This window comes from Manihot esculenta, chromosome 16 (genome assembly GCF_001659605.2).
Source record: "Manihot esculenta cultivar AM560-2 chromosome 16, M.esculenta_v8, whole genome shotgun sequence".
In the NCBI taxonomy this organism is placed as follows: Eukaryota; Viridiplantae; Streptophyta; class Magnoliopsida; order Malpighiales; family Euphorbiaceae; genus Manihot; species Manihot esculenta.
Genome location: NC_035176.2, coordinates 20,840,633 through 20,912,721, shown reverse-complemented (window position 1 = coordinate 20,912,721; position 72,089 = coordinate 20,840,633). Strand labels below are relative to the sequence as shown.

At 40.1% G+C, this 72,089-nt stretch overlaps 4 protein-coding genes across 6 annotated transcripts; 1 reads left to right on the top strand and 3 right to left on the bottom strand.

Moving 5' to 3' along the window:
• Positions 1-41,373: 41,373 nt before the first annotated feature.
• LOC110603231 (zinc finger MYM-type protein 1) lies at positions 41,374-43,851 on the top strand. Its single transcript, XM_043951741.1, has 3 exons — positions 41,374-42,442; positions 42,557-43,200; positions 43,285-43,851. Exons 1-3 carry the CDS (start codon positions 41,374-41,376, stop codon positions 43,849-43,851), a joined length of 2,280 nt encoding a protein of 759 aa, XP_043807676.1.
• Positions 43,852-44,289: 438 nt separating this feature from the next.
• LOC110603233 lies at positions 44,290-45,360 on the bottom strand. Its single transcript, XM_021740934.1, has 2 exons — positions 44,941-45,360; positions 44,290-44,856 (listed from the first exon to the last, which is right to left on the bottom strand). Exons 1-2 carry the CDS (start codon positions 45,358-45,360, stop codon positions 44,290-44,292), a joined length of 987 nt encoding a protein of 328 aa, XP_021596626.1.
• Positions 45,361-48,385: 3,025 nt separating this feature from the next.
• On the bottom strand, positions 48,386-49,039 carry LOC122722086. Its single transcript, XM_043951740.1, has one exon. The coding sequence runs from the start codon at positions 49,037-49,039 to the stop codon at positions 48,386-48,388; it is 654 nt and encodes a 217-aa protein (XP_043807675.1).
• An 11,444-nt stretch (positions 49,040-60,483) lies between these two features.
• Positions 60,484-62,561, bottom strand: LOC122722138. Of its 3 annotated transcripts, none has more exons than XM_043952071.1 (2): positions 61,211-62,561; positions 60,484-60,770 (listed from the first exon to the last, which is right to left on the bottom strand). In XM_043952071.1, exon 1 carries the CDS (start codon positions 62,445-62,447, stop codon positions 62,151-62,153), a length of 297 nt encoding a protein of 98 aa, XP_043808006.1. In that variant the 5' UTR covers positions 62,448-62,561; the 3' UTR covers positions 60,484-60,770; positions 61,211-62,150. The 3 variants fall into 3 exon arrangements, with proteins under 3 accessions (XP_043808006.1, XP_043808009.1, XP_043808008.1); XM_043952074.1 differs by having other exon boundaries at positions 61,309-62,561; XM_043952073.1 differs by lacking the exon at positions 60,484-60,770 and having other exon boundaries at positions 61,039-61,987; positions 62,094-62,561.
• Between the last annotated feature and the right edge of the window lie 9,528 nt (positions 62,562-72,089).

Sequence of the window (72,089 nt, the reverse complement as noted above, 5' to 3'; positions counted from 1 at the left end):
GCAGCCGTCTTGATTCTTTCTCTGATTAAGGGTACCACCCTGCTGGTGATCTCTACTAGCTCAGGCCCTGCCAAGGCCTTTTCTCCAACTTCTTCCCAGCAAACGGGTGACCTACACTTCCTCCCATATAAAGCTTCATATGGAGCCATCCCGATGCTAGCATGATGGTTGTTATTGTAGGCAAACTCCACCAAAGGTAGATGCTGCCTCCAAGAACCGCCAAAGTCCAGCACACACATTCTTAGCATATCTTCTATGGTCTGGATGGTCCTCTCTGACTGTCCGTCCGTCTGTGGATGGAAGGCAGTACTAAAATCCAACCTGGTACCCATGGCATCCTGCAGACTCCGCCAAAACCTGGAGGTGAACTGGGGCCCTCTATCTGACACTATTGAAACAGGAACCCCATGCAGTCTGACTATCTCGTCTACATACACCTGCGCCAACTTGTCCACAGAATAACCACTCCTGACAGGGATGAAGTGAGCAGATTTGGTGAGTCTGTCCACAATCACCCATATGGAGTCCAATCTGTTGGACGTCGCCGGTAACCCCACTACGAAGTCCATAGCTATATTCTCCCATTTCCACTCTGGAATAGGTAGCGGGTTAAGCATTCCAGCCGGCTTCTGGTGTTCCAGCTTCACCCTCTGACATACTTCGCAGGCTGACACAAACTGTGCCACTTCTCTCTTCATAGCTGGCCACCAATAAACCTTTTTCAGAGCCTGATACATCTTGGTGGCTCTGGGGTGAATGCTGTATCTCGCATTATGAGCCTCTCTCATAATGTCTCCTTTTAGCCCTATGTCATCTGGTACACACAATCGACTCCCATAGCGGAGGATCCCCTTACTGTCAAATCTGAACTCACTATCTTTGCCTGACTGAACAGTCCTGGCAATCTTCACTAACTCTGGGTCCTCATGCTGTTTCTGAGCCACCTGCTCCAGAAACACGGGCGTCACTTTCATCTGAGCAACCAAGGCACCTGTACCAGACAACTCCAACTGTAGACCTTCCTCAATGAGCTTGTAAAACTCCTTCACCACTGGTCTCCTCTCTGCCGTGATGTGGGATAGACTGCCTAGTGACTTCCGGCTTAGGGCGTCTGCCACAACATTCGCCTTACCCGGATGATACTGAATCTTGCAATCATAGTCACTCAGCAACTCTACCCATCTCCTCTGTCTCAAATTCAAATCTCTTTGACTCAGGATGTACTGTAGGCTTTTATGATCTGTAAAGATCTCACACTTAACCCCATAGAGGTAATGCCTCCACATCTTGAGTGCAAAGATTACTGCTGCCATCTCAAGGTCATGTGTGGGGTAATTCAACTCATGCTTCTTTAGCTGCCTAGAAGCATAAGCAATCACCCTCTCATTCTGCATAAGCACACAACCCAGTCCCACACGGGACGCATCACAAAAGACTGTAAAGTCCTCTCCACTAGATGGCAGGGCTAAAACTGGTGCTGAAGTCAACCTCTTCTTAAGCTCTTCAAAACTCTCTTCGCACTGGTCGGTCCACAGAAACTTCTGATTCTTCCTGGTTAGTCTGGTCAGAGGAGCTGCTATCTTTGAGAAGTCCTGAACGAACCTCCTGTAGTAACCTGCCAAACCCAAGAAACTCCTGATCTCTGTCACTGAAGTGGGTCTAGGCCAGTTAGCCACAGTCTCCGTCTTCTTGGGGTCTACCTCTATTCCATTCTCTGACACTACATGCCCCAAGAATGAAATGCTCCTCAGCCAGAACTCACACTTTGAGAACTTGGCATACAAGCCATGCTCCCTCAAGGTCTGCAAAACCAACCGCAGATGATGGGCATGCTCCTCTGCATTCCTGGAATACACTAAGATATCATCTATGAAGACAATAACAAAGTGATCCAGGTACTGGCTAAACACTCTGTTCATGAGATCCATGAATGCTGCAGGGGCGTTAGTTAACCCGAACGGCATCACAAGGAACTCAAAATGCCCATATCTGGTCCTGAAAGCCGTCTTTGGCACATCCTCTTCCCTGATCCTCAACTGATGATACCCGGACCTCAGATCTATTTTGGAGAAACAACCCGCTCCTGCTAGCTGGTCGAATAGATCGTCGATCCTTGGCAATGGGTACTTGTTCTTGGTAGTGACTTTGTTCAACTGCCTGTAGTCGATACAAAGTCTAAGAGATCCATCCTTCTTTCTCACAAACAAAACTGGAGCACCCCAGGGTGAGGTACTCGGTCGGATGAAGCCCTTGTCTACCAGCTCCTGCAACTGCTCCTTCAACTCTTTCAATTCTGCTGGCGCCATCCTGTAGGGAGGGATAGAGATCGGTCGGGTTCCAGGCATTAGTTCTATCTCGAACTCTATCTCCCTAGCAGGTGGTAAACCTGGCAGCTCGTCTGGGAACACATCTAAGAACTCTCTAACCACAGGCACCGAGGCGGGCTCTCTAACCTGACTATTAAGCTCTCTCACATGAGCCAAATACCCCTGACATCCCCTCCTAAGCAACCTACGAGCCTGAAGAGCTGAGATCATACCTCTAGGTGTACCCCTCCTGTCTCCTCTGAAGACAACCTCTGATCCATCCTGACCTCTGAACCTGACTACCTTGTCCCTGCAGTCCAAGGTAGCACCATGGGTAGATAACCAGTCCATCCCTAGAATGACGTCAAAGTCTGTCAAATCTAGAACCACTAGGTCGGCGGACATGCATCTCCCCTCAACAAAAACTGGACTACACTGACAGACTGACTCTGCCCCTGATGGATCACACTTGGGTCCACTGACCCAGAGAGGACACTCTAACCCAGAAGTCATCAGACCCAACCTCCCCACGGCTCTCGGAGCGATAAAAGAATGAGATGCACTAGGGTCCATCAAGGCATACACATCTGAACAACCAATAATTAAGTTACCTGCCACCACGGTGTTAGATGCATCTGCCTCCTGCTGTGTCATTGTGAAGATCCGTGCTGGAGCTGATGGACCTTCACCTCTGAAACCCGCTGAAGAAGAGGCTGCTCCTCTCCCTCTGCCTCTGCCACTGGCCTGAGTCATGGCTGGAGCTGCTGGCTGCGCTACGTTGCCTGAAGCTGTCTGCTGGGACTGAGCCATCGGGGCTGCTCTTGGACAATCTCGAGCCATATGCCCCTCCTGACCACATCTGAAGCAGGCATTCGTCCCAAACCGACATACTCCCCTGTGTGGCCTACCACACTTCGCACAAACTGCATTATCTGCACCAGAGCTTAAGCCACTCCCAAATCCCAGACTGGACTTAACCTTGTTCCAGAACTTATTCTTCTTACCCTTGGGCTTACCCCATCTCTTACTGCCTGAAGCTGCTGCACTCAGGGTAGAGGGATCTAACCTTCCCCCTCCCGGAGTTTTAGAACCAGAAGCTTGTGCCACTGTCTGCTTAACTGTCCCCTGAATGATGGCACTAGCCTCCATTCTCCTAGCCATGTCTACTATGGCATGAAAACTCTCTCTATCTGCTGACTGTACCAAGGAGGAATACCTGGGATGGAGCTTCATGATATACCTCCTCGACTTCTTCTGGTCTGTGCTAAGGTTCTGCCCAGCAAATGGCAGCAACTCCATAAACCTGTCAGTATATTCGTCTACACTCATGTCATCAGTCTGCCTCAACTGCTCGAATTCTATCATCTTCAATTCCCTTGAACTATCAGGGAAAGCCCATCCTGCAAACTCGTTTGCAAACTCTTCCCAAGTCATGCTGTCCACTCTAGGGTTCACATAATTCTTGAACCACTCCCGTGCCTTCTTGCACTTAAGCGTGAACCCGGCCATCTGAATGGCTCTACTGTCATCCGCCCCTATCTCATCTGTAATTGCCTTGACCCGCTCCAAGTACACGAACGGATCATCACCGGTTTCAAACTGGGGAGCACCCAGCTTCATATAGTCTGTCATCTTGACCTTGCTCCCACTGGCTGAGCTAGGTCTAGGTGGTTGAGCAATTGGGGCTGCTGGTTCTGCAGGTGGTGCAACATTTTCTGAGGTAGGGTTTGCTGGATTTGGATAATAGGGTGGAGGTGGATACATTGGGTATTGTGAATATGGTGGGTAGTATGGTGGGTATGGCATCTGTGTGGGATAAGGGGTGAAACTAGGGTAATCCGATGTACCTCCCATCGAATACCCGGGATGTTGTGAGAAATGTGGGTAGTGAGGTGGCTGTACAAATCCCAAGGCCTGAGTGCCTCCTTGGGACTCTCCCATTCCTTCTTCTGACATACTGACTCCCAAACTGCCATCCCTCCTCTGTTCTACGTCCATATCATCCCCCATATCCTCTGACGCTCCTCCCTGAACTGTTCCTCTGACAGATCTGCTCCTACCCAGATCCAGAGACCTTCTAGGGTCTCTTGCTGCTCTGTCCCTGTTGGACCTGCTAGACATTGCCCTAGGCAATGTTGGAGGATGGGCGCTCATGCCCTCATCCTCAGGTGGTACTCCAGTCAATCTTGCTGATCGACGAGTTCCTCTCATCCTGTTTTCTGGAAAACAGTGCACATCACAAGCAACATTAGCATCATATGGTTCATGTGGGCACACATGAACCCGCATCACATGCATCACATCTCATAGCATATCATTAATGCACATGCATATCATCATGGCATTTCACATCATCATGCAAGACAGGACTCCACATCCTATCCTAGTGGACATGATCTTTCCTATTGTGCTTGACCTTCTATAACATCTATGAGCCCGACACTCTAGGTCCGACCATATGAACCTAGGGCTCTGATACCAATGCTATTTTCATGCAAAAACTCATTTTCTTTCATACTTCAAACATAAAACACATTAAAACCTTTCATAGAAACATGATTTTACCCTACTAGAGGCTTCCGACACCCGAGATTCCACCGGACGGTAGGAATTCCGGTACCGGAGTCTAGCCGGGTATTACAGAAGGGCTTTAGGCCGCCAAACCTACCCCTGAAGGTTTCAACCTTCGGATCTTTGAGGGACGTTCGGTCACCGAACTTGCCGCTGAAAGTCCCCTCCTAGCCTTTTTCTGCTCGATTTCTATGTATGTTCTAGTATGTTTTTAGGGGGTTGTTTTGAGTATTGTAAAAGTTATGTTTGATCCCTCATTTAAGTTCATCTGTGTAGGAATAGACTTGGAAGACCGTAAAGGCTTGCAGTGAGATAACTGCTTCAGTTTTAGGCGAGCGTCAGCCAGAGGTGAGTAAAACTGAACTAATCTATTCTTTCAAAGAAATCAAAACTTTTTAAGCATGCTCATGCATCACAAAAGCCATGTATATGAAATTAGTTTGTATTGCATTAAATCTCACGAATATGATGCATTGCATAGTTATTGTTGTTGTTGTGGATGGATGTTGGATGACCCACTAGCCCTCGAGTATGTTATGATGGATACGAAAGTTCAGGTTGAGGCCCATTCTACGCCCTGACACTATGGATATGTTATGATATGTTATGTTTAAGAGGAAGTCCTGAGGAGCACCTGTCGTGGGCCGGGCACTTTTGGAATCTATAGAGGGTTATTGGTTACAAGTCTATCTTGATGTGAATTATTTGTGTTGTGAAGCATTCATACGATCATAAGTTTATTAAATTATTTTTATGTTCTGCTCACTAGACTCTTGTAGCTTATCCCTTTCCCCTAACTCCAGGTTTGCAGGATCAGAGTTAAATCAAGAAGTCGGTTGAGTTGCTGGTATAGTCTATTGTAATAATATAGTTGTGGACATATATTGTTTTATGGATTAGAATTGTGCTTTGCCCTAGTTTTTATCCTTGAAATCCCTGTTTTCATGATCTTTCATTTAAAAGTTTTAAATATGAGTTTATGTTTGAACTGAGCTTGAGGCATGTTATGTTGACCATATTGGAGCATTTGATGAGGGCTCTAGTATGGATTTTATGTTTTCAGTTATGATGCATGCACAGGTCGAGCCTTGGTTCATGAAATGTTCATGTTTTTTGTTATATCGTGTGATCATGTATGGAATTTTATCAGGTGTAATAGTATGTATAGTAGGCTTGCTATGGGCTTCGGTGACCTTAAGTAGATTTGAACCCTAGCACCGATAGCGGTCTAGTTCCCGGGTCGTTACAATATATCCTAAGAACTTCCTAGCTTTTATTCCGAAGGTATATTTTTCAGGGATCAACTTCATACCCGCCTTGTCCAGGATGTCAAAAACTTTTTGAATATGCTTTGGATTGTCTTCTAAGAATTGACTCTTCACTATTATGTCATCCACTTACATCTCAAATGTTGATCCCACCATTTCCTTGAAGACTCCTGACACTAGCCTCTGGTACGTTGCCCTTGCATTTTTTAATCTGAAAGGCATTACTTTGTAATAGTAAACTCCTTCATCTGTTATGAATGTAGTCTTCTCTGCATCCTCGATATTCAACATGATTTGGTGGTATCCTAAAATGGCATCAAGGAAGGAGACCATTGTATGTCCTAAGGTTGAGTCCATTAATCTATCAATGGATAGTAACGGATAATGTTCTTTTGGACATGCTTTATTTAGGTTAGTGAAATCCACACACACCCTTCAATTTCTGTTAGCTTTCTTTACTAGGACTACATTGGCCAACCATATGGGATACTGGACTTCCTTTATCAATCTTGCCCTTAGAAGCTTATCAACCTCCTCTTTGATCACCTATTGTCTCTCTGATGTGAACTTCATTTTCTTTTGTTGGACCAGTTTGACGGTCTTAATGGATAACTAATGGGTGATGCGAGTCGGGTCCACACCCATTATATTTTTTAGAGACCAAGCGAAAGTGGTTACTCGAATCTTCAACAACTCTATTAAGAGAACCTTCATTTCCCCGGTTAACACAGTGCCAAACTGCACCTTTTGCTCCTTCCCTACTTGGACCTCCTCTACCGGATCCATGGGTTATGGCCTTACATTATATTTTGGCTTCTCCAACAAGTCAATGGGCATGGTTGCTTTTCTGAGGCTTTTTGCAGGGTATTCGTAATCTTCTTTTTCCTGACCACGGACTGCCTCGAACCACTGATATTCCTCCGGGAGTTGGAAGCTTAAGACACATAGCACCCATGTTAATAACGATGCAGTAGCAGTTCAGGACCGGATGACCGAGTATCACATTGTATGCAAATAGAATATCTACCACCGCAAACTCTTGCATATTCTTTTCATCCTCGAGTACCAGGGGAAGGTTGATGGTGCCCAGCACTGCTACGGTCTTATCCCCTAACCCTACTAAGGGGTAGGAAACTCTGATAAGGTTATTTTTATCCAATCCTAACTTGTTAAAAATATTTAGGATAAGAAGGTTAATAGAACTACCTGTATCCACTAGTACCCTTCTCATCTCATACCTATTTAGGAGGATCTTAACAACCATCGGGTCATTTTGGAAGATCCCGATCACCTTTTATATGGGGTCGAACCTTACTTCTTGCTTAGTCTATGTTAGTGTATATGCTCTAGGCCATTATCTTGGACCTTTTTGTATGTCGTTTTGGTTATTAATAAAAGAGGTTTTTATCATTATTATTTGTTTGCATGTTACATAATAATGATTATCATCCCTGGTTACTTATTATTATGTTGATAATAATAAAATATAACTGGTATGATTATTGATTGATAATCATGAGATGATTATGTATATGTTGATATAATTCAATAATCATAGACACTTGTTAGAGAACAAAGTATTGGATGGATCCGCATTGAGATCACTACATGGGTCATTGTCATAAGTGAACCTCAAAGTAGTTATGTCTTAATCCTTTGACTTGAGATTGTCATAGTTTCCAACATAAGGACTATTATGTTTTGACATAACCAAACGTTGTCTTTAATCGGACAATCATAAAGGTTATGATTGAGCATAATAGAAATTATGTAGAGGATAATGAACAATCAAGATAGGATTTGTCCCTCTGATACGGATCCAATAGGGCAAATTTCTAACAATGGTATGGAGCACACTTATGTCATTCAAATGGATCCAAAAAGAGTTCAAAATCATATTCATATGATCCATATAGATTTAGGGCGTGCTTCAACTCATATGGGACAGATTTGGTGCAACACTTGCAATCATAGGCTTAGGGAGCCTAATCAAACCTATGGGCTAAAACTACACAAAGGGAAGCCTAAAGTGAAGATCAAGTAAGACTTTTATGAAGATTCAGCTTTGTTATGATGGGCTTGCTATATTTTTATTATTTAACACTTGTTTTATTTTAGCTTTGTTTGGGCTTATATTTTAGCCATACTTTATCTTTTAAGTTTTAGAGTGTTGGGCCATATTTTGGGCTTATGTTTTAATACTTATATGTTATTTTAGTGTGTGATTGGGCTTGGGCCTTATGTGTTTAAGTCAGGTCCAAGAAGAGTGTCTTAGGGTTTTATTTGTTTTTCTCCTTACTATATAAGGATAAGAAACAATTGTAAGAGGCAGCTTTTAATTAAAATTTCAGAATTCTTCTCATGCCTTTGGCGTGTATTGCTTTGAGTGAAAATGAGGATTTGCTTTCATCAATTGCACCAGCAATCTTAGCTTACTTATCAACTATTCGTTGTGGCATTTGTCAGATTCTCATCTAAATCCTTCGATCATTGGTGTTTCAGCTTCTCTAGGTGTGGGGTGCCATAGGAGGTGGGTTTATCAAAACTTTGGATTCCATATCTACTTGTGCGTGTGGGTTTGAGGCTTGTGCCATAGGGTTCCGCGTCAGTTGGTATTAGAGCCAAAGTGAGATAAATTCTGATTTATCTTAGGATCTAGGATTTTTGAGTTTTCATTTTCTTCCTTGTTGTTTTCGGTGAAAGCTTGTGTGTCCATGGCTGCACCTTCTTGATTATTAATCATCAAAAAAAAAATTTGAAATCCAAAAAAAAAAATCGCCTTTGCCTTATTTACCTTGATCTGGCCGAAATTGTGATATGCTTCCTTTTTCATCTATATTGCCTTACCTATCTCAATTAGTTGCAGTAATTTATGGGAATCAATTTCAATTTTGAATTTTGAATTGGGACGAATCCAGATTATGAGATAAAAGAATTTCTGCCTATTTCCTAAAGTGCACATTTAAGGCAACTGCATCTAAATCGATTTGATGTCAAATCCTTCTTTTAAAACCAGAATTTTCTTCCATGTTCCTGATCTGAGTGAAATTTACATTTTTCTTTTCTGATTCTATTTGTGGGGTTTTGATACTTTCCTTTTTAGGTAGATTTATATGGATCCATATTTAATTTGCTTTGAAGTGAATTAAATTCAAACTTTTATTCAGGTTCGTTTTTTTATTTGAATTCTAAGTTTTTTTTTTGGTTTAAGCTTGCTTTTGCTTCCTTGACATTGCTGGAGTATTGTTTGCTTGGGTCTATACTCTAGGTGATATTTTTCAAGTAGCACAAAGCCTAGTTCGTGTGTTACTTTCCAAATTGTCAGTGTCTTCTTTCTATTTTTTTGCGCGCTTCCTTCTTTCTTTAGGTTTTCTTCTTTGTTTCATTAAACGCACCTTATGGTTGGTTGGTTGACCTTAGTTTCTGAAGTGCAATTGAAAAATCAGCAAAAGAATGGTAAGAGTGCAAACACTTGAGTACTTGTACTTTTTTTTAACACAATATTTGCTAGTTCTTTTTGTTCTTTGTTGATTTAAGGTAGGATGAGTAAAGACAAGAATGTGGTGGATCGTACTGATGGAAGTGAATCAAATATGGGTAACAATTATAAGCTCTTTAAGAAGTCAGTCAGTGGTGAGTTACAAAGGCTTAATAAGACTCTTAAGAGGTTAACTGAAACTATGGAGAGTTTGAATGTCTCACAAACTTCCACTTCTACAAGAATACCTCAAAGAACTCTTAATTGCAATAATGACTGTGATGATTCGGATGTGTTGGTTAATAATGTGTTGCTTGCTGTACACTGTGAGATGCTTGTTGCTAGGCGTGCTCTGAATATGCAGGTTAAGGAAGAAAGCCTAGAACAACGGAAAAACATATTTCACACTAGGTGTTTGGTTAATGGAAAAGTGTGTACTCTTATTATTGATGGAGGTAGTTGTACAAATGTGGCTAGTGTGTATATGGTAAAAAAATTGTGCTTGGCTTCTATTAAACACCCTAAGCCATATAGATTGCAATGGTTGAATGATTGTGGAGAGGTTAGGGTTACACGCCAGGTGGTTATACCATTTTCTATTGGTAGGTACAAGGATGAGATCTTGTAACGACCCCAAAATGGACCGTCACCGGCGCTAGGATTCAGGTCGGCTTAAGGCCGCCAGAACCCGTAGCAAGCCTGCTATACTCTCTGTGTACCTGTAAACTCATACATGATCATACATTTTCTGTGAAAATAAAACGCTTTTCTGAACCAAGGCTTAACTTGTGCATGCACTATCTCTGTACTCTATACTCTGTACTCTGTACTATGTACTCTGTACTCTGTATCCCTAACTAGAGCTTGCTCTAGATGGGTTAACTCATACCTATTAAGCCTGGTTTTTCACATACAGTAAAACATATATACATATACAGATCATGTACAAAACATACATTACTAAGTCAAGCACATTTCTACCTTTATACACAACTATTACATCTCTTTCATATTACATGTCCACTCTAGGCTATTACACATCTCTTTACTCTTCCTGTACTCTGTGGCTCTTCTCTGTATACTGTACACTGAACCTGCAAAACTGGGGTTAAGGGAGTGGGATGAGCTCTATAGCCCAGTGAGTAGAACAGTAAAATAGTCATTAACACATGCTCTATCGAATGTATCATATCACAGACAATCCACATCAAAGGTAAACCTGTCACCACATAGTCCCGACAACTCTGTGCCAGGGCGTAGAATCGAGCACCTGGTCTTCCTGTCATATATATATATATATGTGTATATAACACCTTTGTACTTACCATCACCAGGGCGTAGTCAAAGGCTCCTGGACTTCTCTATACCTGCCAGAGCGTAGTCAAAGGCTCCTGGACTTCTCTCAGAGACTATTGGATCATTCAGCATTCACCCACATTAACAAATAACTATGCAATGCAACATATTCGTGAATGCTAATGCAAACAACCTACTGTATACTCATGATGCATGAATGATGCTAAAAGCAGTTTATTTCTTAATTAAAACATTACGTTTACTTTAGTTCCACTCACCTCTGGCTAACTGGACTGACTCTGCAGGCTCTGAACACTCTGGAGCAGTACTCACTGCTGCTCTCTCTGGTTCCTCTGGTCTGTACCTATACAGATAGACTCAAATGAGGGACCAAACTAGCGTATGAACAACTCTATTAAACTCCCCAAGAATCCCCTTAAACTCACTCAAACATCCATGCAAAGCATGCAAAAGAAGGCTGGACAGGACACTTTCGGCGGCAGGTTCGGCGGCCAAAAGTCCTCTCCAGAGACAAAACTCAAGCACCTTCGGCGGCCGAAACTCTACTTTCGGCAGCCGAACCCTTTCGGGGGCAAGTTTCGGAGGCTGAAAGGCACTCCAGAGACAAAAGTCTCTAACCTTCAGCGGCACCTTCGGCGGCCGAACTCCCCTCCAGAGCCGAAAGTCCAAAAGCTCTGGGGCAAGCTTGGGCAGCCGAAGTCACCTCCTCACACCTCCTCAAGGGTTCGGCGGCCGAATGTACCTTCGGCTGCCGAACCTGAGTTCATCAGCAGGGCAGAAACGTGCCCTGCCTCTCGCTCAATGCACAAAACTCACTCCACCTCAAACACCTCAATACGTCCACTTGCATACACTCATGTATATGCTCAAAGGGGTCAAAAACTACCTTAAAACCCCAAACACACAACAAAAACAACACAGAAACAAGCTTTACTCACAAAATCATCAAAACCTCACAAACAACCCTATTCATGCAACTTTCCCCCAAAACCACATAAAACCTTTAGAAAACATAAAAACAAGCTCAGGATCTTCACTTACCTCTTGAAACCAAGAAGATGAACAATCCTAACGTGGAGTTTTGGAGTAACTTCCCTTCAAACTCTCCAAACTTCACAACTTTGAGTTTTTAGCTTAAAACCTTCAAAATACCATAAAAACTAATCAAATCTTTGCAAGATTTAATGAAAACATGAAGAAAACGCTCCTAAGGACAGGGTCTCACCTCAGAAGACAAAAGAAACGGTGCTCTGACCGCTTGAACCGACTGAGGGCCATTTATAGGTGGCTGGCCAGACCACCTTCGGCGGCCACACGTGAAACCGAAAGCCATGCATGTTCGGCGGCCGAACCTCAACTTCGGCGGCAGAACCTGGCTTTTCTGCCTTGGTTCATTTTACTCAAAAACTCATTGCCTTATGCTTTAACACTATGAAACATACTAAAACATTGTAGAAAAACATCCCTCTAACCCTTTTAGAGACTTTCGACATCCGAAACTCCATCGGACAGTAGAAGTCTGATGCCGGACTCTAGCCGGGTATTACATTCTCCCCCCCTTAAGAACATTCGTCCTCGAATGTTCCTAAAATAAACAATGAACACATAAAAAGGAGGAGGAAACTAACCTCAAAACAAATATGGATACTGCTGGAGCATAGACTCCCGCGTCTCCCAGGTGCACTCTTCTAGATTATGGTGGTTCCACAGAACTTTCACCATCGGAATCTCTTTGTTCCTTAGCTGTCTGATCTGTGTGTCCAGAATCCACACTGGCTGCTCTATGTAGGTGAGATCTGTAAGAATCTCCACCTCAGGCTCACTCAGAACCTGATTTGGATCTGACACAAACTGTCGTAGCATAGAAACATGAAATACCGGGTGAATTCTCTCCATAGAAGCAAGTAATTCCAGCTTATACGATACATTTCCGATCCTCTGCAACACCTCAAAGGGTCCAATGTACCGTGGAGCTAATTTACCCTTCTTCCCAAAACGAACCACTCCCTTCATTGGAGACACTTTCAGCAATACCCAATTACCCTCCTGGAACTCTAACTGCTTCCTGCGAACGTCTGCATAACTTTTCTGTCTGCTCTGAGCTGTTCTGAGTCTCTCTCTGATCATGGGCACCACTCTACTGGTAATCTCTACTAACTCTGGCCCTGCAAGAGCCTTCTCACCTACCTCGTCCCAGCAAACAGGTGATCTGCACTTCCTCCCATACAACGCTTCATAAGGAGCCATCTCTATGCTAGCATGATGGCTGTTATTGTAGGCAAACTCCACCAAAGGTAGATGCTGCCTCCAAGAACCGCCAAAGTCTAACACACACAGTCGAAGCATATCCTCTATGGTCTGGATGGTCCTCTCTGACTGTCCATCAGTCTGTGGATGGAAAGCAGTGCTAAAATCCAATCTCGTGCCCATCGCACTCTGCAGACTTCGGCAAAATCTGGAGGTAAACTGAGGTCCTCTGTCTGAGACTATAGACACTGGAACTCCATGTAATCTCACTATCTCATCCAGATATACCTGTGCCAACTTATCCACAGAATAGTTACTCCGTACTGGAAGAAAATGAGCAGATTTCGTGAGTCTGTCCACAATCACCCATATAGAGTCTATCCTGTTGGACGCTGCTGGTAAACCCACGACAAAATCCATAGCGATGTTCTCCCATTTTCACTCTGGAATCGGCAGTGGGTTAAGCATTCTGGCTGGTTTCTGATGCTCTAGTTTCACCCTCTGACAAACCTCACAGGCTGTCACAAACTGCGCCACTTCTTTCTTCATGGCTGGCCACCAATAGACCCTTTTTAGATCCTGGTACATCTTGGTGGCTCCTGGGTGAACACTATACCTCGCATTATGAGCTTCCCTCATAATGTCTTCCTTCACACTGCTCCTATCTGGTACACAAAGTCGACTCCCATAACGGAGAATCCCTTTGCTGTCAAATCTGAATTCTGCACTGTTGCCTGACTGAACAGTCCTGGCAATTTTCATCAACTCTGGGTCCTCGTGCTGTCTCTGAGCTATCTGCTCCAGAAACACAGGTGTCACTCTCATTTGTGCGATCAACGCACCTGTACCAGACAACTCTAGCTGTAATCCCTCGTCTAAGAGCTTGTAAAGCTCCATCACGACTAGTCTCCGCTCTGCTGCTATATGGGATAAACTGCCTAGTGACTTCCGGCTTAGGGCATCTGCCACAACATTCGCCTTACCCGGATGATACTGGATCTTACAATCATAATCACTTAGCAATTCCACCCATCTTCTCTGCCTCAAATTCAGCTCTCTCTGACTCAAGATGTACTGTAAACTCTTGTGATCGGTGAAGATCTCGCATTTAACCCCGTAGAGGTAATGCCGCCACATCTTGAGTGCAAAAATAACTGCTGCCATCTCTAGGTCATGGGTGGGGTAATTCAACTCGTGCTTCTTCAACTGTCTAGAAGCATAAGCTATTACCCTATCACTCTGCATCAAAACACGACCCAATCCCACTCGAGATGCATCACAAAACACTGTGAAATCCTCATTACTGACAGGCAGAGCTAACACTGGTGCTGTGGTCAATCTCCTCTTGAGCTCATCAAAGATCTCCTCGCACTGGTCTGACCAGACAAATTTTTGGTTCTTCTGAGTCAGTTTGGTCATAGGAGCCGCTATCTTTGAGAAGTCCTGTACAAACCTCCTGTAGTAACCTGCCAGTCCCAGAAAGCTTTTAATCTTAGTTACTGTAGTGGGTCTGGACCAGTTAGCTACAGCCTCTATCTTCTTAGGATCTACCTCAATACCTTCTGCTGATACCACATGTCCCAAGAAGGAAATGCTCCACAACCAAAACTCACACTTCGAGAACTTGGCATACAAACCATGCTCTCTCAGTGTCTGCAGAACGATCCTCAGATGCTGGGCATGCTCCTCTGCATCTCTGGAATACACTAAAATATCATCGATGAAAACAATGACAAAGTGATCCAGAAACTCACTGAAAACTCTATTCATGAGATCCATAAATGCTGCAGGGGCGTTAGTCAACCCGAACGGCATCACTAAGAACTCATAATGCCCATATCTCGTTCTGAACGCTGTCTTTGGTACATTTGCCTCTCTGACTCTCAACTGATGATATCCGGATCTCAGATCTATTTTCGAGAAACAACCTGCTCCAGCTAGCTGGTCAAATAGATCATCAATCCGAGGTAGAGGATACCTATTCTTGGTAGTGACCTTGTTCAACTGTCTGTAGTCAATACAAAGTCTGAGGGATCCATCCTTCTTTCTGACAAAGAGTACTGGAGCACCCCAAGGTGAGGTACTAGGGCGGATGAAACCCTTATCTACCAAGTCCTGTAACTGCTCTTTTAACTCTTTTAACTCTGCTGGCGCCATCCTGTAGGGAGGAATAGAGATAGGTCTGGTATCAGGCAGCAGTTCTATTTCAAACTCTATCTCCCTACCAGGTGGTAGTCCTGGAAGTTCGTCTGGAAAAACATCGAGAAACTCTCGGACTACTGGTACTGTGGCTGGTTCCCTCACCTGACTATCTAACTCTCTCACATGAGCTAGAAACCCCTGACAACCCCTCCTAAGCAAACGACGAGCCTGAAGGGCTGAAATCATACCTCTGGGTGTACTTCTCCTGTCTCCTCTAAAGACACACTTTGACCCATCCTGGTCTCTGAGACTAACTATCTTCTCTCTACAGTCCAAAGTAGCACTATATGCAGATAGCCAATCCATCCCTAGAATGACATCAAAATCTGTCAAGTCTAGAACCACAAGGTCAGCTGGAAGGCATCTACCCTCTATGAACACTGGACTGAAACGACAGACTGACACTGCCACTGATGGGTCACACTTAGGTCCACTGACCCAGAGAGGATACTCTAACTCAGAACTGATCAAACCCAATCTCTCTATGGCTCTCGCAGCAATAAAGGAATGAGAAGCACCGGGGTCCATCAAAGCATACACATCTGAACACCCAATGATGAGATTACCTGACACCACTATGTTCGACGTGTTAGCCTCCTCCTGTGTCACAGTGAAAATCCGTGCTGAGGCTACCGGATTTCCACCTCGGGAACCTGCTGCTGAAGTAGAGGCTGCCCCTCTCCCTCTACCTCTGCCACTACTCTGAGGCATGACTGGAGCTGCTGGCTGTACAACTGGCTGTACCACACTGCCTGAACTCATCTGCTGGGATGGTGCAAAAGTCACCTGAGGACAATCCCGAGCAATATGCCCTTCCTGTCCACATCTAAAACAAGCTGTAGATCCCAACCAACAAGCTCCTCCATGTGGTCTTCCACATCTTCTACATACTGGAACTATGCCAGAGCTTGAGCCACTACCTATTCCCAGACCTGACTTGACTTTATTCCAGAACTTACTCTTTGTTCCTTTTGCTCTATCCCATCTCTTGCCGCCTGATGTGCCTGAACTGAGGGCCTTAGAACCTAAAGCCTGTGCCTTTGACTGTTTCTGAATATTGGCATTAGCTTCCATTTTCCTGGCTGCATCCACTATAGTGTGGAAACTCTCCTTTTCTGCTAGAAGAATCAAGGAAGAATACCTGGGATGCAATCTCATAGTATATCTCATTGCCTTCTTCTGATCAGTATCATAGGCTTGACCCACATACTGAAGCAAATCCAGGAACTTATCTGTGAATTCATCAATACTTATTTCATCTGTTTGTCGCAACTGTTCGAACTCTATTACTTTCATCTCCCTCGAACTGTCAGGAAAAGCCCATCCTGCAAACTCATTGGCGAACTCTTCCCAAAACATACTGTTCATCCTGGGTTCCACATAATTCTTGAACCATTCTCTGGCCTTCTTGCATTTCAGTGTAAACCCTGCCATCTCAACGGCTCTACTATCATCAGCTCCCAATTCACTAGTTATCATCCTAACTGATCTGAGGTATTCAAATGGATCATCTCCCGTGTTGTATTTAGGAGCATCCAATTTCAAGTACTCCGTCATTTGCACTTTACCTCCAGATGAGCTAGGTTGATGTCTGTCCACAACAGGGGCTACTGGTTCTGGTGGTGGTACTGGGTCATTTAGCTCTGGGTGTGCTGCACTTGGATGGGTAGGGGAAGATGGATACATCGGATATGGTGGGTAATAAGAAGGATAAGGCATATATGGCATGTAAGTAGGATATGGGACAAAACTAGAGTACTCCGACATACCTCCCATCGGATACTCTGGGTCCTACGGAAAGGCTGGATAGCCAAAACCTGAGGCCTGAGCGCCTCCCTGCGACTCTCCCATACCTTCCTCAAATCTGCCTATACCCATGCTGTCATCTCTAGACTGGTCTATCTCCATAGCCTCCCTCCTTTCCTCTGATCTTCCTCCCCTAGCCGTTCCCCTTCTGCTCTCGTCAACAGACCTTCTCGGGTCTATTGACGTACCTTCCCTGCTAGATCTCTGAGACCTTGCCCTCGGCAATACAGGAGGACGAGCAGTTGGTCTCTCACTCTCTGGTGGGACTCCAGTCAATCGAGCTGATCGACGAGTTCCTCTCATCTTTACGCTGAAAACACAACATATAATATAGCACTTTAGCATATATACATCACATATCAATAAGGCACATGCATATGGCATATCATAGCAATAAACAGATAGGACTCAAGACCCTATCCTAGTGGACATGATTTCCTATTGTGCTTGACCACTTCTACCCTCTGTGAGCCCAACACTGTCTCTATAGGTCCGATCATATGAACCTAGGGCTTTGATACCAATCTGTAACGACCCCAAAATGGAACGTCACCGGCGCTAGGATTCAGGTCGGCTTAAGGCCGCCAGAACCCGTAGCAAGCCTGCTATACTCTCTGTGTACTTGTAAACTCATACATGATCATACATTTTCTGTGAAAATAAAACGCTTTTCTAAACCAAGGCTTAACCTGTGCATGCACTATCTCTGTACTCTATACTCTGTACTCTGTACTCTGTACTCTGTATCCCTGACTAGAGCTTGCTCTAGATGGGTTAACTCATACCTGTTAAGCCTGGTTTTTCACATACAGTAAAACATATATACATATACAGATCATGTACAAAACATACATTACTAAGTCAAGCACATTTCTACCTTTATACACAACTATTACATCTCTTTCATATTACATGTCCACTCTAGGCTATTACACATCTCTTTACTCTTCCTGTACTCTGTGGCTCTTCTCTGTATACTGTACACTGAACCTGCAAAACTGGGGTTAAGGGAGTGGGATGAGCTCTATAGCCCAGTGAGTAGAACAGTAAAATAGTCATTAACACATGCTCTATCGAATGTATCATATCACAGACAATCCACATCAAAGGTAAACCTGTCACCACATAGTCCCAACAACTCTGTGCCAGGGCGTAGAATCGAGCACCTGGTCTTCCTGTCATATATATATATATGTGTATATAACACCTCTGTACTTACCATTGCCAGGGCGTAGTCAAAGGTTCCTGGACTATACTATATACCTGCTAGGGCGTAGTCAAAGGCTCCTGGACTTCTCTATACCTACCAGGGCATAGTCAAAGGCTCCTGGACTTCTCTCAGAGACTATTGGATCATTCAGCATTCACCCACTGACTCGCGGTTGTCGAAGCCGGTCAAAAATAACCTTTCGGGTTATCAACAATTTTACAACTGCAGATAGTGGTGAAAGGATCGAATCCACAGAGAATTGAGAACTCACCTATTTCTCTTTTTATGACCAAGAAAATAAACTGGAACGATGAGATAAAAGACTGAAAGTGGGATCAAATGAGATAAACTGGAAGCAGAATAAAAATAAATTGCAATAAAAGTAAAATGGGGGGTTTGAGATTGATTGTAGTAAACTAATAATGAGAATAATAATAGAAAGCAAATAATTAAAATAAAAGAGGAAATCAATATGAGAAAAGTCTAGTTGAAGATATGGATCCACTTTGGTTGTTTGGATTGATCATTGAAACTTAGATTATCTTGATTGGTTCAATAGATTAGTTATGGGGGTGGAAGACGCTTCTCACCACCATGTCTCTCCTTATGATTAAATTAATTAGGGAACATCCTCTAATTAATTACTAATTAACAAATTGCCAAGGAACGTCCTTGGACCCTAGGCATCAAACAATTGTCAATTGCATAAAGAAATAGAGAGACCCAATCCTAGCTACCCAAACGTATGGAGATAACGCTAGATCATGCAATTCCTTGATTTTTACACCAAGTGTTCTAAGGTCAGAATATTTCCAGCAATTACGGACTAAAAAAATAATCCCAACTAACAATCAATTAACTTTGCAATTAAAAATCAAGTGGCCAATTTGATCAAAACAACAAAGTAATCATGGAATCAAAGCATCGATTGCATAAATATTGAACAAAACCAAAGACAATAATTTATGTTCAGATCTCACAACCTTAGTTTCAACCAATCCTCAACTAGAATTAAAGAAATCAGCCACTCATTGGCTGATTAAAAATCAAATAATAAAAGGAAAATAAAAGAGGAAGAAGGAACCGAAGGATGGAGGCAGAATCTGCCTTGCGCCGACACTGCCGAATTGAAGAAAATTGAATTGTGAAAAAATTGTCTTTCGTTCGGCCACTGGAAGTTCTTTAAATAGAGAAGAGGAGATGTGCGCCCTAGATTCCTTCATTGCTGTCCACGTGAGGCGCTCTGGGCCATTTGAAGGTGGATGTGTAAGAGCGGGCCCGTTGCGTGAATTGATGAGATGAATTGAGGGGCTCGGTCCACGTGCCTGGTCCATGCGAAGGTGCAGGAGTTGGCGTGAGTGTTGGTCCATTGTGAGTGAAGTTGGAATGTGCGGATCCACGTGCATGAATTGATGAACGTGCGGGTCCTACGGTCCATGTGCAGAGTGCGGGCCCAAGTTGCGCATGAAGAGATCGTGGGCGTGAATTGAGTTTGGCGTTGAATTTGCTTTGGCGTGGGAATTGAAGCGCCTTGGTCCACGTGTGCATGTGCGGTTGATTGTGCGTGGACTGGTCCACGTGAAGGCAAGGTGAAGTTGCGGCCATGAGCTGGTGAATGGGTTGTCCACGATGCGAATGGGAGCGTTGAAGCGGCAGGGCCCATCCGTGGGCTGGAGCTGAGGAAATGCGCTGCCCATGTATTAGTGAATGGGCTTTGATTTGAGCTTGCGGAAATGGGCCGTCCAATTGCTTCAACATTCACACTTCAAAATATTTTCTTCTCATTTAGCTTGATTTGAATCCAACTTGGCAGGATTGCTCTCTTTTGCTCCAAACAAGGCAGTTTTAAGGGGATTTTCTCCAAATTGTCCTTTTACACCATTTTCTGCAAAATAATATTAAAAGCAATAAATTAAGCAGAAATCATGTAAATATTTATCAATAATATTAATATAAAATGGACTAAATTACGCTCTATCACCCACATTAACAAATAACTATGCAATGCAACATATTCGTGAATGCTAATGCAAACAACCTACTGTATACTCATGATGCATGAATGATGCTAAAAGCAGTTTATTTCTTAATTAAAAACATTACGTTTACTTTAGTTCCACTCACCTCTGGCTAACTGGACTGACTCTGCAGGCTCTGAACACTCTGGAGCAGTACTCACTGCTGCTCTCTCTGGTTCCTCTGGTCTGTACCTATACAGATAGACTCAAATGAGGGACCAAACTAGCGTATGAACAACTCTATTAAACTCCCCAAGAATCCCCTTAAACTCACTCAAACATCCATGCAAAGCATGCAAAAGAAAGCTGGACAGGACACTTTCGGCGGCAGGTTCGGCGGCCGAAAGTCCTCTCCAGAGACGAAACTCAAGCACCTTCGGCGACCGAAACTCTACTTTCGGCAGCCGAACCCTTTCGGGGGCAAGTTTCGGAGGCTGAAAGGCACTCCAGAGACGAAAGTCTCTAACCTTCGGCGGCACCTTCGGTAGCCGAACTCCCCTCTAGAGCCAAAAGTCCAAAAGCTCGGGGGCAAGCTTGGGCAGCCGAAGTCACCTCCTCACACCTCCTCAGGGGTTCGGCAGCCGAATGTACCTTCGGCTGCCGAACCTGAGTTCATCAGTAGGGCAGAAACGTGCCCTGCCTCTCGCTCAATGCACAAAACTCACTCCACCTCAAACACCTCAATACGTCCACTTGCATACACTCATGTATATGCTCAAAGGGGTCAAAAACTACCTTAAAACCCCAAACACACAACAAAAACAACACAGAAACAAGCTTTACTCACAAAATCATCAAAACCTCACAAATAACCCTATTCATGCAACTCTCCCCCAAAACCACATAAAACCTTCAGAAAACATAAAAACAAGCTCAGGATCTTCACTTACCTCTTGAAACCAAGAAGATGAACAATCCTAACGTGGAGTTTTGGAGTAACTTCCCTTCAAACTCTCCAAACTTTACAACTTTGAGTTTTTAGCTTAAAACCTTCAAAATACCATAAAAACTAATCAAATCTTTGCAAGATTTAATGAAAACATGAAGAAAATGCTCCTAAGGACAGGGTCTCACCTCAGAAGACAAAAGAAACGGTGCTCTGACCGCTTCAACCGACTGAGGGCCATTTATAGGTGGCTGGCCAGACCACCTTCGGCGGCCACACGTGAAACCGAAAGCCATGCATGTTCGGCGGCCGAACCTCAACTTCGGCGGCCGAACCTGGCTTTTCTACCTTGGTTCATTTTACTCAAAAACTCATTGCCTTATGCTTTAACACTATGAAACATACTAAAACATTGTAGAAAAATATCCCTCTAACCCTTTTAGAGACTTCCGACATCCGAAACTCCATCGGACAGTAGAAGTCCGATGCCGGACTCTAGCCGGGTATTACAGATCTTATGTGATGTGGTACCTATGCAGGCAAGCCATATATTGTTGGGTAGACCGTGGCAACATGATAGAAAGGTGCAATATGATGGGTTCAATAACAAGTACTCCTTTACTCATGAAGGACAGAAGGTTATACTCGCTCCTTTATCACCTCAAGAGGTATATGTTGATCAAATAAAAATGCTGGAGAGGGAGAAGGAGGCTTCGGCCTTGGCCACAAAGGGGAGTGAGAGCTTGAATTCTGCTTAAAAGATGAGAGAAAAGAGTGAGTTTGAGGGTAAAGAGGCTGAAAAAGAATCAAGACTAGTTCAAGGAGGGAAGGTGGAGAAAGAAAAGGAGAAATAAGAGGCTAAAGTTCCAATCACAACTTCCATGGAGGTTGAAATTGAAGAGGAAGTTGTAATGCATGAATCTAGTGTAGTTGTTGTTGAGAATTCCATCAATGAACTTATAGAAGAGGTTGTGAATGATGAGGGACATGGGGAGCATGTGATTGATGAGGTGGAGGAGGTGAATGAGACTATTTTGGAAGTTGTAGAGGAGAATGGGTCACATCCACAAGATCTTTCTATGACTAATATTTTTATGCCTAGTTCATTTGTTCTTGATGTGCAGGTTGTTGATGAAAATATTCATGACGAAAGTTTTATCCTATTTCCACCTATTCAAAAGGAGGTCTTTGAAGATACATGGGTTCCTAAAGCTTCCCTTTTTGACATAAATATCAGCAAGATTCGAGGACGAATCTTTTCTAAAGAAGGAGAGAATGATACGGATTCAATAGGGCAAATTTCTAACAATGGTGTGGAGCACACTTATGTCATTCAAATGGATCCAAAAAGAGTTCAAAATTATATTCATATGATCCATATATATTTGGGGCGTGCTTCAACTCATATGGGACAGATTTGGTGCAACACTTGCAATCATAGGCTTAGGGAGCCTAATCAAATATATGGGCTAAAACTACACAAAGGGAAGCCTAAAGTGAAGATCAAGTAAGACTTTTGTGAAGATTCAGCTTTGTTATGATGGGCTTGCTATATTTTTATTATTTAACACTTGTTTTATTTTAGTTTTGTTTGGGCTTGTATTCTGGCTATACTTTATCTTTTAAGTTTTAAAGTGTTGGACCATATTTTGGGCTTATATTTTAATACTTATCTGTTATTTTAGTGTGTGATTGGGTTTGGACCTTATGTGTTTAAGTCAGATCCAAGAAGAGTGTCTTAGGATTTTATTTGTTTTTCTCCTTACTATATAAGGATAAGAAACAATTGTAAGAGGCAGCTTTTAATCAAAATTTCAGAATTCTTCTCATGCCTTTGGCGTGTATTGCTTTGAGTGAGAGTGAGGATTTGCTTTCATCAATTGCACCAGCAACCTTGGCTTACTTATCAACTATTCGTTGTGGCGTTTGTCAGATTCTCATCTAAATCCTTCGATCATTAGTGTTTTAGCTTCTCTAAGTGTGGGGTGCCATAGGAGGTGAGTTTATCAAAACTTTAGATTCCATATCTACTTGTGCGTGTGGGTTTGAGGCTTGTGCCATAGGGTTCCGCGTCACTCTCTCTATGAGAGAGATATCTTCTGGGCCCCTCGATAAGTGAGACTGAAAAATGCATGGCCGTGCTCAAATGAATTGATAGTGTGATCAATATCATTTCAATTTATCAGTCTACTTAGAGATCGAGAAATCATAAGTTTGACATTGACCATGACTTATGTTCAAACTAGATATCGTGTGACAAAGGGATTAATTCATGTTCTATTTATTAGGCTTTATTGGACTATTGATCCTCATATTAGTTGGGTAGTCATAATGTCTTACTAGAGGCCACTTATGACTTATGGGCCTTGTGGGACTGGGCCTATTGCCAATTAATGTGAGCCTATTGGGTCACACACAAAAGAACGTTGTTGATGTGCTATGTCATATTAATGGGCTAAAAGCCCAAAGTCCATTAATATAATTAATAATAATAAAGTGTTATTATTATTAATTATTAATATAATTAATAATAATAATAAAGTGTTATTATTATTATTGATATTAATTATTGATATAGTTAATAATAATAAAGTGTTATTATTATTAATTATTTATTATTATGAGATAATAATATTTAAAAGATCTGCAGTCTATCTGTAAGTGTTACAGATAAAGGACTCTATCACATAAGATATTTGAGTATCTGCGAGATTGTGATAGTGGGTTCTGAGCGCAACTCTTTTAGGAAAAGAGTTGGTGGAAAACAAAAGACTGAAATATATAAATACTCCTACTACGAATTGTGGGGGCTGACGACGTTTTGGAAAAATTCAGTCTAATAGCTGCAGATTGTGGAGCACATAATCTATCCATCTTTGAGAGAGCTAGCACTCTGGAAGGATAGAAGACGTTCGTGTGGATACCATAGAGGGTATTCGTTTGAAAAAGCAGCACCATCAGTCCTACATTGTATCTTCTCAACGAGATTAACATGTTAGTCCCATATTCTTCTTGTGAATTAAACGAAGCACTCGGATTCTGAAAAAGGAAATCAACATAGATTTTATTTTTCCGTTGCGCCTTTGGGTTACAATAATCTTGGGATTTCCCAACAGTCTATAGTTCTTCATGGACAGATAGGACATCTTCTGCTACCCGCTTATTTTTTCCTTTATCCTTATCAGGTCCTCCGGTGATGACATGTACAATTCTAGGCATTTCTAAGAACAGGGAAGAAAAGTTCCTTCTTTAGAGAGAGAAAAGGAACGAAAGCCTGTCATTAACCCAAATGATCAGAGAGAATCCAATAGGCCTCCCGATAGCGAAACCAAATAATGTTACTGAGATTATATTGATGATGTGGCCAGAGTGACACTGTGCTGTGATTGGTTAGAACCTATAAGAGAGGAAATGTTAGGTGGTAGTGGGTGCCCACGGTAATCACTCCAACGCTCAAGTCAGTATTTTTGAAGAATAGAGAGAACGCAATAGATTACTTAGAGTTTGAGTGGTATTAGAGATAATGTACCTTTGCCTCTGGGATTGTTCCCCTTTTATACTGTAAGAAGATGGAGATAAATATAGTGTCATGAAAATTCAACGATGATATGGCCAGCTACTCGATAATGGACATCAACAACTAATAGGTTGATGATCCCGTGATCACAGGCGAAATGGAAATGTGGCTAATAATGATAACTCTTTGCCAAGGCTCGACCTATCAAGGGGGCGAGTCTTGACGATAATTTGGGCTTTAAAGTGTTCGGATCTCCTTTTCCTGTAGCGGGACCGTATTTTCCACTTATCAAATTTTTGTCACGTAATCCCTATCTTGTGGCGACAATTTATACTTTACTTTGGACGGATATTATCTAACATCACTTAATTTTTACTGTAAAAAAAATTGATATAAGCTTAATTTGACATTAACTTGTCGATAGTATAAACCAACTTAACATGTTAAATTTTGGTTTTAATAGTGATAAGTCATGAAAATCCGTCCAAAAATTTTTGGTGAATGATATGCACACACTAGAAGAAAAATACTCATTAATAGGAGAAAAATTTATCATCAAGTATTAAAAAATTAATAGGAAAAAAATTTATCATTAAATATTAAAAATTGATCATTAAAAATCATTACCAACTATTTTATTCAATAATTAAATTGTCGTTAGAGGTTTTATTGTTAAAAATTTTTAACGAGGATATTGTACATTAGTCATTAATACTACGAAAAATTTATCTTTTGTTAATGATAATTAATATTGTTATAAAAAATTTAATAATGATAATAAAACTTGTCACTAAAATTTCAATAAAAAATTATTATTTTTCTCTATAATAATTTTATAATAATGATGATAATTAAAAATAATTAAATATTAATAATAATAGAATATATAATATTTCTGGTAAAAAGAAAAAGTTCAATTTAAATAAAAAGTTCAATTTATACTTATTAAGAGTTCATATGATCTACGAGTCATATTACTTGTTAATTTATAGTGGATTTAAATGATGTTTCATTTCTTCTCTTTTTGATGTAGAATTTAAAAAAAAAAAAAAACCTACATTTTAACAATCAATACTCTTATTTTTAATGAGAATATTTTACAATAGTCGTTAAAATTTAACATAACAACCACTAATTATATTATTGATTGTTATATATATTTCTAAAAAGTTAAATTAATTGTTAAAACTATATGTTTTTTTTGTAGTGAGAGCTTTTAAATAATAAATATACTTTTCTTTTGAATTTTGGGATAACTTCTAAACTTAAAATGAGGTATTCGTTTTAATATATCTAAATTGTTAGATGTGGAATTAAATCAACCCATTTTCATTAAAAAATTGGACAATATTTTTAGTTTTTAATAATAAATTAGCACTAAAATCTTTTTAATATTGTAATTAAATTAATATTAAAAATATTTATTATATATTGTTGAATAATTTTTAATATTAAAATAGATAATGAGTATTTTGATGTTATTTTAAAATTTTATGCACAAGTATTGGCTATTTTAATTCTCAATTATAATGGTCAATTAAATCTGACAAAATTATAGTTATTTTTAGAAAAGATTTCTATAGTGTCTGAGTTTCATAAATTTAAAATAGAATTATTAAAATATTTTTGATAAATATTTTATTAGTCTACTCGTAGAATTATTAGTAAAAGGAGAGAATATTATTAAATTATAACTCATATGTCTTTGCCAAAGATCCTATCCTCTCTCCTTTTTTCTCTCCATCCTTCTCCTCTACCACTTTCATCTGTAAATGACTAAAAATGATAGCAGTCATCCGTTATCATGTTTTATCGATTTAAAAATAGATTTCATATCCTTAATCCATAAAATTACAAGTCCACCACCAAACCAAGAAATCACGGCCATGAACATAATCCATCCAGAGTACAATCATTTAAAGATATGAAACAATTCGATGATTCTAAATGGAGTAAAAGACATGGTGACTTTGATATTACTTCTATCTCCCAAATATTTATCCATCCAATATCAATGTTATCACATGTTATGTCTATTCCAAGATCCAAATCCCAACTCATCTTTATTATTGAGTTTCAAGCGTTGATTCCTACAGGAGGCAAGTGATTATGGAGCAAATTTACTTATTGTCGGAAACTTGGGTATATTCAGACAATATCAACAGTAGAAAAGAGCATTCGGTTGATTCAGTTCCCAACTAAATTGAAATTAAAAAATTGAAATATTAAAATCATCAAAATAAACCAAATCGATGTCCAAAATATAACAAATCAAATTAAATTAAACTAAAATTTTCATTTTGGTTCGGTTAACTGAAAATCGAAATTATTCAATATTTTTGCAATTGATTTCAAGTTTAAATCCCAATAACATTTAATAAGAAAAATTTTGAAACTCAACATATCAGAAGCCGAGTAAATCATAAAAATTTAAAAATCATGAAAATCCAAAATCAGAATTGATTGCTTGGAAGACAACAGTCATCCATCGACCATGAAGCCACCATCAGTAAGCAAATCCATCACAAAAAATTTGAAACTAGACCCATTAACACACCCATCAAGCTTGATAACACACCATATGAATGCTCTTCAAACCACATACAACCTGAAAACCCCTCCAGTCTCTATTGTGTTGAACAGTAGTGAAACTGAAGACAAGACAGATAGATGGAGCTATGGCTCGCCATGAAGACAAGACAGATTGGTGGAACCGAGGAGCCATGGAAGCTGTGAATTTTAAATCTTTTATCAAAAATATCGATGAAATTTCTTGAGCTCCAACACACCAATGATCTCACTACCAGGTAAAGTTGTGAAAGGAGGCGAGAAGAAGGGAATTATTTGGACTTGATTGGTATCTATGATTGTTGATTTATCCTTGGGGGCTTTTTGGAGAATATGCAGTTAATCTTCTATTTTAGTATAAGAGAATTCAAGTTAAGATGGAGATTTATCGGGATAACTTGATTCTGTTATGATACACCAATATGTATAGAATTAACTCCCTTATGAAACTTCTTCGTTAAGCTTTATTAAATATAATTTGATTGATAAGTACAGACCTTTATTAAATACAACTTAGATTGATAAATTTAGGGTTTTATTAAATACAACTTAGCTGACAAGTTTGGCCTACTTGTTTAATAAATTTTATTATAAACGACTATTTAGATTTGTTCAAAATTTTTAATTAATTTCTATAGATTAAAAAATTAAAAATTTTATTAAAATTTTTTAAAAATTAAAAAAGTAAATTTATAATAATCAAGTGAGACTATTTATAATAAAAATAAAATTCTAATATGTAAAATTATAAAAGTATTCAAAATATTTAAAAAATAATTAAAATGCAAAATTGATTTTCTAAATAATAAAATTTTTTTATCGAATTTTGTGACAGACCAGCAGCCCCGTCACATTTTTAAAAATCGTACATTTCGAAATTTTCTTTATGAAAAGTTATCGTAGGTCTCTATCGAATGTCGGCAGTAAAAATTAGATCTGGTTCAAATCTACCGTAAAATTTAAAACTAGTTGCCCTATGTTATCGTCCTAAAAAAATAAATATAGATTTTAATTTTAATCTAACAATAAACTTTTTAAATAAAAATTACGTAGTTATAATTTATTATAAATATTTTTATAAAAATTTTAAAAAATAAGTTAGAAAAACATATTACACTTGTCTTTCAATATTAATTTATATACTAAAATAGACTAAAAAGTCCGGGACCAAAATGTTTCATTTTGTATTGAAAATATAGGACTTAATGGTTCTTGTAAATCTAATTTATTGAAATTCCATCGAGTAAAACGGAAGAATTATAAATCTCTAAATTAATAAATAGAAATATCACAAATAGAGCCATTGCGACACCCATTAAAGGAGCAGTTCTCCATCTAGGAGCTACTTTACCTTATTCCGAATTCAATGGTTTCAATAAATCACCTATAATAGTTCATCTTAGACTAGATCTAGAACTACCTTCTAGGCTTTGTATATGTAATACCCGGCTAGACTCCGGTATCGGAATTCCTACCGTCCGGTGGAATCTCGGATGTCGGAAGCCTCTAGTAGGGTAGAATCATGTTTTCATAAAATGTTTTAAGGTATTTCATGGTTTTAAGTAAAAATGGAAATGAGTTTTTGCATAAAAACAACCTTGAAGGAAAACTCAGGTTCGGCCGCCGAACCTCAAGTTCGGCCGCCGAACATGCATGCCTTCGGGAGCGCCTTTAGGCCCCCGAAAGCATAAGTGAGGAAAGTCCAGGTTCGGCCGCCGAACCTCAAGTTCGGCCGCCGAACATGGCATGCATGCGGAGGCACGTTCGGCCCCCGAACGTGGCCTGGCCAACCACTATAAAAGGGTCCCTTAGCCGAAAACGGGCGAGCTTTTTCCCCATTTCCGGCCAAGGTGAGTTCTCCGCCACCCCTCACCGATCTTGAGTCTTTTCCTCCAGATCTTTCAAGTTTTTCACTAGTTTTCATCTTGTTTTGAAGATTTCCGAGTTTTGAGCAAGTTTTGGAGCTTTGAGGTTCAAGAACTCGAATCTCTTCCAACTCCAAGTTAGATCGCCTCCACCCTCGATCTTGAAGAGGTAAGGGTCGATCTCTAGCTTACTTTATGTTTTAAGAAAGTTTTATGCAAGTTCATGGGGTAGAAAATGCATGTGTAGCTTATGTTAAGCTTATGGATTTTTGGTGTGATTTTTTTGAACAATGTGAGTTGCTTGTGTGTTGTAGTTGGGGTTTTTTATGGTTTGATGCCCCTAGGAACTTGTATGTTTGCTTGTGTATGTTTGGGAATGTTGTAGAATAGGTTTATGCATGTTTGGATGAGATTGGAGGCACAAATGCATAAGGGAGCTGAGTTTCTGCCATTCTGGGAGAAACCAGGTTCGGCAGCCGAAGAAACTTTCGGCCGCCGAACATGCTTGTGGAGACATCCTTCGGCTGCCGAAGATTGCCCCCGAAAGGAGACTTTCGTCTCTGTCTAGGACTTTCGGCCGCCGAAAGTGCCGCCGAACATGCATGAGTTTCGCCTCTGTTTGGGAGTTTCGGCCGCCGAAAATGCCGCCGAACCTGCCTGACTTTCGGCTCTGGAGGGACTTTCGGCCGCCGAACCTGCCGCCGAAAGTGCCCTGTCCAGCCCTTTCTTGCATGTTTTTCTATGATTATTCCATGATGTTTTAGGGGGTTTTTGGGGAGTAGTTTAGAGTTATGTTCATGTATGTTTGGTCCCTCATTTGAGTCCACCTGTGTAGGTTCGGACCCGAGGAACCGAGGACCCCAGCAGTGAGTCTGTTGCCCCAGTGTCTGGTCAGAGCTATCCAGAGGTGAGTGGAATCACTTATTATGTTTTAAAGCAAAGAATGAACTTTTCAGCATGTTTCACGCATCATGAATGCCATGTGATGAATTAGGTTGCTTGCATTAGAATTCACGAATATGTTGCATTGCATATTTTTATGTTGATGTGGATGAATGTTAGATGATCCATAGCCCTCGATTTATGATATGACGATGTGATATATACGGTACGAAATGTAAGACCAGTGGGACCCATTCTACGTTCGCTGGCACTATGTAAGGGAAAGACCAGGACCCATTCTACGTTCTGGCACAGTTGGACTATGTAGAGGGCTATTGGTGACAAGTTCATCCTTGATGTGATTAGCTGTGATGTGATGCATTCCATGATCCATATGATTTAAATGTTTTATTATTCTGCTCACTGGGCTCTAGTAGCTCACCCCTCTCCCATTTTCCCCAGGATTGCAGGTACAGGGTAGACCAGGAGATCCATAAGAGTATTGAAGTCCTGTGTATGTAATAGATAGTGTGGACATGATAAATGTATTAATGTTATGTAAAAGTACAGTTTCAGTCATGTATTGATATTGAGGATTAGATATTGTGCTTGACATTGTGTATGAAGTATCCCTTTTATTACATGATAAAAAATGTTTTATAATGTTCATGAAAGCCAACTCATCTCATGTTATATCGCCCGTTGGTGCATTGATGAGATCCCGCAGAGGGATCACGATTATGATCATGACTATGTACATGTATGTTCAGGTTGAGTTGGATGTTTGAAGGAAAAGTTTTAAATTTTATGTATGTTGTTGATCATGTATGGGATTATACAGGTTTACAGGTTATATGTCAGGCTTGCTACGGGTCCCGGCGGCCTTAAGCCGATCTGGATCCTAGCGCCGGTAGCGGTCCGATTTTCGGGTCGTTACAGAATGGTATCAGAGCCCTAGGTTCATAGGATCGGACCTAGAGTGTCGGGCTCATAGATGTTCTAGAAGGTCAAGCACAATAGGAAAGATCATGTCCACTAGGATAGGATGTGGAGTCCTGTCTTGTATGATGATGTGTAATGCCATGATTATATACATGTGCATTGATGCTATGATATGAATGATATGTTTATGTGATGAGGGTTCATGTGTGTCTACATGAACCATATGATGCTGATGTTTGTGTGATGTGTACTGTTTTTCAGAAAACAGGATGAGAGGAACCCGTCGATCGGCAAGATTGACCGGAGTACCACCTGAGGATGAGGGCACGAGCGCCCGTCCTCCTACATTGCCTAGGGCAATGTCTTGTAGAGCAAACAGAGAAAGAGTGTCAAGGGACCCTAGAAGGTCTTTTGATGCTAGCAGAAGGGGGACAGATAGAGGAGGAAGTTCTTCAAATGTGAGGGAGGTTATGGAAGAGGATCAGAGGAGGGATGCAAACCTAGATGTGAGCATGGAGGAAGAAGGGACAGGGGAGTCTCAGAGAGGCATTCAGGCCTCGGGGTATGGTTTTCCACCCCATTATCCACCCTTCCCACAGGGTTCAGGGTATCCGATGGGAGGCACATCGGATTACTCCAGCTTTAACTCCTACCCTACCTACATGCCTTATCCACCTTTCTATCCACCTTACACACAGTACCCAGCTTATCCACCCTCACCTTTCTATCCAAACACGGCAAACCCCACCTCGGGGAATGCTGCACCCCCACCTCCACCACCTACAGAACCAGCAGCCCCAGTTACTCAACCTCCTAGACCTAGCTCAGCTGATGGGAGCAAGGTAAAGATGACAGATTACCTTAAGCTGGACGCTCCCAAGTACAAGTCAGGAGATGACCCCTTTGAGTATCTGAGAGTGGTGAAGACAATAACTGATGAGCTAGGGGCAAATGACAGCAGGGCCATTCAGATGGCAGGGTTCACTTTAAAGTGCAAGAAGGCACGGGAATGGTTCAAGTGTTATGTGGACCCGAGACTAGACGGCATGACATGGGAGGAATTTGCGAATGAGTTCGCTGGATGGGCTTTTCCAGACAGTTCCAGAGAACTGAAGATGATTGAGTTTGAGCAACTGAGGCAGTCAGAGCACATGGGTGTAGAGGAGTTCACGGATAGATTCTTGGAGCTATTGCCTTTTTCAGGGCAAGCTCTAGATACAGATACGAAGAAAGCCAAGAGATATGTTATGAAGCTGCATTCTAGGTACTCCTCGTTGATTCAGTCAGCTGAGAGAGAAAGTTTCCACACTGTGGTGGATATGGCTCGAAGGATGGAGGCGAGTGCTATAGTTGAGGGGTCAGTGAAGCAGTCAGTGACCCAGTCTTTAGGGGTTAAGACCCCAGGCAGAGGAGGGCCAGGTTTCTCTTCTCAGAGCTCAAGTAAGAAGAGGTGGGATAACACCACCAAGAAGCCGAAGAAGAATAAGTTTTGGAACAAGTTGAAATCCGGTCTGGGATTTGGCGGTGGCTCGAGCTCAGGCTCAGATGGTACAGAATGCCAGAGATGTGGAAGACCGCACAGGGGAGTGTGTCGAGCTGGGACTAATACATATTTCAGATGTGGATAGGAGGGACACATAGCTCGGGAGTGTCCTAGAGCACCTTTTATGGGTCAGCCCCAGCAGACAGCTTCTGGTAGTGTGGCACAGCCAGCAGCTCCAGCCACAACTCAGGGCAGTGGCAGAGGTAGAGGGAGAGGGGCAGCCTCTTCTTCTGGTTCCCGAGGTGAAGGTCCATCAGCTCCAGCTAGGATCTTCACCATGACTCAGCAGGAGGCTAACACATCCAACACCGTGGTGTCAGGTAATCTCGTCATTGGGTGTTATGATGTGTATGCATTAATGGACCCGGGTGCATCTCATTCATTTATTGCTCCGAGAGCCGTTGAGAGGTTGGGTCTGATAGTCTCTGGGTATGGGTCAGTGGACCCAAGTGTGACCCGTCAGTGGCAGTGTCAGTCTGCCAGTACAGTCCAGTTTTTGTTGAGGGAAGATGCCTCTCCGCCGACCTTGTGGTTCTAGATTTGACAGACTTTGACGTCATTCTAGGGATGGATTGGCTATCTACCCATGGTGCTACCTTGGACTGCAGAGACAAGGTAGTCAAGTTCAGAGATCAGGACGGGTCAGAGGTAGTCTTCAGAGGAGACAAAAGGGATACACCTAGAGGTCTGATATCAGCTCTTCAGGCTCGTAGGTTGCTTAGGAAGGGATGTCAGGGGTATTTGGCTCATGTGAGAGAGCTTAGCAGTCAGGTCAGGGAGCCAGCCTCAGTGCCAGTTGTCAGAGAGTTTCAGGATGTCTTTCCTGATGAGCTTCCAGGTTTACCACCTGCTAGGGAGATAGAGTTCGAGATAGAGTTGGTGCCTGGAACTAGACCAATCTCTATCCCTCCCTACAGGATGGCCCCAGCCGAGTTGAAGGAGTTGAAAGAGCAATTGCAAGAGCTGGTAGAAAAGGGCTTCATCCGACAGAGTACCTCAACTTGGGGTGCTCCGGTCTTGTTTGTGAGGAAGAAGGATGGATCCCTTAGACTTTGTATCGACTACAGGCAGTTGAACAAAGTCACTACCAAAAATAGGTACCCTTTGCCAAGGATCGATGATCTATTCGACCAACTAGCAGGAGCGGGTTGTTTCTCCAAAATAGATCTGAGATCGGGGTACCATCAGCTAAGGATAAGGGATGAAGATGTGCCAAAGACAGCTTTCAGGACCAGATATGGGCATTTTGAGTTCCTTGTAATGCCGTTCGGGTTAACCAACGCCCCTGCAGCATTCATGGATCTCATGAACAGAGTGTTTAGCTAATACCTGGATCACTTTGTTATTGTCTTCATAGATGATATCTTAGTGTATTCTAGGAATGCAGAGGAGCATGCCCATCATCTGCGGTTGGTCTTGCAGACTTTGAGGGAACATGGCTTGTATGCCAAGTTCTCTAAATGTGAATTCTGGCTGAGGAGCATTTCGTTCTTGGGGCATGTAGTGTTAGAGAATGGTATAGAGGTAGACCCCAAGAAGACAGAAACTGTGGCTAACTGGCCTAGACCCACTTCAGTGACGGAGATTAGAAGTTTCTTGGGTTTGGCAGGTTACTACAGGAGGTTCGTTCAGGACTTCTCGAAGATAGCAGCTCTTCTGAGCAGACTAACCAGGAAGAATCAGAAGTTTCTGTGGACCGACCAGTGCGAGGAGAGTTTTGAAGAGCTTAAGAAGAGGTTGACTTCAGCACCAATTTTAGCTCTGCCATCTAGTGATGAGGACTTTACAGTCTTTTGTGATGCGTCCCGGGTGGGACTGGGTTGTGTACTGATGCAGAATGAGAGGGTGATCGCTTATGCTTCTAGGCAGCTGAAGAAGCATGAGTTGAATTACCCCACGCATGACCTTGAGATGGCAGCAGTAATCTTTGCACTCAAGATGTGGAGGCACTACCTCTATGGGGTAAAATGTGAGATCTTTACAGATCATAAAAGCCTGCAGTACATCCTGAGTCAAAGAGATTTGAATTTGAGACAGAGAAGATGGGTGGAGCTGCTGAGTGACTATGATTGCAAGATTCAGTACCATCCGGGTAAGGCGAATGTTGTGGCAGACGCCTTAAGCCAGAAATCACTCGGTAGTTTATCCCACATATCGGCAGAAAGGAGGCCAGTGGTGAAGGAGTTTTACAAGCTCATTGAGGAAGGTCTACAGATGGAGTTGTCTGGTACAGGTGCCTTGGTGGCCCAGATGAGAGTGGCACCCGTGTTTCTGGAGCAGGTGGCTCAGAAACAGCATGAGGACCCGGAGTTAGTGAAGATTGCCAGGACTGTTCAGTCAGGCAATGATAGTGAGTTCAGATTTGACAGCAAGGGGATCCTCCGCTATGGGAGCAGACTATGTGTACCAGATGACATAGGGCTAAAAGGAGACATTATGAGGGAGGCTCATAATGCAAGATACAGCATTCACCCCGGAGCCACCAAGATGTATCAAGATCTAAAGAAGGTTTATTGGTGGCCAGCCATGAAGAAAGAAGTGGCACAGTTTGTGTCAGCCTGCGAAGTGTGTCAGAGGGTGAAGCTGGAACATCAGAAGCCGGCTGGAATGCTTAACCCGCTACCTATTCCAGAATGGAAATGGGAGAATATAGCTATGGACTTCGTAGTGGGGTTACCGGCGGCGTCCAACAGAGTGGACTCCATATGGGTGATTGTGGACAGACTCACCAAATCTGCTCACTTCATTCCTGTCAGGAGTGGCTATTCTGTGGACAAGTTAGCGCAGGTGTATGTCGACGAGATCGTCAGGCTGCATGGGGTTCCTGTTTCGATAGTGTCGGATAGAGGGCCCCAGTTCACCTCCAGATTTTGGTGGAGTCTGCAGAATGCCATGGGTACTAGGTTAGATTTCAGTACTGCCTTCCACCCCCAGACTGATGGACAATCAGAAAGGACCATCTAGACCATAGAGGATATGCTCAGAATGTGTGTGCTGGACTTTGGCGGTTCTTGGAGGCAGCATCTACCTTTGGTGGAGTTTGCCTACAATAACAGCCATCATGCTAGCATCGGGATGGCTCCATATGAAGTTTTATATGGAAGGAAGTGCAGATCACCTGTTTGCTGGGAAGAGGTTGGAGAAAAGGCCTTGGCAGGGCCTGAGCTAGTAGAGATCACCAGCAGGGTGGTACCCATAATCAGAGAGAGAATCAAGACTGCTGCCAGCAGACAGAAGAGCTATGCAGACGTCCGCAGAAGACAGTTAGAGTTTCAGGAGGGGGATCTGGTATTGCTCAAGGTGTCTCCTATGAAAGGAGTGGTTCGCTTCGGGAAGAAAGGTAAACTAACCCCACGATACATCGGACCCTTTGAAATCTTGCAAAAGATTGGGAATGTGTCGTACAAGCTGGATTTACCTGCTTCAATGGAAAGAATCCATCCGGTTTTCCATGTTTCAATGTTGAGGAAGTTTGTGTTAGATCCGAGCAAGGTTCTTAGTGAGCCTGATGTGGAGGTCCAAGAGGATCTCACCTATATTGAACAGTCAGTACAGATCATAGACACCCAGATCAGAAAGCTAAGAAACAAGGAAATCCCGATGGTGAAAGTCCTGTGGAACCACCATAATTTGGAGGAATGCACTTGGGAGACACGGGAGTCTATGCTCCAGCAGTACCCTCATCTCTTTTGAGGTTAGATCTCTATGTGTTTATGTGTTATGTATGTATGTTATGTTTTATGCCATGCTATGTGCTAGTTGAGGAACATTCGGGGATGAATGTTCTTAAGGGGGGGAGAATGTAATACCCGGTTAGACTCCGGTATCGGAATTCCTACCGTCCGGTGGAATCTCGGATGTCGGAAGCCTCTAGTAGGGTAGAATCATGTTTTCATAAAATGTTTTAAGGTATTTCATGGTTTTAAGTAAAAATGGAAATGAGTTTTTGCATAAAAACAACTTTGAAGGAAAACTCAGGTTCGGCCGCCGAACCTCAAGTTCGGCCGCCGAACATGCATGCCTTCGGGAGCGCCTTTAGGCCCCCAAAAGCATAAGTGAGGAAAGTTCAGGTTCGGCCGCCGAACCTCAAGTTCGGCCGCCGAACATGGCATGCATGCGGAGGCACGTTCGGCCCCCGAACGTGGCCTGGCCAACCACTATAAAAGGGTCCCTTAGCAGAAAATGGGCGAGCTTTTTCCCCATTTCCGGCCAAGGTGAGTTCTCCGCCACCCCTCACCGATCTTGAGTCTTTTCCTCCAGATCTTTCAAGTTTTTCACTAGTTTTCATCTTGTTTTGAAGATTTCCGAGTTTTGAGCAAGTTTTGGAGCTTTGAGGTTCAAGAACTCGAATCTCTTCCAACTCCAAGTTAGATCGCCTCCACCCTCGATCTTGAAGAGGTAAGGGTCGATCTCTAGCTTACTTTATGTTTTAAGAAAGTTTTATGCAAGTTCATGGGGTAGAAAATGCATGTGTAGCTTATGTTAAGCTTATGGGTTTTTGGTGTGATTTTTTTGAACAATGTGAGTTGCTTGTGTGTTGTAGTTGGGGTTTTTGATGGTTTGATGCCCCTAGGAACTTGTATGTTTTCTTGTGTATGTTTGGGAATGTTGTAGAATAGGTTTATGCATGTTTGGATGAGATTGGAGGCACAAATGCATAAGGGAGCTGAGTTTCTGCCATTCTGGGAGAAACCAGGTTCGGCAGCCGAAGGAACTTTCGGCCGCCGAACATGCTTGTGGAGGCAGCCTTCGGCTGCCGAAGCTTGCCCCCGAAAGGAGACTTTCGTCTCTGTCTGGGACTTTCGGCCGCCGAACATGCATGAGTTTCGCCTCTGTCTGGGAGTTTCGGCCGCCGAAGGTGCCGCCGAACCTGCCTGACTTTCGGCTCTGGAGGGACTTTCAGCCGCCGAACCTGCCGCCGAAAGTGCCCTGTCCAGCCCTTTCTTGCATGTTTTTCTATGATTATTCCATGATGTTTTAGGGGGTTTTTGGGGAGTAGTTTAGAGTTATGTTCATATATGTTTGGTCCCTCATTTGAGTCCACCTGTGTAGGTTCGGACCCGAGGAACCGAGGACCCCAGCAGTGAGTCTGTTGCCCCAGTGTCTGGTTAGAGCTATCCAGAGGTGAGTGGAATCACTTATTATGTTTTAAAGCAAAGAATGAACTTTTCAGCATGTTTCACGCATCATGAATGCCATGTGATGAATTAGGTTGCTTGCATTAGAATTCACGAATATGTTGCATTGCATATTTTTATGTTTATGTGGATGAATGTTGGATGATCCATAGCCCTCGATCTATGATATGACGATGTGATATGTACGGTACGGAATGTAAGACCAGTGGGACCCATTCTACGTTCGCTGGCACTATGTAAGGGAAAGACCAGGACCCATTCTACGTTCTGGCACAGTTGGACACTGTTATGTTATGATATATAAGGGAAAGACCAGGACCCATTTTACGTTCTGGCACAGTTGGACTATGTAGAGGGCTATTGGTGACAAGTTCATCCTTGATGTGATTAGCTGTGATGTGATGCATTCCATGATCCATATGATTTAAATGTTTTATTATTCTGCTCACTGGGCTCTAGTAGCTCACCCCTCTCCCATTTTCCCCAGGATTGCAAGTACAGGGTAGACCAGGAGATCCATAAGAGTATTGAAGTCCTGTGTATGTAATAGATAGTGTGGACATGATAAATGTATTAATGTTATGTAAAAGTACAGTTTCAGTCATGTATTGATATTGAGGATTAGATATTGTGCTTGACATTGTGTATGAAGTATCCCTTTTATTACATGATCAAAAATGTTTTATAATGTTCATGAAAGCCAACTCATCTCATGTTATATCGCCCGTTGGTGCATTGATGAGATCCCACAGAGGGATCACGATTATGATCATGACTATGTACATGTATGTTCAGGTTGAGTTGGATGTTTGAAGGAAAAGTTTTAAATTTTATGTATGTTGTTGATCATGTATGGGATTATACAGGTTTACAGGTTATATGTCAGGCTTGCTACGGGTCCCGGCGGCCTTAAGCCGATCTGGATCCTAGCGCCGGTAGCGGTCCGATTTTCGGGTCGTTACAGTATAGGCATAAATCCTATTTGTATTAATTGAGATTTATTGACTTTGTATACTATTCCATTGTAAATAAACGATCTTATTATAGATTTACTATGGTCTTCAAATTATATAATAATAGAAATAGCAACCCTAATCACTATCTCTATATCTGATTTACTTATGATCTTATTATAGATCCATTGTGGTCTTGAAATTATATAATAATGGAAACAACAACCTTAGTTGCCATTTCTATATCTGGTTTACTTGTAAGTTTTACTGGGCATGCCTTATATACTGCTTTTGGACAACCCTCTCAACAACTAAGAGATCCATTTGAGTAATACGGAGACTAATTTAAGTAAAGAGACTCCTACTAAGAGATTGTTTGATTTATTTTTGATACAATTAATAGCTGATAATTGATAGTTGATATTGATGGCGGATGATTGATTGCAACTAAAACATCTAAAATATTTGATAAATTATGTTTAATGATTGTTGTTTATTCATCATTATTATATAATTTTTCTATTATTAAAACAGATATAGAATTAATAATTTATCATATAAGATTTAAAAATATGATTATTAATAAAAATAAATTTTATTTTTTATGTATATATAAGTTATTTTTTTTAATATTTCTATTTATTTTATAATTATAAGTAGTTTATTAATATATATTGAAATTTATTTTGATATAAAAATTTGGTAATTAATAAATATTGAAAAAATAATATGGTGTAAGTAAAATAAAAAGTCTTTTGAGTTGATAGCTGATGAGAAAAAAACTCTAAAATTAAGGTTGATTGAAAAGGGTAACCAAACACTCTTTTAAGTTTAATTGTTTGAGAGTTGATCAGCCATCAGTCGAATGAAAAGGCTAAACCAAACATTGGCTGGTCTGCAAACCAATTATCGCATATTATAAGAACTTTAAAGATATTTTAATTAAAATTTAAGAAGTTTTATAACATTAAAATACATTACTGAAACAAAACTTAAATTGAGAAATAATTAGTGAAATTAACCCAGCATGGCTAGTAATAGTATACTTGTTGACTTCCAGACAATCTACTTCTTAAAAGTTTTCCGTCATTTTCCTCTGCCTACAACTGAGAGGATGACTAACAATCTCATGATAATTATTACATTCTATGAATTAAAAAAGTAGCTTGTTTATTGAACACTTATGCCCCTCTCTTGCTATGCTGCTATGTTGTGCATAGTTTAATGATTTACCTAAATATAATAGTGGTGTTATCTTTCCAATTGTCTTTTCCCGGTAGCCACATGCTTAGGGGCGGAGGGACGGTACGGCAAGGGGGCACGTGCCGTACCGGCGACCGAAAAATGCTTTGAAGGGGGATGAAGGTGCCGCAGAGGCGCAGCCGGTGGTGCGGGCAGTGCAGTTGCAGCGTTTTGGTTTGGAGGATGAAGAAGAAGGAAGGCGGCTGGAAATAATAGAAGTTTGAATGTTTTATTTTATTTTTTAGGGTTCTTCAAAACGACGTCATTTTGAAGATTTTATTTAAAAAAAAAAATAAATTAAACGGCGCCGTTTTGTAGTCTTAAATAGGAAAAAAAATAAAAGTTAAAACGTATATATACATCTGCAGAAGCCTAAGTTCAACGCCACAACACCAAAGCAAAGCACGAATATCAAGGCCACAACTCAGCCTGCCTCTGCCAGTCTGCCTGCAACCTGCCTGCCTGTCTCCTCGCCTGTGCTACTGTGCCGCCGAAATCCGCCGCCAGTCAGGTGAGTCTGCTTTTTTTTTTTGTTTTGTTATTTGTTTAATTAATTAAATGTTCAATTTATTAGGATTTATTCAATTACAATTAGTGATTAATTATCAATTTGTTAAATAAATTAGTTACAATCATATTATAATTATTGTGTGTTTTACATACTTTTGAAATTGATGTTAAATTGTTTAAATTTGTTCAATTAATTGAGTATTTAATTTAGGGTTTATTAAATTAAAATTAGGGATTAATCATGAATGTGTTGAATAAATTAGTTACCAATCATATTGTTTAATGTTTATGTGTTTTACATACTCTTGAAATTGATGTTAAATTGTTAATTATGATACTAATTATGTAAGTTTGTGTGTTATACATAAATTTAGGTTTTATTTAAATTTAGATATTGAGAAATTTAAATTGAATTTTATACACAAACTATTAAATTAATTTAATTGTTAAGTTAATTCCTAATCTACTAAACCCTCTTAATTTTTTTCAATAAAAGAAGAAATCATAATACAATAAAGGAGAATATTGTGGAATGCTTATTTAGTATACTTCTAGTATTCCACAACCAAACAAAAGTTCAAAAATAAAACAATAACAGAAAGAAAATTGTACCAATAAAGAGCACTCTCACTGCCCAAGAACGAGTAAAACCCCAACTCCACATAGAAAATTACTTCATTGAAAACAGTAGAATAAAAACAACAAATAAATTCTAATTAAATGTGAATTACTAATAGTAGGTAACCTTTTATACTTTAATTGGAATATACTGTATAATTTTGGTAGGCCACTGACGAATTTATGTCAAGTACATAAGAAACTTAAATAGTTAAATTGATAGTCTTTGATGAATGTGTAATTGATTTTAATATTTTATTTGTTTATTTAAATAGGAATTACAATAATGATCGACAAATATTTTACCAAACTACCAAAAAATTCAGAACCTTTAAATTCAAAACCAAAGGAGAAAGTTGCTTTTGTTGAGAAAGAAAGTCTTGCATCAGATGATGATATTATTGGTGATCCTGGACTGCGAAAACCAATTGATAGTTACCCATTTGAAATTAGAGATTCATTGAGGAGAAGATACTTAGCTAAAGGCCCTTGTCAACCAGTTAGGCATGAATTTCCATTCACTCTTATTCGCGAAAAGAATCGAAGGTTTCAAGTTGCTTGGTTCAAGGATTATGAATGGTTAGAGTATAGTGTATCTAAAGACAAATCTTATTGTTTATATTGTTATTTGTTTGCAAATAACAATAGAAGTGGGGGAAATGTTTTTATTGAGATTGGTTTTAATAACTGGAAAGATGGAAGACGTGCATTTGTCAATCATGAAGGAAGTCCTGGTAGCTCACATAGTGGTTGTAGAATGAAGGTCGAGCAATATCGTAATCAAAGAGGGAATGTGAATCAGCTATTGGCAAGACAAACTGTTGCTATGGAAGATGATTATCGCACTCGATTGTCAACGGTTGTAAGTGTTGCTCGAATACTTTTAGAGGAAGGTTTGCCTTTTAGAGGACATGATGAATCTGCAGAGTCACTCCACCGAGGTAATTTTCTAGAACATATTAGTTGGGTATGCAAGCGAGAAGAAAATGTAAATAAAGTGATGGGAAAGAATGCTCCAGGAAATAATCAATTGACTTCTCCTACGATTCAAAGGGATATTATTGAATGTTGTGCAATGGAAACGAGAAAGATCATATTGAATGAGCTAAGGGAGAAGAAGTTTGCTCTTTTGGTTGATGAAGCCCGAGATTGTTTAGTAAAGGAGCAAATGTCTTTGGTGTTGAGATTTGTTAATGACAAAGGAATGGTTTTGGAACGTTTTCTTGGATTGGTTCATGTGAATGAGACTTCTGCAAAAGTTCTAAAAAATGCTATTGATACTTTTTTTGCCAAGCATGATTTATCACTTGCAAAACTCAGAGGGCAAGGTTACGATGGAGCTGCAAACATGAGCAGTGAATTTAATGGGTTAAAAACACTCATTCTAAAAGAAAATAAAAATGCACATTATATTCATTGTTTTGCCCACCAACTTTAGTTAGTTGTTGTGACTACTTCACATGAATCAGAGAGTGTAGGTAATTTCTTTGAAACATTGTCAATGATAGTGAATACAATTGGAGCTTCGTGCAAAAGAAAGGATTCTCTTCGAGAAATACACAATGAAGAAGTGTTGAATCAAGTGGAGATGGGTGAGATTTCAACTGGAAGAGGTCAGAATCAAGAAATAAGTTTAGCTCGGTCAGGTGATACACGTTGGGGTTCTCACTACACAACAATAGTTAGACTTTTTGACATGTGGAATTCAGTTGAAAGAGTGTTGTTGGCAATAAACAAACTAGGTGAAAGTCTTAAAATCCGACAGTCTGCTGGGGGTGTATTTGATAAGATGGATTGTTTTCAATTTGTTTTCATTGGAAAGTTCATAATGAAGATTTTGGGAATTACAAATACCCTATCAAAGATTCTGCAAGCAAGAGATCAAAATATAGGATATGCACTCAATATGATTAATGTTGTTAAAAATAAGTTGCAAGAATTGAGGGAAGATGGTTGGGATAATTTATTGAAAGAAGTAACTGAATTTTGTGAAGGACATTCTATTGATGTGCCTAATATGGAGAATTTTATTCATGGTCGATCTCGAAAAAGGCTTAAGGGTGGAGAACCAATGACATATCTTCATCATTTTCGGATCGATATCTTCATAAAGGTATTTACTTTTATCTTATTTTAAAAGCATTGATAATTATTTAATTATATAATATAATTCAACCTTTAATTTATATGATATTAGGTAATTGATGTTATTGCAATGGAAATGGATAAACACTTCACTGAGGCAAATACAGAGCTACTTAGATGTGTGATGTGTTTGGATCCTTCAAATTCTTTTGCAAATTTTGATCATGTCCGCTTATTGCAACTAGCTAAGTTGTATTCGGATGATTTTAGTTCCACTGATATAATTGAGCTTGACCATCAACTTCAAAATTATATCTGTGATATGAGATCAAATAAGATATTCTCAAATATTTTCAATCTTGGAGATCTTGTAAAGAAGATGGTGGAGATAAATTACCACACTTATTTCCCTTTAGTCTACCGACTAATCGAGTTAGCGTTGATATTGCCGGTTGGAACAGCTAGTGTGGAAAGAACTTTTTCGACGATGAATGTGGTGAAGACTGATTTACACAACCGATTAGGAGATGACGTACTATCAGACTGTTTGGTGTGTTACTTTGAGAAAGAAATTTTTAGGAGTATCGATGATGAAGTGATTATGCAATCTCTTCAAAACTTGGCGTTTAGAAGAAACCAATTGCGACCACTAAAAATTCGTCGACCAAATCCTTGTTAGATGTATAAATAATAGATTTATTTTGTTCGGTGAAAAATATTGGATTTGTTATCTATAAAATTATATTGGATCTATTGTGTTGGATAAACATGTTAGGGCAAGGGGGACATTGTACAGAGCCAACAATGATACTCTAACGCCGCAGTTGGTTTGAAACTCTTTTAAGATAAGTCACTCAAGGGAATCACACGATAAACTGCATATTAATAAGAGTATATTAGCATGGGCAGTGGCGGAGCCAGGAGCTTCCCTTTGGTAGGGCACCACTGGCTTAGCGCGACATTAATAATTTACCGAAATTTTAGCAAAACATCCCTAAAATATGAACATTTTCCAAATGATTTAACATGTTCATCCAACACAATAGATCCAATATAATTTTATAGATAACAAATCCAATATTTTTCACTGAATAAAATAAATCTATTATTTATACATCTAACAAGGATTTGGTCGACGAATTTTTAGTGGTCGTAATTGGTTTCTTCTAGACGCCAAGTTTTGAAAAGATTGCATAATCACTTCATAATCGATACTCCTAAAAATTTCTTTCTCAAAGTAACACACCAAACAGTCTGATAGTAAGTCATCTCCTAATCGGTTGCGTAAATCAGTCTTCACCACATTCATCGCCGAAAAAGTTCTTTCCACACTAGCTGTTCCAACCGGCAATATCAACGCTAACTCGATTAGTCGGTAGACTAAAGGGAAATAAGTGTGGTAATTTATCTCCACCATCTTCTTTGCAAGATCTCCAAGATTGGAAATATTTGAGAATATCTCATTTGATCTCATATCACAGATATAATTTTGAAGTTGATGGTCAAGCTCAATTATATCAGTGGAACTAAAATCATCTGAATACAACTTAGCTAGTTGCAATAAGCGGACATGATCAAAATTTGCAAAAGAATTTGAAGGATCCAAACACATTACACATCTAAGTAGCTCTGTATTTGCCTCAGTGAAGTGTTTATCCATTTCCATTGCAATAACATCAATTACCTAATATCATATAAATTAAAGGTTGAATTATATTATATAATTAAATAATTATCAATGCTTTTAAAATAAGGTAAAAGTAAATACCTTTATGAAGATATCGATCCGAAAATGATGAAGATATGTCATTGGTTCTCCACCCTTAAGCCTTTTTCGAGATCGACCATGAACAAAATTCTCCATATTATTAGGCACATCAATAGAATGTCCTTCACAAAATTCAGTTACTTCTTTCAATAAATTATCCCAACCATCTTCCCTCAATTCTTGCAACTTATTTTTCACAACATTAATCATATTGAGTGCATATCCTATATTTTGATCTCTTGCTTGCAGAATCTTTGATAGGGTATTTGTAATTCCCAAAATCTTCATCATGAACTTTCCAATGAAAACAAATTGAAAACAATCCATCTTATCAAATACACCCCCAGCAGACTGTCGGATTTTAAGACTTTCACCTAGTTTGTTTATTGCCAACAACACTCTTTCAACTGAATTCCACATGTCAAAAAGTCTAACTATTGTTGTGTAGTGAGAACCCCAACGTGTATCACCTGTAACGACCCCAAAACGGACCATCACCGGCGCTAGGATTCAGGTCGGCTTAAGGCCGCCAGAACCCGTAGCAAGCCTGCTATACTCTCTGTGTACCTATAAATCTCATACATGATCATACATTTTCTGTGAAAATAAAAACTCTTTTTTTGTACCAAGGCTTAACCTGTGCATGCACTATCTCTGTACTCTGTACTCTGTACCCCTGACTAGAGCTTGCTCTAGATGGGTTAATTCATACCTGTGAAGCCTGGTTTTTCACATACTCTGTAAAACATATATACATATATAGATCATGGACATAACAAAAGATTTACAACACAACATAACTAAGTCAAGCACAATTCTAACTTTATACACAACTATGACATCTCTTTAATATTACATGTCCACTCTAAACTATTACAAATCTCTTTACTCTTTCTGTACTCTGCTGATCTCCTCTGTACACTGTACACTGACCTGCAAGACTGGGGTTAAGGAAGTGGGATGAGCTCTATAGCCCAGTGAGTAGAATAGTAAAACATATTATTAAAATATGATCTTATGGAATGCATCATATCACAGACAATCCACATCAAGGGTAAACCTGTCACCACATAGTCCCGGTAACTCTGTCGTGCCAGGGCGTAGAATCGAGCACCTGGTCTTCCTGTTATATATGTATATGTGTATATAACACCTGTATACTTACCATTGCCAGGGCGTAGTCAAAGGTTCCTGGACTTTACTATACCTGCCAGGGCGTAGTCAAAGGCTCCTGGACTTCTCTATATTTGCCAGGGCGTAGTCAAAGGCTCCTGGACTTCTCTCAGAGACTATTGGATCATTCAGCATTCACCCACATCAACAAATAACTATGCAATGCAACATATTCATGGATTCTAATGCAATCAACCTACTGCATAACCATGATGCATGATATATGCTAAAAACATTCCATTTCTCAATTAAAATAATTAAGTTTAGTTCCACTCACCTCTGGCTATCTGGACTGACTCTGCAGGCTTTGAAAACTCTGGAGCAGTACTCACTGCTGCTCTCTTTGGTTCCTCTGGTCTGTGTAGGCACAGATAAACTCAAATGAGGGACCAAACTAGCTTATGAACAACTCTAAGAAACTCCCCAAGAATCCCCTTACTCTCACTCAAACATCCCTGAAAAGCAAGCAAAGGAAGGTTGGACAGGACACTTTCGGCGGCAGGTTCGGCGACCGAAAGTCCTCTCTAGAGCCGAAACTCACGCACCTTCGACGGCCGAATCTCAACTTTCGGCAGCCGAACCCTTTCGGGGGCAAGTTTTGGGGGCTGAAAGGCACTCTAGAGACGAAAGTCTCTAACCTTCGGGGGCATCTTCGGCGGCCGAACTCCCCTCCAGAGCCGAAAGTCCAAAGGCTCGGGGGCAAGCTTGGGCAGCCGAAGCCACCTCCTCAGCACATTCGGCGGCCGAACCATTCTTCGGCGGCCGAAGCTGGGTTCATCAGCAAGGCAGAACCTTGCTCTGCCTCACGCCAAAATGCACAAAACTCTCCCAATCTCAAACACCTCAATTCCTCAACTTGTATACACCCAAGTATATGCTCAAAGGGGTCAAAAACTACCTTAAAACCCCAACAACACAAACACATAACACACAAACAAGCTTTTCTTACAAAAAATATCAAAAACTCTCCTTTAACCCTATTCATGCAACTCTCTCCCAAAACCTCATAAAACCTTCAGAAAACATAAAAACAAGGTCAGGATCTTCACTTACCTCTTGAAACCAAGAAGATGAATGATCCTAACGTGAAGTTTTGGAGCAACTCTCCTTCAACCTCTCCAAACTTCAAAATCTCAAGTTTGTAGCTCAAAACCTTCAAAATAACATAAAATCAATCACATCTTTGCATGATTTAATGAAAACATGAAGAAAAGCTTCAGAAGGATAGGGTCTCACCTCAGAAAGTGAAAGAAAACGGCAAGAGTTATCCTTTCAACCGACTGAGGGCCTTTTATAGGTGGCTGGCCAGACCACCTTCGGCGGCCACACGTGAAACCGAAAGCCATGCATGTTCGGCGGCCGAATGTCACCTTCGGCGGCCGAACCTGGCTTTTCTGCCTTGGTTCTTTTCACTACCAAAATTCATTTTCTTGTGCTTTAAAATTATGAAATATATCAAAACATTTTAGAAAAACATAAATCTAACCCTTCTAGAGACTTTCGGCATCCTGGATTCCATCGAAAAGTAGAATTCTGATACCGGACTCTAGCCGGGTATTACATCACCAGACCGAGCTAAACTTATTTCTTGATTCTGACCTCATCCAGTTGAAATCTCACCCATCTCCACTTGATTCAACACTTCCTCATTGTGTATTTCTCGAAGAGAATCCTTTCTTTTGCACGAAGCTCCAATTGTATTCACTATCATTGACAATGTTTCAAAGAAATCACCTACACTCTCTGATTCATGTGAAGCAATCACAACAACTAACTGAAGTTGGTGGGCAAAACAATGAATATAATGTGCATTTTTGTTTTCTTTTAGAATGTATGTTTTTAACCCATTAAATTCACCGCTCATGTTTGCAGCTCCATCGTAACCTTGCCCTCTGAGTTTTGCAAGTGATAAATCATGCTTGGCAAAAAAAGTATCAATAGCATTTTTTAGAACTTTTGCAGAAGTCTCATTCACATGAACCAATCCAAGAAAACATTCCAAAACCATTCATTTGTCATTAACAAATCTCAACACCAAAGACATTTGCTCCTTTACTGAACAATCTCGGGCTTCATCAACCAAAAGAGCAAACTTCTTCTCCCCTAGCTCATTCAATATGATCTTTCTCGTTTCCATTGCACAACATTCAATAATATCCCTTTGAATCGTAGGAGAAGTCAATTGATTATTTCCTGGAGCATTCTTTCCCATCACTTTATTTACATTTTCTTCTCGCTTGCATACCCAACTAATATGTTCTAGAAAATTACCTCAGTGGAGTGACTCTGCAGATTCATCATGTCCTCTAAAAGGCAAACCTTCCTCTAAAAGTATTCGAGCAACACTTACAACCGTTGACAATCGAGTGCGATAATCATCTTCCATAGCAGCAGTTTGTCTTGCCAATAGCTGATTCACATTCCCTCTTTGATTACGATATTGCTCGACCTTCATTCTACAACCACTATGTGAGCTACCAGGACTTCCTTCATGATTGACAAATGCACGTCTTCCATCTTTCCAGTTATTAAAACCAATCTCAATAAAAACATTTCCCCCACTTCTATTGTTATTTGCAAACAAATAACAATATAAACAATAAACTTTGTCTTTAGATACACTATACTCTAACCATTCATAATCCTTGAACCAAGCAACTTGAAACCTTCGATTCTTTTCGTGAATAAGAGTGAATGGAAATTCATGCCCAACTGGTTGACAAGGGCCTTTAGCTAAGTATCTTCTCCTCAATGAATCTATAATTTCAAATGGGTAACTATCAATTGGTTTTCGCAGTCCAGGATCACCAATAATATCATCATCTGATGCAAGACTTTCTTTCTCAACAAAAGCAACTTTCTCCTTTGGTTTTGAATTTAAAGGTTCTGAATTTTTTGGTAGTTTGGTAAAATATTTGTCGATCATTATTGTAATTCCTATTTAAATAAACAAATAAAATATTAAAATCAATTACACATTCATCAAAGACTATCAATTTAACTATTTAAGTTTCTTATGTACTTGACATAATTCGTTAGTGGCCTACCAAAATTATACAGTATATTCCAATTAAAGTATAAAAGGTTACCTACTATTAGTAATTCACATTTAATTAGAATTTATTTGTTGTTTTTATTCTACTGTTTTCAATGAAGTAATTTTCTATGTGAAGTTGGGGTTTTACTCGTTCTTGGGCAGTGAGAGTGCTCTTTATTGGTACAATTTTCTTTCTGTTATTGTTTTATTTTTGAATTTTTGTTTGGTTGTGGAATACTAGAAGTATACTAAATAAGCATTCCACAATATTCTCCTTTATTGTATTATGATTTCTTCTTTTCTTGAAAAAAATTAAGAGGGTTTAGTAGATTAGGAATTAACTTAACAATTAAATTAACTTAATAGTTTGTATATAAAATTCAATTTAAATTTCTCAATATCTAAATTTAAATAAAACCTAAATTTATGTATAACACACAAACATACATAATTAGTATCATAATTAACAATTTAACATCAATTTCAAGAGTATGTAAAACACATAAACATTAAACAATATGATTGGTAACTAATTTATTCAACACATTCATGATTAATCCCTAATTTTAATTTAATAAACCCTAAATTAAATACTCAATTAATTGAACAAATTTAAACAATTTAACATCAATTTCAAAAGTATGTAAAACACACAACAATTATAATATGATTGTAACTAATTTATTCAACAAATTGATAATTAATCACTAATTGTAATTGAATAAACCCTAATAAATTGAACATTTAATTAATTAAACAAATAACAAAACAAAAAAAAAAGCAGACTCACCTGACCGGCGGCGGATTCCGACGGCACAGGCGAGGAGACAGGCAGGCAGGTTGCAGGCAGACTGGCAGAGGCAGGCTGAGTTGTGGCCTTGATATTCGTGCTTTGCTTTGATATTGGTGTTGTGGCGTTGAACTTAGGCTTCTGCATATGTATATATACGTTTTAACTTTTATTTTTTTTCCTATTTAAGGCTACAAAACAGCGCCGTTTAATTTATTTTTTTTTTTAAATAAAATTTTCAAAACGACGTTGTTTTGAAGAACCCTAATGTAATACCCGGCTAGAGTCCGGCATCGGAATTCTACTTTCTGATGGAGTTTCAGATGCCGGAAGTCTCTAGAAGGGTTAGATTTATGTTTTTCTAAAATGTTTTGGTATGTTTCATAGTTTTAAAGCATAAGGAAATGAGTTTTTGAGTGAAATAAACCAAGGCAGAAAAGCCAGGTTCGGCCGCCGAAGTTAAGGTTCGGCCGCCGAACATACATGGCTTTCAGTTTCACGTGTGGCCGCCGAAGGTGGTCTGGCCAGCCACCTATAAAAGGCCCTCAGTCGGTTGAAACGATAAGATCACCGTTTCTTTGACTTGCTGAGGTGAGACCCTGTCCTTTTTAGAGTTTTCTTCATGTTTTCATTAAATCATGCAAAGATTTGATTGATTTTTATGTTTATTTGAAGGTTTTGAGTTAGAAACTTGAATTTTGAAGTTTGGAGAGTTTGAAGGAGAGTTGCTCCAAAACTCCACGTTAGGATCGTTCATCTTCTTGGTTTCAAGAGGTAAGTGAAGATCCTGAGCTTGGTTTCATGATTTATGAAAGATTTTTGAGGTTTTGGGGGAGAGTTGCATGAATAGGGTTAAAGGAGAGTTTTTTATCTTTTTGTGAGAAAAGTTTGTTTGTGTGTTATGTGTTTGTGTTGTTGGGGTTTTTAGGCAGTTTCTGACCCCTTTGAGCATATACTTGGGTGTATGCAAGTTGAGTGTTTGAGTTTGAGAGAGTTTTGTGCTTTTGGTGAGAGGCAGAGCAAGTTTCTGCCTTGCGGATGAACTCAGGTTCGGCCGCCGAAGGTACATTCGGCCGCCGAACCCATGAGGAGGTGGCTTCGGCTGCCCGAGCTTGCCCCCGAGCTTTTGGACTTTCGGCTCTGGAGGGGAGTTCGGCCGCCGAAGGTTAGAGACTTTCATCTCTGGAGTGCCTTTCCGCCTCCGAAACTTGCCCCCGAAAGGGTTCGGCTGCCGAAAGTAGAGCTTCGGCCGCCGAAGGTGCATGAGTTTCGTCTCTCGAGAGGACTTTCGGCCGCCGAACCTGCCGCCGAAAGTGTTCTGTCCAGCCTTCTCTTGCATGCTTTGCATGGATGTTTGAGTGAGTTTAAGGGAATTCTTGGGGAGTTTAATAGAGTTGTTCCCCTCATTTGAGTTTATCTGTGCCTACACAGACCAGAGGAACCAGAGAGAGCAGCAGTGAGTACTGCTCCAGAGTCGAGCCTGCAGAGTCAGTCCAGATAGCCAGAGGTGAATGGAACTAAACTTAATTCTTTTAATTGAGAAATGGAATGTTTTTTAGCATATATCATGCATCATTGTTATGCAGTAGGTTGATTGCATTAGAATCCACGAATATGTTGCATTGCATAGTTATTTGTTGATGTGGGTGAATGCTGAATGATACAATAGTCTCTGAGAGAAGTCCAGGAGCCTTTGACTACGCCCTGGCAAATATAGAGAAGTCCAGGAGCCTTTGACTACGCCCTGGCAAGTATAGTAAAGTCCAGGAGCCTTTGACTACGCCCTGGCAATGGTAAGTCCATAAGTGTTATATACACATATACATATATAACAGGAAGACCAGGTGCTCGATTCTACGCCCTGGCACGGCAGAGTTACCGGGACTATGTGCTGACAGGTTTACCTTTGATGTGGATTGGCTGTGTTATGATGCATTCCATTATATCATGTTTTAATGATATGTTTTACTGTTCTACTCACTGGGCTATAGAGCTCATCCCACTCCCTTAACCCTAGTTTTGCAGGTTCAGTGTACAGTGTACAGGGAAAGTCCAGCAGAGTACAGGAAGAGAGAAGAGTTTTGTAATAGAATTTTGTGGACATGTAAATTTAAAGAGATGTAACAGTTGTGTATAAAGTTAGAATTGTGCTTGACTTAGTTATTTTTGTGTTGGAAATCTGTTGTATACATGGTCTATTATTATATAACTGTTTTACAGAGTATGTGAAAAACCAGGCTTAACAGGTATGAATCAACCCAGCTAGAGCAAGCTCTAATCAGGGGTACAGAGTACAGAGATAGTGCATGCACAGGTTAAGCCTTGGTCCAGAGAAAAGTTTTTATTTTCACAGAAAATGTATGATCATGTATAATTGTTTACAGGTATTCAGAGAGTATAGCAGGCTTGCTACGGGTTCTGGCGGCCTTAAGCCGATCTGAATCCTAGCGCCGGTGACGGTCCATTTTGGGGTCATTACAGATTGGTATCAGAGGCCTAGGTTCACATGGTCGGACCTATAGAGAGAGTGTCGGGCTCATAGAGGCTAGAGGTAGTCAAGCACAATAGGAAATCATGTCCACTAGGATAGGGTGTTGAGTCCTATCTGTTTCATGTTATGAAATGCCATGAGTTATGTATGTGCATTATTGATATGTGATGTTTGTGTTAAAGTGCTATATTATGTGTTGTTTTCCAGAGTTAAGATGAGAGGAACTCGTCGATCAGCTCGATTGACTAGAGTCCCACCAGATAGTGAGAGACCAGCTGCTCGTCCTCCTGCATTGCCAAGGGCAAGGTCTCAGAGATCTAGCAGGGAAGGTGCGTCAATAGACCCTAGAAGGTCTGTAGACTAGAGCAGAAGAGGTACAGTAAGAGGAGAAAGATCAGAAGAAGTGAGAGAGGCTATGGAGATTGAGCAGTCTAGAGATGAAAGTATGGGCATGGGTAGATCTGAAGAAGGTGTGGGAGAATCCCAGGGAGGCGCTCAGGCCTCAGGTTTTGGCTATCCAGCTTTTTCCCAAGATCTAGAGTATCCAATGGAAGGTATGTCGGAGTACTCTCGTTTTGTCCCATATCCTACATACATGCCATATATGCCTTATCCTCCTTATTACCCACCATATCCGATGTATCCACCCTCCCCTATCCATCCAAGTGCAGCACACCCAGAGCCAAATGAACCACCACCACCAGAACCAGTAGCTCTCGTAGTCCAAATACAGCAGCCTAGCTCATCTGGGGGGAAGTAAGGTGAAAATGACAGAGTACTTGAAATTGGATGCGCCTAAATACAACACGGGAGATGATTCATTTGAATACCTCAGATCAGTTAGGATGATAACCAGTGAGTTGGGAGCTGATGATAGTAGGGCCATTGAGATGGCGGGGTTCACATTAAAATGCAAGAAGGCCAGAGAATGGTTCAAGAATTATGTGGAACCCAGGATGAACAGTATGTTATGGGGAGAGTTCGCCAATGAATTTGCAGGGTGGGCTTTTCCTGACAGTTCCAGGGAGATGAAAGTAATAGAGTTCGAACAGTTGCGACAAATAGATGAGATGAGTGTTGATGAATTCACAGATAAGTTCCTGGATTTGCTTCAGTATGTGGATCAAGCCTATGAGACTGATCAGAAGAAGGCAAGGAGATATACTATGAGACTGCATCCCAGGTATTCTTCCTTGATTCTTCCAGCAGAGAAGGAGAGTTTCCACTCTATAGTAGATGCAGCCAGGAAAATGGAAGCTAGTGCCAATATTCGAAAACAGTCAAAGGCACAGGCTTCGGGTTCTAAGGCCCCCAGTTCAGCAACCTCAGGCAGCAAGAGATGGGATAGAGCAAAAGGGTTAAAGAATAAGTTCTGGAATAAAGCCAAGTCTAATCTGGGAATAGGTAGTGGTTCAAGCTCTGGCACAGCTTATCCAGTATGCAGAAGATGCGGAAGACCACATGGAGGAGCTTGTCGGTTGGGATCTACAGCTTGTTATAGATGTGGACAGGAAGGGCATATTGCTCGGGATTGTCCTCAGATGACTTTTGTGGCACCATCCTAGCATATGAGTTCAGGCAGTGTGGTACAGCCAGTCGTACAGCCAGCAGCTCCAGTCATGCCTCAGAGTAGTGGCAGAGGTAGAGGGAGAGGGGCAGCCTCTACTTCAGCAGCAGGTTCCCGAGATAGAAATCCGGTAGCCCCAGCACGGATTTTCACTGTGACACAGGAGGAGGCGAACACGTCGAACACAGTGGTGTCAGGTAATCTCATCATTGGGTGTTCAGATGTGTATGCTTTGATGGACCCCGATGCTTCTCATTCCTTTATTGCTTCGAGAGCCATAGAGAGATTGGGTTTGATCAGTTTTGAGTTAGAGTATCCTCTCTGGGTCAGTGGACCCAAGTGTGACCCATCAGTGGCAGTGTCAGTCTGTCGTTTCAGTCCAGTGTTCATAGAGGGTAGATGCCTTCCAGCTGACCTTGTGGTTCTAGACTTGACAGATTTTGATGTCATTCTAGGGATGGATTGGCTATCTGCATATAGTGCTACTTTGGACTGTAGAGAGAAGATAGTTAGCCTCAGAGACCAGGATGGGTCAGAGTGTGTCTTCAGAGGAGACAGGAGAGGTACACCCAGAGGTTTGATTTCAGCCCTTCAGGCTCGTCGTTTGCTTAGGAGGGGTTGTCAGGGGTTTCTAGCTCATGTGAGAGAGCTAGACAGATAGGTTAGGGAACCAGTTTCGCTACCAGTAGTCCGAGAGTTTCCAGATGTTTTCCCAGATGAACTTCCAGGACTACCGCCTGGTAGGGAGATAGAGTTTGAGATAGAATTGCTGCCTGGTACCAGACCTATTTCTATTCCTCCCTACAGGATGGCACCAGCAGAGTTAAAAGAGTTAAAAGAGCAGTTGCAGGAATTGGTAGAGAAGGGTTTCATCCGCCCTAGTACCTCACCTTGGGGTGCTCCAGTGCTCTTTGTCAGAAAGAAGGATGGATCCCTCAGACTTTGTATCGACTACAGACAGTTGAACAAGGTCACTACCAAGAATAGGTATCCTCTACCCAGGATTGATGATCTATTTGACCAGCTAGCTGGAGCAGGTTGTTTCTCTAAAATAGATCTGAGATCCGGGTATCATCAGTTGAGAGTCAGAGAAGCCGATGTGCCAAAGACAGCTTTCAGGACCAGATATGGGCATTATAAGTTCTTAGTGATGCCGTTCGGGTTGACTAACGCCCCTGCAGCATTCATGGATCTCATGAACAGAGTTTTCAGCGAGTATCTGGATCACTTTGTTATTGTTTTCATTGATGATATCTTAGTGTATTCTAGAGATGCAGAGGAGCATGTCCAGCATCTGAGGATAGTTCTGCAGACACTGAGAGAGCATGGTTTGTATGCCAAGTTCTCTAAGTGTGAGTTTTGGTTAAGGAGCATTTCCTTCTTGGGACATGTAGTATCAGCAGAAGGGATTGAGGTAATCCTAAGAAGATAGAGACTGTAGCTAACTGGCCCAGACCCACTACAGTGACTGAGATTAAAAGCTTTCTGGGACTGGCCGGTTACTACAGGAGGTTCGTTCAGGACTTCTCAAAGATAGCAGCTCCTATGACCAAACTGACTCAGAAGAACCAGAAGTTTGTCTGGTCAGACCAGTGCGAGGAGAGCTTTGAGGTGCTCAAGAGGAGATTGACAACAGCACCAGTGTTAGCTCTACCTGTCAGTAATGATGATTTCACAGTGTACTGTGATGCGTCTCGAGTGGGATTGGGTTGTGTTTTGATGCAGCAGGATAGGGTGATTGCATATGCTTCTAGACAGTTGAAGAAGCACGAGTTGAATTACCCCACCCATGACCTAGAGATGGCAGCAGTTATTTTTGCACTCAAGATGTGGCGGCATTACCTCTATGGGGTTAAATGCGAGATCTTCACCGATCATAAGATCATAAGAGTTTACAGTACATCTTGAGTCAGAGAACTGAATTTGAGGCAGAGAAGATGGGTAGAATTGCTCAGTGATTATGATTGTAAAATCCAGTATCATCCGGGTAAGGCGAATGTTGTGGCAGACGCCCTAAGCCGGAAGTCACTAGGCAGTTTATCCCATATAGCAGCAGAGCGGAGACCAGTCGTGATGGAGCTTTACAAGCTCTTAGAAGAGGGGTTACAACTAGAGTTGTCTGGTACAGGTGCGTTGATAGCACAGATGAGAGTGATACCTGTGTTTCTGGAGCAGATAGCTCATAAACAGCACGAGGACCTAGAGTTGATGAAAATTGCCAGGACTGTGCAGTCAGGCAACAGTGCAGAGTTCAGATTTGACAGCAAAGGGATCCTCCGTTATGGGAGTCGACTTTGTGTACCAGATAGGAGCAGTGTGAAGGAAGACATTATGAGGGAAGCTCATAATGCGAGGTATAGTGTTCACCCAGGAGCCACCAAGATGTACCAGGATCTGAAAAGGGTCTATTGGTGGCGAGCCATGAAGAAAGAAGTGGCGCAGTTTGTGACAGCCTGTGAGGTTTGCCAGAGGGTGAAACTAGAGCATCAGAAACCAGCTGGAATACTTAACCCACTGTCGATTCCAGAGTGGAAATGGGAGAACATAGCTATGGATTTTGTAGTGGGTTTACCAGCATCGTCCAACAGGATAGACTCTATATGGGTGATTGTGGACAGACTCACGAAATCTGCTCATTTTCTTCCAGTTCGGAGTAACTATTCTGTGGATAAGTTGGCACAGGTCTATCTAGATGAGATAGTGAGATTACATTGAGTTCCAGTGTCTATAGTCTCAGACAGAGGACCTCAGTTTACCTCCAGATTTTTGCGAAGTCTGCAGAGTGCGATGGGCATGAGGTTGGATTTTAGCACTGCTTTCCATCCACAGACTGATGGACAGTCAGAGAGGACCATCCAGACCATAGAGGATATGCTTCGATTGTGTGTGTTAGACTTTGGCGGTTCTTGGAGGCAGCATCTACCTTTGGTGGAGTTTGCCTACAATAACAGCCATCATGCTAGCATAGGGATGGCTCATTATGAAGCTTTGTATGGGAGGAAGTGCAGATCCCCTGTTTGCTGGGAAGAAATAGGAGAGAAGGCTCTTGCAGGGCCAGAGTTAGTAGAGATTACCAGTAGAGTGGTGCCCATAATCAGAGAGAGAATCAGAACAGCTCAGAGCAGACAGAAAAGTTATGCAGACGTTCGCAGGAAGCAGTTAGAGTTTCAGGAGGGTAATATGGTATTACTGAAGGTGTCTCCAATGAAAGGAGTGGTTCATTTTGGAAGAAAAGGTAAGTTAGCTCCACGATACATTGGACCCTTTGAGATCTTGCAGAGGATCGGGAATGTGTCGTATAAGCTGGATTTACCTGCTTCTATGGAGAGAATTCACCCGGTATTTCATGTTTCTATGCTACGGCAGTTTGTGTCAGATCCGAGTCAGGTTCTGAGTGAGCCTGATGTGGAGATTCTGAGAGATCTCACCTAAATAGAGCAGCCAGTATGGATTCTAGACACGCAGATCAGGCAGCTAAGGAACAAGAAAATTCCAATGGTGAAAGTTCTGTGGAACCACCATAATCTAGAAGAATGCACCTGGGAGACGCGGGAGTCTATGCTTCAGCAGTATCCATATTTGTTTTGAGGTTAGTTTCCTCTTTTTTATGTGTTAGTTATTTGTTTTCGGAACATTCGAGGACGAATGTTCTTAAGGGGGGAGAATGTAACACCCGGCTAGAGTCCGGCATCGGAATTCTACTTTCCGATGGAGTTTCGGATGCCGAAAGTCTCTAGAAGGGTTAGATTTATGTTTTTCTAAAATGTTTTGGTATGTTTCATAGTTTTAAAGCATAAGGAAATGAGTTTTTGAGTGAAATGAACCAAGGCAGAAAAGCCAGGTTCGGCCGCCGAAGTTGAGGTTCGGCCGCCGAACATGCATGGCTTTCGGTTTCACGTGTGGCCGCCGAAGGTGGTCTGGCCAGCCACCTATGAAAGGCCCTCAGTCGGTTGAAACGATAAGATCACCGTTTCTTTGACTTGCTGATGTGAGACCCTGTTCTTTTTAGAGTTTTCTTCATGTTTTCATTAAATCATGCAAAGATTTGATTGATTTTTATGTTTATTTGAAGGTTTTGAGTTAGAAACTTGAATTTTGAAGTTTGGAGAGTTTGAAGGAGAGTTGCTCCAAAACTCCACGTTAGGATCGTTCATCTTCTTGGTTTCAAGAGGTAAGTGAAGATCCTGAGCTTGGTTTCATGATTTATGAAAGATTTTTGAGGTTTTGGGGGAGAGTTGCATGAATAGGGTTAAAGGAGAGTTTTTTATCTTTTTGTGAGAAAAGTTTGTTTGTGTGTTATGTGTTTGTGTTGTTGGGGTTTTTAGGCAGTTTCTGACCCCTTTGAGCATATACTTGGGTGTATGCAAGTTGAGTGTTTGAGTTTGAGAGAGTTTTGTGCTTTTGGTGAGAGGCAGAGCAAGTTTCTGCCTTGCGGATGAACTCAGGTTCGGCCGCCGAAGGTACATTCAGCCGCCGAACCCATGAGGAGGTGGCTTCGGCTGCCCAAGCTTGCCTCCGAGCTTTTGGACTTTCGGCTCTGGAGGGGAGTTCGGCCGCCGAAGGTTAGAGACTTTCGTCTCTGGAGTGCCTTTTCGCCTCCGAAACTTGCCCCCGAAAGGGTTCGGCTGCCGAAAGTAGAGCTTCGGCCGCCGAAGGTGCATGAGTTTCGTCTCTCGAGAGGACTTTCGGCCGCCGAACCTGCCGCCGAAAGTGTTCTGTCCAGCCTTCTCTTGCATGCTTTGCATGGATGTTTGAGTGAGTTTAAGGGAATTCTTGGGGAGTTTAATAGAGTTGTTCCCCTCATTTGAGTTTATCTGTGCCTACACAGATCAGAGGAACCAGAGAGAGCAGCAGTGAGTACTGCTCCAGAGTCGAGCCTGCAGAGTCAGTCCAGATAGCCAGAGGTGAGTGGAACTAAACTTAATTCTTTTAATTGAGAAATGGAATGTTTTTTAGCATATATCATGCATCATTGTTATGCAGTAGGTTGATTGCATTAGAATCCACGAATATGTTGCATTGCATAGTTATTTGTTGATGTGGGTGAATGCTGAATGATCCAATAGTCTCTGAGAGAAGTCCAGGAGCCTTTAACTACGCCCTGGCAAATATAGAGAAGTCTAGGAGCCTTTGACTACGCCCTGGCAGGTATAGTAAAGTCCAGGAGCCTTTGACTACGCCCCGGCAATGGTAAGTCCACAAGTGTTATATACACATATACATATATAACAGGAAGACCAGGTGCTCGATTCTACGCCCTGGCACGGCAGAGTTACCGGGACTATGTGGTGACAGGTTTACCTTTGATGTGGATTGGCTGTGTTATGATGCATTCCATTAGATCATGCTTTAATGACATGTTTTACTGTTCTACTCACTGGGCTATAGAGCTCATCCCACTCCCTTAACCCTAGTTTTGCAGGTTCAGTGTACAGTGTACAGGGAAAGTCCAGCAGAGTACAGGAAGAGAGAAGAGTTTTGTAATAGAATTTTGTGGACATGTAAATTTAAAGAGATGTAACAGTTGTGTATAAAGTTAGAATTGTGCTTGACTTAGTTATTTTTGTGTTGGAAATCTGTTGTATACATGGTCTGTTATTATATAATTGTTTTACAGAGTATGTGAAAAACCAGGCTTAACAGGTATGAATTAACCCAGTTAGAGCAAGTTCTAATCAAGGGTACAGAGTACAGAGATAGTGCATGCACAGGTTAAGCCTTGGTCCAAAGAAAAGTTTTTATTTTCACAGAAAATGTATGACCATGTATAATTGTTTACAGGTATTCAGAGAGTATAGCAGGCTTGCTACGGGTTCTGGCGGCCTTAAGCCGATCTGAATCCTAGCGTCGGTGACGGTCCATTTTGGGGTCGTTACACCTAAAAAAAAAAAAAACATTCAAACTTCTATTATTTCCAGCCGCCTTCCTTCTTCTTCATCCTCCAAACCAAAACGCTGCAACTGCACTGCTGCGGCACCACTGGCTGCGCCGCTGCGGCACCTTCATCCCCCTTCAAAGTATTTTCCGGTCGCCAGTACGGCACGTGCCCGTTGTCGTACCGTCCCTCCGCCCCTAGTCTTAGCTATCGAAGGTTTAGTCTTTTTATGGGATTTTGGAGTCCTTAAGAGGTGGATTCTTCTGTATGTGCAATCTTTTGATGATGACAGCCTCAACTTAGCCGTCTTTGCTCCTAGTTGGATCACAGTTCTCCTGTGCGACAACTGGACTTCTTTCTCCAACGTGATGACGATTGGTTTCTTTCTTCTCAAGCAACTCTAGGGTTTCTACCCCTTGGGCCTTAGGCTTCGGATTTCCAATCTATTGTTTTTATGGGTGGGCCTTAGATGGCTGAACTTTTTCAGCCTTTTCCTTATATTTTGGATATATTACTTTTAGCCATTAGGCCTTATCAATGAATTCCCTCTATCTTTAAGAAAAAAAAAAAATAAAACGCAAGCCGCATGTATTCTCTTTATAGCACTCTATTGAGATGTAATGTTGCTTGGTTTCCATTTGATAGTCAATTTGTTTGGAAGTGAGCATGAGACAGAGCTTGAGGCCCTCCAAAGTCCTGTGCATGTAAGAGCTACCTGATGAGGGGATCTCCAAAGCAAAAATGCTTGAGTTGAAGGTAGCAGCCTCTCATATTGAAGATTGATGGAAGATATTGTGGAAAGCTTGAAATCCATTATCGATTCTCACAATTCTCTTGTAGGGACTATGGATGATGTCAATGATGGTGCCAAGAAAACAATGAACACTATGAGAGAACCTGTACGAATTTGAAGGGAAAATGAATATATTGGTGAGAGCTGCTATTGATTCTAATATGTGTTCTAAGAGCTAGGTGAGGCTATAATTGTAGAGCCAAGAGCTTTTGAGGCGCCCACCCAAGATGTAAAAAAAAATAGACAATTTCCTCTCTGATATGAAATTAAATCTAAATACTACTAAACGTCACTCCAACAAAGACCATAACACCTACGCATTTGGCTAATGATGCTAAAGTGTGATGGCTTACTAAAGTGAAAGAGAAAATAGAAAGACAATGCTCAATTCTTAGTATGAATCATCAAAGATGAACTAAAAGCACAATTATACTCTAAGAACGTGACAATAAGCATGATGCAAATTGAGTTAACTGCAATAAAAAGTTCAAAAACCAAAACAAAAAGAGGGGAAATTTCAATACAATTTTCAAATTGGGCATACCACAAAATGCACTAGGTAAAGTTCCTGCCTCCCCCGGCTATCACTGCATAACATTAATCCAACAAACAAGACACTTTAGTACCATTACTGCTGCTTACATGACTGTTCCTCATGCAAAATTGCTGAGGGATTCAGCTTCATTTTGAAGTAGACAGGAATCAAAAAGCCAATTTAGCGCCATCACTAGTGGTCATAAGGCTGTACCTCCTCATGCAATGACATGCAACTTTACCTTGCAGAAGACAGGAACCATGCATTGAATCTGGAAAGAGACTCCTCTTTGTCTTGCAGCACACATAACAATTGGGTGGAATTTAAAAATAAATTAATAAATAAATAAATCACACATATAATGTCTAGTTTCTCTACTTCACTAGAGAATGCTGGGTAACAAGCTCCTTTTTTTTAGTATCCAGGAGATGGACTTTTTACCAGTGAGTTTTAAACCCTCACAAACGCTTAAAAATGAATACAAGTATACTGGTATAGCTGCATCTAAAAGAATTTTCCACAGTAATTCTAATTTAATTAAAAAGGTGAAGAATCCAATCAACTATGGAACTTCAGGGGAAAAAAAATTACCCAAATTATGAACGAAATAAAATTTCTGCACTAATGGTATTTTTTGCTCATATAGATCAAATATAAAGACCTGAGTAGTTCAAGAATCACCAAACAAATAGGGGCACCTTCTTTTCAGTCTTCTGCTCTTCTTAAAAACTGGTAATGGAACAGGAGAATAACAAATCAATCGCAAGGAATTGGAGATTCCGCAATCTATGCCAGGGGAAAAAAAGGATAAAATTGAAACCAAAAAAGATCATATAAAATATTGAACTTGAACTGAAAATTAATTTTTAAAAATTATATAAAAGAAACTCGCCTGTGGAGATGCAAATGAAAGAAACAGAGACAAAAGTGACGTTAGAGGGAGATTTGTTCATGAATCAGGAGAGGGGTCGTGTTGATGGGATGCAAGGCAGACGGATAAAGAAAGCTGGGCCCGCTGGCACTGAGACCTTTTCAGCGCAGTCCCGCCGCTAGCACAAAGGCTGCGAACCACCTCCAACTCTTCAGGACAAGCCACAGACACGACGCACTGGGCCAAGGCACGATTCAAGTGGCGACAGGACATTTCGCGTCCGAGACCCGGCGAAACACGCCGGTGGCACTCGCACAGCGCCTGATGCAGCCTCTGGCACTCCACTGGAATGGCTGTGGATTCAGCCGGCGGCATCTACTACCGGTTTGGGCTTTAGATTGCCTGGGTTACGAGTTATAACAGAAGAGGGCAGTAGATGGAGCAATGCCCATTTAAAATTTGGGAAATTACAAAAACAACAAGCTTACGTTTAACTCCTGTTTCTGATTTAATTTGATGCTACTGTTATTATTTCTTTGGTTTTATAATTTTTATTTTTAATAATTACTTTAAAAAATTATTTATTTTTTTATATTATAATAATATATAAATTACTTATTATAATAATATATAAACTACTAATTATAATTTTTTTACTTTTATTTTATTTTTTAAAATTTTTTTAATATTAAATAAAGCTTAACATCTTAAAAAATAGTATAATTAAAAAAATTAATAAAAAAATTATATTTTTTAATAGATATAAAAAATAAAATAAATAAAATTTATGAGATGAATAGAGTTGATAATAAATAAAATATAATTATTAATTCATATTTTTTAAGTACAAAATATATATATATATATATATATATATATATATATATATATATATATATATATATATATATTAAGTTGTTTTATTGATTTTTTTGGCTATATGATTTATTTTGTATTAAATTTGTCCCATAATTTTGATTAATTTTATTTTTTTACATATAAAAAATTATTAATTTTTCAATTGTTAAAAATATTAAATTATATTAAATATAATAGATATTTTAAATATTTTAAAAATAATAATTAATAAAATATTTTAAAAATAAAATAAAATAATATTATAATAGTGAATTTATATATTATTTTAACATAAAAAATAAACAATAATTTTTAGACGATAAAAAAAATAATAAAAATTATAAAATAGAAAAAATAGTACCTTATAATATAATTTTTACATCTACAATTTTTAATAACATTTAAAAATTATTATTGTTTATTAATAGTATAATTCGATAAACTATTATTTTGACACTTATTAAATTATAAACTTTTAAAAAAATTAATGAAATTATAGATTTTTTTAATTTTTCTTTTGTAAAATTTCTCTTTTCTACTCTCTAAATATATATATATGTATAAAATTTTTGTGGTTACTTGGTTTCGGACAAAATAAAATTTGATAAAATTTTTTTATTAAAAAATAAAATAAATTTTATGTTTTTTTAGTATAAATTTACGTAATTGATTCCTATTTTTGGAAAGTAATCATATTGAAAATTGTTATTTCAAAAATATAAATATGTTTTATGATAGTAAAAATTATATTTTATTATATTATTTATAAGAAAATAAATTTATATTTTAAATTGTTAATTTACATCTATGAAAATGTTATTAATTTTTATTAGTTTAATAATTTTTTGTAAATAATTACTTTACATAAATGTATTTATTGCATATAAATTTATAAAATCTATAATAGAAATATCATAGATTTCGATTTTAATTTTGTAAAAAATTATAATATTTTTATACTTATTTTTAAAAAATGTTAATATTTTATATTTTTTATAATACAATTAAATACCTTTAAAAAAATTAAAATAAAATATAAAATTTTCATAATATATGTGATGGGACATAACAATGACCCAAAATAAGGCATGAGTTATCACCGTAAAACAGGATCATGTGACAAGAGTCTAAAAGGGTGACATAAGATCCATCAATAAAAAAGAAAACCCGGACACCATAGCGTTTGATTCTTCACCAAAACTCGCCCTTTTTTTAGTAGAATGAGACTTCATGAAAAGTTATCATTAGCGGATACAATCCAGCGGATCCCATTGCACCTATAATCGCAGGATCCCTGATTCAACTAGCTGGTGTCGGTCAAATTTTAGGAGATTCGATAACCAACTCCACCTTGTTACATCGGCACCCTGTGCCTACCGTTATAACTCCTTATCTACCTAGTCGATCCTACTATGTGTTTATAAGGGCTAAGATCTTAATTAAGATTACTACTTGATTTTGTGAACTTATTAGTGAATGTTACCATATTTGCATCTACTAGCTTGTAATTGTTTACTTGATTATCTATATATGTGAACTTGTTTGTTTTATTATGTTATTTGTTTGCTATCACCTACTGAGCACTAGCTCAGCGTGTTGGTTTTTACCTCACGCAGGTTGTAGATAAAGTAGGCACGCGAAGTTCATCAGAGGTCTACATCAGATATCAAGGCCATTATCATAGCTGGTTGTTTTGAGTCTAGCTAACGCGCACAAAATCAAGGTACGCATTCTTACACACTCATTATGAGTTCTAAGCAATTCATTATATTCGCCCATTCTATCAGTTTACTGATTTGAGCGTCAGAGTGGCTGTCCATAGGCACTAACCACCTCACATACTCTCTTTTGTAGATTGACCAATCGCGGTTCAGCTTTATTTTAGCCACATCATTTGGTTTTGTCGCCGAGAAATCCTTTGAATTCTTCCTATTCATTTGTATTAAAACTGGTCTTCTATTTCACTTTCTCTTAGAAAAGACTCCTTTCTTTTCTTCTATTCTCTAAATGGCTGACAATTCACGACCTACTACTAAGATTGCTACAAACAAAGGGGCCATCATCTCTTCCACCCCTGGCAGTGGACAAAACACACCCTTTATGATCAATGAGCAGACCTTAATAATTTAAATAACGAGCAAATGTTCCAGTACATCAAAAGGCTGTAGGCCACTCTTAAGCAATATAAGGCTCGAGAGGAGGCCTCATTTATGCCTCCCAGGATAAGGGAGGAAGTTTCCATTGAGACCCCAAGGACTCGGACGGAAACGATCTAAATGCAGTCCAAAAGGAAGGCCAAGCTAGAGAATGAGGAATCATCGAACGAGGCTCCAAAGGACGTCAATTAGAAGCTAGTCCAAGCTGTGCAAAGGTACCTAAAGGAACAAGAGAAGGACTATGGACTGCATGATACCTCGCCCCTGTCAGAAGAGATCCTAACAGAAAATTTCCCTTCCAAGTTCAAGCTGTGAAGCTTGGACAAGTATAACGGAATACCTGATCCCATAAGTCACTTGGCAATCTTCATGACAATGATACAGCTTCAAAACATCGATGACTTTGTGTTGTGCCGAGTGTTTCCGTCCACACTCATAGGTTTGGCTCAGAAGTAGTATCAACATCTAAGCACAAGTTCTATTCATAATTTTACACAGTTTGCCATTTTGTTTAAGTCTAGATTGCATAGCTCCTAAAAAACTCTTCTCTGACTTATGGAAGATCCTCCAAGTAGAGGGTGAGTCTTTAAGGAGTTTCATTTCACATTTCAATATTGAAGCGATACAGGTAGAAGAATTAAATCATGAAATACATGTGAGACACTAAAAAAGGGAACTTGTAACATCCAATTTATGGACTCATTGATCAATAATCCCACTGCTACCTATTAGCAGCTAATGGATAAAGCTCAGAAATATATAAGGCTTGATAATAAGGTCCAGGCACTGAGAGAAGACAAGAGGATGAGTCAAAAGCCGATCCAAAAGCTGGAGAGGCGAGGGTATGAAGGAGACTGTAGGAACTATCCAGTGTCCCGAGGAAGGAATGACCGAGGTAAGTACAAGAATTATACTCCATTGATTGACTCACGGACACACATCTTAATGTGGATCAGGAAAAACGATAAAGAGGTCAGATGACCTTCTAAGCTCAATCTGAGAAAGCTAAAAGATCAGACAGGACCAAATACTAACGTTTCCATAAAGATCATGCACATACAACGGAGGAAAGTTGGCAGCTAAAAGATGAGATCAGAGATTAATAAGGGACGGTACGTTTCTAAAGTTTGCTAGAAAGGACAGAGAAGAGAGGAGGTCTGAGCCTGAGGTAAGAGCTCCTGAGAATACTCCTGATAGTGAACCTGTATGGATTATACATGTGATTGCAAGAGAATCCAATAATGGCAAGGGAAAGAACAAGAGCACTGCTGAAGTTGTCTTGTCTGTAGAGCAGGAACTGTGGGCAAAATAGGAAATAAAGTTCAAACCTACAGAGAAGGTGACAGTGTTTTTCCAAAATGACCCGCTAGTTATCAGTATCCGACTAAATAAATATGAGGTGAGACAGGTCTTGGTCGACACAAGTAGCTCCATCAATCTTATCACTCTAGATATTTTTAATAAGCTAGTTTTAGATAAGAACAACCTTGTTAAATTCTCCTATCCGTTAGTAGGGTTAAGGGATAAAACTGTGGCAGTATTGAGCACCATCAATCTCCCTCTTATGTTGAATGACGAGGAGTACAAGCGAGAGCTGTATGCAGAGTTTATGGTGGTGGACATCCCACTCACCTACAATGTAATACTCGATCGCCCAGTCTTAAATTGTCACAGGATAGTTATTAACATGGGTACTATGTGTTTAAAGTTAACAGCTCCAGGAGGATTAACTATTATTCGAGGCAGCTAAAAGTCAACTTAAGAATGCTACAAGCACTCCATAAAAAGCCTTAGAAATGCAACGATGCCCTTCGATCTATTGGAAAAATTAGACTCCCACATAAAACTAGAACCAACAGACACGATGGAAGAATTCTAGTTAAGAATAGATAAAAATATGCAACAAGTATTGACCCAACTCTTATCACCTATAAACTGTCTATTGTCGAGACAATAAAACCAATATAACAAAAGAAAAGAAAGTTTGCATCGAAGAGGAAGTAGGTGATTAAGGAGGAGGTTAATAAACTCTTAAGTGCAGGGTTGATAAAGGAGGTCCAGTATCCTACATGGCTTGCCAATGTAGTACTAGTTAAGAATGCAAACGAGAAGTGGAGAATGTGCGTGGACTTTGTCGACTTGAAGAAGGCATGTCCAAAGGATACTATCCATTCCCGTCCATCGATAGGTGATCAGTCCAAATTTAGACCATTTTATCATGATGTTATTGATGTTAATTTACACTTTTTCTGCCTAATTTTGTGATTTTGATCTTATTTTGTAGATGTAAAGAGGTCATTTGGAGAAAATGCCCTTAAAACTGCCTAAAATGGAACAAATGAGAGCAAGCAAGCCAAGTTGCAACTGAAGAGGAGATAAACAAGGAATTCAAATTTCAAATCTCCAAGAGCATTCAAAATTCAAAATTCAAGATTCAGCTTATTAAGGAAAGTGCTAAATAAGGAAAGTGGCAAATAAGGAAAGTGCAGTCAGCAGAGCAATTTGAAATTTAAATTTCAAATCTTCAAGAATCCCTTTCCTTATTAAGGAAGCCAAATCTCAAGAAGATGCACATTCAAAATTTGAAATTCAAAATTCAGCTTGTTAAGGAAGCCAAATAAGACATACTTGCTCCCCAAGTCTTGCACATTCAAAATTCAAAATTCAAAAAGAGGCTCCACCTCACTAATGTACACTTGGACAGCAACTTGGGTAGCAAGGAAGACCAACTTGGGCAGCAAGGAAGACCAACTTGGGCAGCAAGGAAGACCAACTTGGGCAGCAAGGAAGACCAACTTGGGCAGCAAGGAGACCTAGGGCAACACTTTCAATTATAAAAAGACACATAAGGAGCCTCTCCAGGCTTTTTCTACTCTCCATTGGATACACATACGGGATTGCAAGTGGCCACATCTCTTCTTCATCTCTTTCTTTATTTTTTGTTTTGTTTCAGCCATGAGTGGCTGAAACCTTTATTTCTCGTTGAAGATTGGTTGAAACTTTAGTTGTTTTATGAATTGGAAGATCTGAACATACATTGTTTATCTTTTGTTTTTCGATATTTATGCAATTTCATGCTTAATTCCATTGTTGCTTTGTTATTTAGATCAATAAGGGCAATTGAATCTTGATTGCAAGGTAATAATTTGTTAGTTTGGATAGTTTTAAGTCCGTAATTGCTTAGATTATTCAAACACAAGTAACTCTTGGTGTAAAAACTAAGGAAATTGCATGATCTAGCGATATCACCATGCGTTTGGGTAGCTAGAATTAGGTCTCTCTATTTCTTAATGCAATTGACAATTGTTAGATGCCAAAGGCCCAAGGACGTTCCTTGGCAACTTATTGATTAGTGATTAGTTAGAGGACGTTCCCTAATTAATTTATACTGAAGGTGGGATATGGTGGTGAGAAGCGTCTTCTATCTCCACAACTAATTTATTGAATTAAACAAAGGAACCTAAGTATCAATGATCAATCTCAATAACTGAAATGGATCCAATTCTTCGACTAGAGCTTTTCTCATATTTGAATTTCTTTATTTTATTATTCGCTTTACTTTATTGCTTTCATTATTAGTTTAATTGAATCAATATCAAAACCCCCCCTGTATTTTACTTTTAGTTTATTTACCTTCAGTTTATTTTACTTTCAGTTTATTTTCTTGGTCTTGATAAGGAAAATAGGTAAGTATCAATTCCCTATGGATTCGATCCTTTTGCCACTATCTACAATTATAAAATTGTTGATAACCAAAAAGGTTATTTTTGACCGGCTTCGACAACCGCACAGTAAAGAATTGGCACCGTTGCCGGGGAGTTGATTTAACTAATTTATTCTTTTATGACTAGATCTGGACACAAGGAAACTCTGTCTTACGATCCAGAAATTGAGCGACTGATAAAACGACTTGGGAAGCAAGTCACCACCGAATTTGCCACAGAGGAGCTTGCCATCGCATAATTGATTCATGGCTAAGGTAAGTACATCTATTCTCATTGCTCAAATTTCTGAACTAACCTCTGCTGTAAAAAGTTATGTCATAGGTCAAGCTCAATAACTCCAGCAATCTCGGCTATGTGGGATTTGCGCACATGTAGGACACCCAACTGATCAATGTCCTATACTTCATGAGGATGACCAGCAAGTACATGCATTTGGAGGATTCAATAGCTAGCCTAGACATGATCCATACTCTAACACATACAATCCAGGTTGGAGAGACCATCCGAACTTCAGTTATGCAAAGGCTAACAACTACCAAAATTATCAAAGAAATCAAGTCCAACTAGCACCTCCAAGTTTCAATATGCACCTTGAGGAGATGATGAAGACATTGGCAAATTCTGTGCAAAGCTTCCAACAACAGATGGACCAAATAGCCACCTCAGTAAGTGCGATCATATTAAAAAGTGAGGAAGAGCTTCAAGATGTCAAGGCTGATGATGGAAGTTCGCAAGTACAAGAACAAGCTGCTGAAGAAAAACAACAAGAAAACTATTTGTCCAAACAAACTGGTCAAACAGAACCTGTTGATGGTTTAGATATCATTGATTGTTTGAGCCAATAAGATTTTTATATAAATCAAGATGATATGCTAAACAATGATTTTTGCAGGGAGGCTAGCCAAAAAGATGAAGAAAGCCAAAAAGAGCTAAAACTGAAAGCTAAAGTCTGCAGCATTCAGCAGGTGGACTGCGACCAAACGCAGAAAGACAAAGGTCCACCTGCACCTCTTCAGCCCAGCCCATAGACAAGCCATGGAGCACCCGCCCCACTTTAGAAAGTGAAAGTCAAATCGCCCAAACCACCAGATAAGGTAGAATTTATTTTGCTCGAATTCAGTACCAAATTGCAACCACCTATGGAGAAATATGAATTGGAGTTCGAAGTACTGCTCAATCATCTCAAAAAATGCAAACATAAGGGCTAGAGACACACCTCACCTGAAAGAGGAGAAGCTAATCATATTACTTCATGAGTACATGAAAGAAATAGGATGGGCTATGACCAAATCAAAAGGCATGCTACACTTTTTACTTAATTCAGTTGGTACCCTTTTCCCTCCCCCAATTACTTGAGCCTTGATCAAGTGGAGAAGGTCCAGCCCGTGACCTTAAACCAGGGCGCTACTGGGAGGCAACCCAACATAGGCAACTTGCCTAGTGGATCGCACCATACAAACCACACCAGGGGAGTACTCAGTTTCCTTTGAACTTTAATTTTTTCAATACATTGAGGAAAATGCATGAATTAGGTGTGGGGGTGCATATCTCTGAACTTTTATTTTTAGTCCATTTTTGCTTTAATTCTTAGTTTGAATAGCCACAGTTTGATTTTTTTTATTTTTGCTTTCAATACACACACATATAGCCACAATTTTTTTTTCTTTTTTTTTTTTCTGTTTTGATATGCTTTACTCAAACACATAGACTATGTTGGATGAGCTTTCTTTCCATGACCCCATTGATGTGATGACTCTTTAAACTTAAGTTGAATTAATTGTAGTGAGTTGTATTCATTTTTGGGAATTTCCTTTTGAATTGAATCTTTGAGCTTGCCATGGTGAAAAATATATATTACTCATTAGAGAGAATAAATTGAAAGATGTGTGAATAAACTTAATATGGCTTATTTTAGCAATTGGTGTTGATTTTCCCAACTCATTGAGAAAGAAATTCAGTAAAGGCAAAGACTTCAAACACTCAAATTAAACTGTTCCAATGATTGAAAGACTATGAACAGAGCTAGTAGCCACTTGAACAGGTGACCAACTGAGTAACTGGGGGTGGGTATCATCAATATGTACTTTCACGTCAAAAGGTTGGTGACTTTTTCAAGCAAGAATAAAGTGCAAAAAGCTGAATTAAGTGCTTCAAGTTAAAGGCAAGTCACTCTGAAAGCTAGAAAGAGTCTTAACTGAACAAGAACATGTGCATATATAATCTCTCTCTTGAGTAAAACAAATACTAGCCATGGTAGGTAAAGGGAGATAAGGACAGAAGGTGAGTAACCTTGGTGCATACATTCTTCACTGCAATGCTTCAAAGTAGGGGTCTAGAGTAAGAACTTAAGTGGAAATAAAGGATCAAGTAGCAAAGAGAGCTTGTTTGACTAAGTTTATTTGCTTGGGGACAAGCAAAAGGCTAGATGTGGGGATATTTGATCAGTCCTAATTTAGACCATTTTATCATGATGTTATTGATGTTAATTTACACTTTTTCTGCTAATTTTGTGATTTTGATCTTATTTTTCAGAAAATAGTGTAAAGAGGTAATTTGGAGAAAATGCCCTTAAAATTGCCTAAAATGGAACAAAGGAGAGCAAGCATGCCAAGTTGCAACTGAAAAGGAGATAAATAAGGAAAGTAATTTGAAATTCAAATTTCAAATCTCCAAGAGCATTCAAAATTCAAAATTCAAGATTCAGCTTATTAAGGAAAGTGCTAAATAAAGAAAATGGCAAATAAGAAAAGTGCAGTCAGCAGAGCAATTTGAAATTCAAATTTCAAATCTTCAAGAATTCCTTTATTTATTAACGAAGCCAAATCTCAAGAAGATGCACATTCAAAATTTGAAATTCAAAATTCAGCTTGTTAAGGAAGTCAAAGAAGACATACTTGCTCCCCAAGTCTTGCACATTCAAAATTCAAAATTCAAAAAGAGGCTCCACCTCACTAATGTACACTTGGGCAGCAACTTGGGTAGCAAGGAAGACCAACTTAGGCAGCAAGGAAGACCAACTTAGGCAGCAAGGAGACCTAGGGAAACACTTTCAATTATAAAAAGACACATAAAAAGCCTCCCCAGGCTTTTTCTACTCTCCCTTGGACACACATACGGGATTGCAAGTGGCCACATCTCTTCTTCATCTCTTTCTTTATTTTTGGTTTTGTTTCAGCCATGAGTGGCTGAAACCTTTATTTCTAGTTGAAGATTGGTTGAAACTATCTGTAACGACCCGAAAACCGAACCGCTACCGGCGCTAGGATCCAGATCGGCTT

Excerpts from the sequence above, each read along its gene's own strand:
- LOC110603231 (XM_043951741.1), top strand. The coding sequence starts at position 41,374 with ATGATCGACAAATATTTTACCAAACTACCAAAAAATTCAGAACCTTTA. Across the intron at positions 42,443-42,556 it reads TGGAGCTGCAAACATGAGCA|AGAGTGTAGGTAATTTCTTT; the intron begins GTGAATTTAATG and ends CACATGAATCAG. Across the intron at positions 43,201-43,284 it reads GGATCGATATCTTCATAAAG|GTAATTGATGTTATTGCAAT; the intron begins GTATTTACTTTT and ends ATATGATATTAG.
- LOC110603233 (XM_021740934.1), bottom strand. The coding sequence starts at position 45,360 with ATGTGGAATTCAGTTGAAAGAGTGTTGTTGGCAATAAACAAACTAGGT. Across the intron at positions 44,857-44,940 it reads GGATCGATATCTTCATAAAG|GTAATTGATGTTATTGCAAT; the intron begins GTATTTACTTTT and ends ATATGATATTAG.
- LOC122722086 (XM_043951740.1), bottom strand. The coding sequence starts at position 49,039 with ATGATCGACAAATATTTTACCAAACTACCAAAAAATTCAGAACCTTTA.
- LOC122722138 (XM_043952071.1), bottom strand. The coding sequence starts at position 62,447 with ATGCCGCCGGCTGAATCCACAGCCATTCCAGTGGAGTGCCAGAGGCTG.